Here is a 72089-nt window from a genome sequence, read left to right on the forward strand (position 1 = left end):
TGTGAGCCAGACCTGATCACCAACATCAGTGCTGGACCTCACTGGTGTCTTATTGGGAGAAAATATCTGCAGAAAGACTAAAACCAGAAGAGTGGCGGCTGTTAGAGCGGCACATTAACACCCATTGGTTTTTCAAATACTCTGATGTCCACATACTTTTGGCCATTTGGTGTATGTTGTAGAACAGAAAACCAAAAACATGTTTCTCATTCATCCCTCCCGAAGCAGCACTACACAGCAGGGGGTCAGCTGCCAAATGAAGACGTCCTCAGCTCTGAGAGGAAGCCGCTGTTTACTCACCATCTCTGCATTCACCTTCTGTCAGGAAATACCTGCTGCAATGCTAGATTTCTCAAAAACGGGCGCAGATGAAGCCTGCATTTGAATCTGAAATAGTAGAAAAACACTGAGCAGTAAAGTAAACTGGCCTTTGTTAATGCACACGACAACATGGAGAAGGCCTTTGAAGAGCAGGAGAAACACATCTGTACCATAAGTGAGGATTTATTTCTACAGCAACCTTTTAAAACAAAATGACAAAGTTCTTCACCGTGAAAAAGAGGCAGGAAGAATGTAACGAACACATAAAAGACATAAATTAAAAAGCGTTCCACACACTACCATGAATAAACAACTGCTCGTACAACTTTAACTGCAGCAGTGAAATGAAAGAAGAGCTCTCCGCCTTTACTGCAGCTTCAGTCTGTGTTTTAAATGTGTCAGCGCTCATTATTCCTAAAGGCAAAGGACGGAAAGGACGGATTCTTCTTCTGCTGTTCAACGCATCAGCCTTCTGTTGTGGAGACATTCCTGCAGGGCAGCAAATGAGCAACTAGCTCTGAGGGAGAAACATGGCAATTAACAGCGGGGTCTCCACCCAGCAGGCCCGGCCTGCGTTCTGCCTTTGAAGCGCTGATAAGACGAGTCTGTCTGGTGCCTTCACCGCGACGCAAATAAACAAGTAAGATCTGGAACAAGATGAGGGGAACGTGCTTCCACCGAGGAGACGTTCATGCGGCCGCAACCACCTTCTTCCTGCTTCCACTCTTCATATCCGTTACTCTTTTATCAGCATTTCTCGGGCTCAGTCTCACACGCGCCCACAACCCACCCAACACACACACACACACACACACACACACACACACACACACACACACACGTTTATGTCTGTAAATGTCTCTGTTTGTGGATTTAAATGACTGATTTCTCACACCTACAAAAGTGCAGATCTCTGGAACGTTTCATTGAATGAATAAAAACAGAACTGTCTAATCTCTCCTTTTAGACGCCAGACATTTTTTATCGTGATCCGGAGCAGAAACAAGAGTCCAAGCTGAAGCAGTTGTTGATCACTCGCGTCTCTACCGGCCGGTTAGGAGGCGCGAGGGGTCAACAGGTCAATGACGACATAAAACTGTCAATTAAAAAACAATTCAAACTATTTTGAATCTCCACAACCACGAGAGGTCGTTCAGGCTGATGTCATCCAGCAGTCGTAGCTTTTACTAACGAAACGTAATTCGTAGGTATCCCAAAAATGAATTGAGTAGGTTATCCAGATGATCATGTATAAGGAGAAGACGTATAAAAACAGCTGTACACAGTAAAGTAGCGAGCAGCCAGCTGTAAAGTAACTGTGCTGCTGATTGAAGGAAGCTGTCCTTGGTTAACGTTAACACTGACAGGAGGCACTCCATCCATCAGTGTGATGAAACGGTTTCACAGTTAGACATTAAAGCAGCACGTAAAGTATCTTTAGCTGCAGTATGTTTGAACAAAACCACCAAAATAGTTTTCAACCTTCAATTTGAATGCATAAAGCTGCATTCATCCATTTTTGGTCACTAAAAAACAACAATATCAAAATACCAGACACACAACTTGTTGAGAGGTAGAATCAGTGCTCTATGAATGGAGTCTGGTGTGTTCGTAGATCAGAGATAACAGCTTCAGCTCCTTAGAAAGGGAAAGCGGTGAAGACATTCTCAATAAAGCGTTCACTTAAAGTGATTAACAACTGATTCTTTTAGGAGTCTAGAACACGTCCACAGCAGAACATGACTTTGTTCTGTCGCAGAACACTGACTCTGGAGAAGAACCTCACACACACACACATCACTGCTGTCTCTTTATTACACAGTGATATTAATCTTCTCATCTAACTCTGGACAAGAAAGTAAATAAGCATATTTCCAGAACTACTACTTGTCAGTTCAGATTAATGCGTTAACGAACAGCAGCCTATTTGAACATTATTGTACCAGTTAAGCTGTGTTTATGTTCATCTGATGAATAATAAATATCCTGAACTCTTATTTTAACTCAGGTTCGGTTTCCACCAACTCATGAAAGAAACGTCTCTTAATCTGCTGAATGCAAGATGTCCCACTTCCTTCACCGGCTAGCTAGCTAGCAGTTAACAGTTAGCAGCTAGCATTTAGCAGCTAGCAGTTAACAGTTAGCAGCTAGCAGTTAGCAGTTAGCAGTTAGTAGGTACTTCTGTCACTTTACCTTTCAACCTTTGCACTTGAAGTCTTACTGCTTCGGGTTTGGTGTATTTCCACTCAAACAAACATCTTCAAGGTGCAGTGGGCGCTCAATTTTCACCACTGACGACTAATCCACATTTGCATATTTGCATTTAATTTGCAAGTAAACACGACGTCTCTGAAAGTCTTTCTGCATTTAGTTGAACTAACTCTCAGAGGAGCTTACAAACATTCAGGATTTACATCTTAAACCAGAGAAATGAGTTTCATTCACTGCTGAAGGCTTCAGGTCCTCGCTGTAATGTTCAGAGACAGAAAGCTGTAATGTTCAGACAGAGAGCTTTAAGGTTCAGAGACAGAGAGCTTTAAGGTTCAGAGACAGAGCTGTAAGGTTCAGAGACAGAGCTGTAAGGTTCAGAGACAGAGAGCTTTAAGGTTCAGAGACAGAGAGCTTTAAGGTTCAGAGACAGAGAGCTTTAAGGTTCAGAGACAGAGAGCTTTAAGGTTCAGACAGAGAGCTTTAAGGTTCAGAGACAGAGAGCTTTAAGGTTCAGAGACAGAGAGCTTTAAGGTTCAGAGACAGAGAGCTTTAAGGTTCAGAGACAGAGCTGTAAGATTCAGAGACAGAGAGCTTTAAGGTTCAGAGACAGAGAGCTTTAAGGTTCAGAGACAGAGAGCTGTAAGGTTCAGAGACAGAGCTGTAAGGTTCAGAGACAAAGAGCTTTAAGGTTCAGGGACAGAGAGCTTTAAGGTTCAGAGACAGAGAGCTTTAAGGGACAGAGAGCTTTAAGGTTCAGAGACAGAGAGCTTTAAGGTTCAGACAGAGAGCTTTAAGGTTCAGACAGAGAGCTTTAAGGTTCAGAGACAGAGAGCTTTAAGGTTCAGAGACAGAGTGCTTTAAGGTTCAGAGACAGAGAGCTTTAAGGTTCAGAGACAGAGAGCTTTAAGGTTCAGAGACAGAGAGCTTTAAGGTTCAGAGACAGAGAGCTGTAATGTTCAGAGACAGAGAGCTGTAAGGTTCAGAGACAGAGCTGTAAGGTTCAGAGACAGAGAGCTTTAAGGTTCAGAGACAGAGAGCTTTAAGGTTCAGAGACAGAGAGCTTTAAGGTTCAGAGACAGAGAGCTGTAAGGTTCAGAGACAGAGCTGTAAGGTTCAGAGACAGAGAGCTTTAAGGTTCAGAGACAGAGAGCTTTAAGGTTCAGAGACAGAGAGCTTTAAGGTTCAGAGACAGAGAGCTTTAAGGTTCAGCGACAGAGAGCTTTAAGGTTCAGGGACAGAGAGCTTTAAGGTTCAGAGACAGAGAGCTGTAATGTTCAGAGACAGAGAGCTGTAAGGTTCAGAGACAGAGCTGTAAGGTTCAGGGACAGAGAGCTTTAAGGTTCAGAGACAGAGAGCTTTAAGGTTCAGAGACAGAGAGCTTTAAGGTTCAGAGACAGAGAGCGTCTGGGATTTAAAACACTTTCATCACGCTTCCAAATATCTATCCCCCCCCAAAAAAAATGGTCTTCAGAGGATAAATATTTTCTCCACAGAGACGACAGAGAGAGAAGTCATCTGGACATGGACATCATGTTGGGCTGATGGACTCGGGGGTCTGGAGCTGGTCGCCAGGATGGACCTTGTTGCTATGGCAACTAATGAGCCATGTTGAGAGAGGGGTCATGAGACCTCCAGCAGAGATGCTGAGGAGGGTAAGAAGGAGCATCTCATCAGGAGCAGGAGATACAGGACGAGACTACCACAAGATGAAGAAGACAGGAAGAGGAGGAACAGGAGGAAGAGGAAGAAGAGGAAGAAGAGGAGGAACAGGAGGAAGAGGAGGAAGAGGAGGAAGAGGAGGAAGAGGAAGAAGAGGAGGAACAGGAGGAAGAGGAGGAACAGGAGGAAGAGGAAGAAGAGGAGGAACAGGAGGAAGAGGAGGAACAGGAGGAAGAGGAGGAACAGGAGGAAGAGGAGGAAGAGAAGGAACAGGAGGAAGAGGAGGAAGAGGAACAGGAGGAAGAGGAGGAGGAGGAAGAGGAGGAACAGGAGGAAGAGAAACGGGAGGAACAGGAGGAAGAGGAGGAACAGGAGGAAGAGGAGGAACAGGAGGAAGAGGAACAGGAGGAAGAGGAGGAGAAGGAAGAGGAGGAAGAGGAGGAACAGGAGGAAGAGAAACAGGAGGAACAGGAGGAAGAGGAGTCAGAGGTTGGCTGACCAGCTCCGGAGAACGAGATGTCTCTCAGGACGTCTGCAAGCAAACCCAATTCCAGCCGCGACGAAAGGAAGCGAAAGTTGAGAAGAGTGTGAGGCAGCATCACAGGCGGCCACACACACACACACCCACACACACACACACACACACACACACACAAGAGGAATATCCTCTCCGTACACACCAGCAGCAGACCTCATTGTAAAGTGGGACATTAAATAGGACACACTAAAAAAGTGTGGGGCTAAAAAGAGAATGGAGCAGTGATGCAGTGTCCAGCCAACACACACACACACACACACAGGTTTTTACATTCATGATGTCTCTTTGTTTCACTGAGTCCATAAGTCATAAAACACTGTCAGACATGTTTGTATTAATATGTGTATAAATGAGTGTGTGAGTGATGTGTGAACCTTCAGCACACAGAGAGGAATGAACGAGTGAAGTTTGGTGAAAGTAAAAACTGCTGAAGTGGAGATTTATCATGAGAGTCTGAGAACAAAGTCATTGAGAGAAGACGTCCTTTAAAGAGACATTACAGACATTTAGATCTCGCTCTCTGAAGTTGAGCCCGACGTCACCAAAGGGCCGACAGCGTCGCCAGCTCTTACAAATAGAGGCCATCTGTACACTTCTCAGTCGTCAACCATCTTCTCATAAATAGATTTATTGTTTTGTCCGTCAATCACACCGTTTATGTACACATCATTAGGACTACGTTCCAGCAACAGCCGCGCATTTCTACAACAGTCGATCAGTCAACAAGCCAGGAAGCATCGTTCATCCTCCGTTTCCTTTCGTCTGTGAAAGAATCAGAAATATCATCTTTGGCTCGTTAACTAACCTTCTCTTGTGACAAGAAGAAATGTACAGAATTGCATTTATACATACAGTCTGTCACAGATACTATACAGCACACATAAATACAACACACCTTAAAGACACAGCATGTTGTCTGCGTCCTGTCTCCTCTACTGACGCATCGTCTCCCGCCCTCGTTACCAAAGCCAGGAAGCAGTTTAAAGGGAGCCGGGTGGGAGAGGTGCTGCTGAGCTTATACCAGACCACTATTTACACATTTGGAGCTTCAGTGCATAGTTTGAACTCAGCATCGCGATAATGTGCAAGATATGAAACCAGGCGAGGAGACGGAGGGCAGCAGGAGAACGATGAGATTCAAAACAACACGATCATACAGTAGTGTGAACTTATGGATATGGCTTCCGGACCTTCTCAGGCAATTCAAGTTTTCTTTCCTCGTCTCTAAACAACAAAGCGTCGGCAACAAGCGAGGAGAGAAGCGTACGTTAAGGCTCGATTCACCATAAAACATGTAAAGGAAAAGATCTGCTGGAATCCAAGAGAAGCTCAGTGCGTTCAGTCTGAGGAACAAACAGGACGTTACCTTCTGTGCAGACTCCAGCAACAACACGTGTGCTGGGATCTCTTTAGCGTCATCTTTACCGTAACGTACATGAACAAGTGCTCAACGTCTGTATGTGTCGCGCCTGCGATGTCCCAGCATGCTCTACAACATCCCAGCGTGGCCGCGGGGCTACAGGGCACCGGTGAGGCACATGAGGACCAGCAGGTGTATCGTGAGCAGGTAACCCAGGAAGAAGTATCGAGAGCGGGCGCGGCTCGTCAGCAGCCGCGAGAAGTAGAGGCTCCGCCCCCGGAGCCAGCGCCGGCACGCCACCGCGCCGCCTTTCACCTGGAGAACAAAACGCAGAGCGGTCAGAGACACGCGGTCAAAGGTCACTCAAACGCTACACATGGCTCAGCACGTCGTACCGTCCGTGTTATTAGAGGCTGGTTTGGGTTGAGACTGAGAGCTGCCCACTCCTCTTCTGTTTCCATCTCGATACTGAAGTCTCTGGAACGAACACCGCAAAACAAAAGCATCACTGCTGATTATTGACAGGAAAGCTTCAGCCGTCTACTGGACGGGTCGGGTGACTTCGGTCAATACTCACAAAGGCATGGTTAAGATCGTTGAGTTCATGTTACATGAACCATGAGCAGCAAAGTAGAGTCCATTCAGACGGACCTCCATGGTATTAAGGAGACTACCGACCTCTGAGCCATCAGTCTGAATATGTGTTCAGTACTTATTATCTTATTATTTATATTCTTTTAGGGTCCAAATACCCTTTTCCTCCACACTGGGAAACATGCTTGTTTTCGTTACCTTGCTGGCTCAATAACAGAGTCTCCACCTGTCTGCTTGGCTTTCACCTTTTTCTTTGTCGGAGCACCAGAAAGGCTGGTAGCTGACGGGCAGGTCGGTATGAAGAGCATCAAGAGAGACGAACGTCCTGAACGACCTCAGAGCTCCATGACATGAATGAAAAAGCCCTGGTTGTAAATTGACGTTTTATGGTGTGTGTGAGTGTGTGTGTGTGTGTGTGTGTGTGTGTGTGTGTGTGTGTGTGTGTGTGTGTGTGTGTGTGTGTGTGTGTGTGTGTGTGTGTGTGAAGCAAAGACAGAGACAGAGAAGGAGACAGACAGATCAGTGACCTCTTCGCTCCGTCCTCAGTAAGACGCAAAGCCTCCTCAGCCGTCTCCCTCCTCGCTCTCTCTTCAGTCAGACTCTGCTCCAACTCAAGCAGCCTGAAGACACAAACAAAGAACATGTTTCAGTGAAGCATCACACAAAGAACATGTTTCAGTGAAGCATCACACATAAATAACATGTTTCAGTGAAGCATCACACATAAATAACATGTTTCAGTGAAGCATCACACATAAAGAACATGTTTCAGTGAAGCATCACACATAAAGAGCATGTTTCAGTGAAGCATCACACATAAAGAACATGTTTCAGTGAAGCATCACACATAAAGAACATGTTTCAGTGAAGCATCACACATAAAGAGCATGTTTCAGTGAAGCATCACACATAAAGAACATGTTTCAGTGAAGCATCACACATAAAGAGCATGTTTCAGTGAAGCATCACACATAAAGAACATGTTTCAGTGAAGCATCACACATAAAGAACATGTTTCAGTGAAGCATCACACATAAAGAGCATGTTTCAGTGAAGCATCACACATAAAGAACATGTTTCAGTGAAGCATCACACATAAATAACATGTTTCAGTGAAGCATCACACATAAAGAACATGTTTCAGTGAAGCATCACACATAAAGAACATGTTTCAGTGAAGCATCACACATAAAGAACATGTTTCAGTGAAGCATCACACGTAAAGAACATGTTTCAGTGAAGCATCACACGTAAAGAACATGTTTCAGTGAAGTATCACACGTAAAGAACATGTTTCAGTGAAGCATCACACGTAAAGAACATGTTTCAGTGAAGCATCACACAAAGAACATGTTTCAGTGAAGCATCACACAAAGAACATGTTTCAGTGAAGCATCACACGTAAAGAACATGTTTCAGTGAAGCATCACACGTAAAGAACATGTTTCAGTGAAGCATCACACGTAAAGAACATGTTTCAGTGAAGCATCACACACAAAGAGCATGTTTCAGTGAAGCATCACACAAAGAACATGTTTCAGTGAAGCATCACACGTAAAGAACATGTTTCAGTGAAGCATCACACATGAAGAACATGTTTCAGTGAAGCATCACACATAAAGAACATGTTTCAGTGAAGCATCACACATAAAGAACATGTTTCAGTGAAGCATCACACATAAAGAACATGTTTCAGTGAAGCATCACACACAAATAACATGTTTCAGTGAAGCATCACACACAAATAACATGTTTCAGTGAAGCATCACACATAAATAACATGTTTCAGTGAAGCATCACACATAAAGAACATGTTTCAGTGAAGCATCACACATAAAGAACATGTTTCAGTGAAGCATCACACACAAATAACATGTTTCAGTGAAGCATCACACATAAATAACATGTTTCAATGAAGCATCACACATAAAGAACATGTTTCAGTGAAGCATCACACATAAAGAACATGTTTCAGTGAAGCATCACACACAAATAACATGTTTCAGTGAAGCATCACACATAAATAACATGTTTCAGTGAAGCATCACACATAAATAACATGTTTCAGTGAAGCATCAAACATAAAGAACATGTTTCAGTGAAGCATCACACGTAAAGAACATGTTTCAGTGAAGCATCACACGTAAAGAACATGTTTCAGTGAAGTATCACACGTAAAGAACATGTTTCAGTGAAGCATCACACGTAAAGAACATGTTTCAGTGAAGCATCACACAAAGAACATGTTTCAGTGAAGCATCACACAAAGAACATGTTTCAGTGAAGCATCACACGTAAAGAACATGTTTCAGTGAAGCATCACACGTAAAGAACATGTTTCAGTGAAGCATCACACGTAAAGAACATGTTTCAGTGAAGCATCACACACAAAGAGCATGTTTCAGTGAAGCATCACACAAAGAACATGTTTCAGTGAAGCATCACACGTAAAGAACATGTTTCAGTGAAGCATCACACATGAAGAACATGTTTCAGTGAAGCATCACACATAAAGAACATGTTTCAGTGAAGCATCACACATAAAGAACATGTTTCAGTGAAGCATCACACATAAAGAACATGTTTCAGTGAAGCATCACACACAAATAACATGTTTCAGTGAAGCATCACACACAAATAACATGTTTCAGTGAAGCATCACACATAAATAACATGTTTCAGTGAAGCATCACACATAAAGAACATGTTTCAGTGAAGCATCACACATAAAGAACATGTTTCAGTGAAGCATCACACACAAATAACATGTTTCAGTGAAGCATCACACATAAATAACATGTTTCAATGAAGCATCACACATAAAGAACATGTTTCAGTGAAGCATCACACATAAAGAACATGTTTCAGTGAAGCATCACACACAAATAACATGTTTCAGTGAAGCATCACACATAAATAACATGTTTCAGTGAAGCATCAAACATAAAGAACATGTTTCAGTGAAGCATCAAACATAAAGAACATGTTTCAGTGAAGCATCACACATAAAGAACATGTTTCAGTGAAGCATCACACACAAATAACATGTTTCAGTGAAGCATCACACATAAATAACATGTTTCAATGAAGCATCACACATAAAGAACATGTTTCAGTGAAGCATCACACACAAATAACATGTTTCAGTGAAGCATCACACATAAATAACATGTTTCAGTGAAGCAGTCACACATAAATAACATGTTTCAGTGAAGCATCACACAAAAAGAACATGTTTCAGTGAAGCATCACACATAAATAACATGTTTCAATGAAGCATCACACATAAAGAACATGTTTAGTTCCGTCTCCTCACCTTTCTCGGAGCTGACTGGCTTCAGCGGTTTCAGCCATGGTTGAGTCGTTGCTCCTCTCCTGAGGGGCTCCGGGTGCAACCTCAGCAAACACTGACCCCTGGTGGTGGAGATGCAGCATTACATGTAAATAGAGAAATCTTTATTGTCTGCTTTGATTGGCTTCATTTCACAGCATGACAATCCAGAGAGACAAGAAACAAAGGGAGGGGAAGCACACGATACAACTTCAGGTCATCTACCTGAGACTGAACCTGCTGCTCCAGCCAGTGGCAGCGATCCTGGGCGTCCCTCAGGGTTTGGGAGACGGCTTTCAACTGAGCTGCAGCAGCACCTTTCTCCTCCACCGCCTGCTGCAGCTGGAAAGGGGGTGAGGGGGAGGGGGAGGGGGGGAGATGTTGCACATGAACATGGTGATGCAGCAGTCATTTCCTCTTTAATTATCCTCAAAGAACTGTTTTCATTCAACGTCAGAGGTTATGTCGTCTGGAGAAAGAGCAATAATCAAATAAATATCTTGTAACAATAAACGTGTATTATAGTCAAACAGCTTGCTGCACCGCCAGCGTGTTCACACGCGTTGCGTTTGAGGGCCGTAGGAGAGCTCGGCTGTTGTCGTACCTTCAGGTTGAGCTGCTGGGAGTACTGGTCTCGCTGCTGGATCTCGTACAAGCAGCGCTGCAGGTCTCTGTGGAGCTGGATCCTCTCGGCCTCCGGGCGACTCGCCGACTCGTCCGCTCCGCTCCGACCGGCCAAAACAACCGATTCCTGTTGAGGGGAAGGAAAAAATAATGAAGAAAACGAGCCGAAACGTTTGTTTGAATAGAATCAAACCGGTTTGAAAAACAACCTCAACTCTCAAACAGTTGAGTGCAAAACAGTATTTTGTTGGTTGAACTCACCTTGACTGGCAGCGTGTCCTTCCTCTCTGCGTCAGATCTACAGAACAGACAAAACAAACCTTTAGTATCATAAGAAAATATATTTAATTTCTCACGTGCGCTCGCGGTAGTTTGGGCGAAAATCAAACGTCCCGCTTCCAAGTACGAGACTCCTTTTATGGTTGTTGTGCATGAACAAAAACGTTTTGAAGCAAGAAGTTCTGGGAAAGACCAGAGCTGTGAGTTGTAGATGAGGTCCGCCACACTGACAACACTACAGGCATCAACAGGGTCGATCTAACAGTCACACTGCACTTTCAGTTGGAAACACAGCAGTTGAATTGATCTCATCTCCGCTCTACTTTACCTCAGCTCTGGCCATCCTTGCTGGTAGCTGCTGATTTCTCTTTCAGGTGGAACTCTGTGAGTTTGCTGCAGTTCTTCCACCTCCTGCAACAACATCAACGTCTTTCGTCACAAAGATCAAACTCACCCCAGACTAAATGTTCTCAGACTGAACTTCACAGACACATGAGCATCCCAACACAAAACAAAAGAACGCCACCATGCAAGTCAAAGCGATGATGGATGAAACAATGTTGGCCCTGCATGCTTTGACAGCCACACTCAAACCACAGCGGAGGACTTCACTTACCGGCCCTTCCTTCTCCCTCTGGAGGACACTTCCTTTTGACTTTCCTGTCTCCGGACTCGACCCTTGCCTGGACTCAACCGCTCTTTTGGCCCCGGCCAGCTCCTCCATCAGCCGCTCGCGGTCCTTTTGGAGGCTGGCCATGGATCTGGAGAACGCCGACAGCTGCCTGCTGAACGTGCCGTTCTCCAGCACGACCCGCTTCAGCTCCTTTTCCTTCTCCGACAACTCCCCCGACAGCTCATCCAGCAACTTGCTCAGCTCTGCGTGCGCGTCTCTGTCCTCTAAAGCTGCTGACTTCCGAACAAGGACGTCTCTCTGTTTGGCCAACATGGCCAGGTCGGCCGTGGCGTCCCGCAGGCCGCGCTCCACCGTGTTCAGGGCCGCCCGAGTCTCTCGGAGCTCCTGGTCGTACCCGTTTCTCAGGATCTTGAAGTCCTCGATGAGCTGGTCTCGGTCGTTCTGCAGAGCGGCCATGGCTCTGCACATGGACTCCTTCTGAGCCTTGGTGTCTTTGCTCTGCGTCTTGGCCCCCGATAGCTGCTGCTCCATCTCCAGCAGCTCTGTAGCGAGCTCCGCCGCCCTGAGGTCCGCCGTCTCCCGCTCGGTCCTCATCAGCTCCACCTCGCGCTCCAAGGCGTCCAGCTCGCCGTTGTACTTGTCCTCAGCTTGCGCCAGGCTTTTGTCCGTTTCAGTCTCCACCAGCTGCATTGTTTCCTTCAGCTCATCAGTCAGGACCTTCTGAGCAAGAAGCTTCTGCTGGAGGTTGTTACATTCAGCCGCTTTGGCTGCGACCGCTTCCTGCAAATCAGAGATGACTTTGCCTTCGTTCGTCGCAGCTCGTTCTTGTTTCAGAGTTAACATGTCAGCCTCCAGACTGGAGACCTGAGCTTTGAGCTGAGAGACCTCTGCTCTTAAAATATCACTCGCCTCTTCCTCCTTTTGAAGGTCCAACCGAGATTCTCTGTGCTGCTTTGTGGCAGCAGCTTTTTGGTCTTCCAGGTCTTTGATCACATCCTGCTGCTTCTTCAGCAGCCCCTTCAGCTGGTTGTCCTTCAGGAATAAAACCTGATTCAGGTCCTCTCTGTACCGGACCAGTTGAGCCCTGAGCATAGCGTTCTCCGAGTTGAGATCATCCATTTGATGCAACAGCTTCCGTATTTCATGTTTGAGGCCTTTGGTGGCGCCGCCCTCCCCGTCAGCTGAGCCGTCTTTCCCCTTTAACCCCAACTGGCTCTTTGCGTCAAGGATCCTGTGTTCTGACGTCAGTCGCTCCCGTTCGCTCTGTAGAGACACCATGGAGTTCTTGAAGGACTCCATCTTAGCGGCCGCCTGCTCCTTCTCCTGGATCAACCGGTCCACTTTCACTTGCAGGCTTCTCAGCTTTGCTTCGAGGCCTCTCAGCTCTTTGTCGGCCGTCTCTCTCTGGTAGCGTGATGACGCCAACCTGTCCTCGTACACGGCTGACTGACCGCGATGATTGGCCTGGAGTTGTTCCAGATATCCGGACATCTGTCCGTCTCTGCAGGACAGCAAGGAGGAGATCTCGGCGTCTTTGCCGTGGAGGAGTGTTTTCAGCTGCAGAGAAATCCCCTCCTGCTTCTCAAAGTCAGCTTGAACTTTGTCATTCAGAGACCGTAACAGGAACAGCTGAGAGTCAGAGTCTGCGTTTGTCTTCTCCACCTGCTGCAGATTTAGCAGAGTTTGGGAAATCACGTCTTCCTTGTCTGCGAGCTGTCTGTTCAGCATGTTCTTGTCTCCTTCGATCCTTTGGGCGTGAGCGCCGAGCTCCCTCACCTGTGCGTCCATGAGCTCCACGGTGTCGGAGAGCTCAGCGTTGCTGGCGCTCAGGACGAACAGCTGCCTCTGCTGCGCCGCGGCAGCGACGGAGTATTCGCTGAGTGTCCTCTCCAGTCGGGACTCGGTCACTCGGAGCTCATTCACCTCTTGGTCTTTCACTCGCATGTCCTCCAGGAACCGCTTGATCACGAAACCCTGCTCCAGGAGCTGGCTGTCCTTCTCGTGTAACGTCTTTCGGTACAAATCACTCCAGCGTTTGGAAGCATCTGCGCCTTGAGGAGTGGCGGATAAAGCGGACATCTTCACCTCGTTGGTCTCAGCCGATCTCTTCAGAGTATTAATCTGAAGATCCTGAGAGTCTAAGTGCTGCCTCAGCTCAATCACTTTTTGACTTTCTTTATCTCTCAGGTCCTTAAAGTCTTCTATCTGCTGTTGTAACACAAACTGATTCTCCAAATAAGAATTGAATAGTTTGTCATCTATACTTGGTGCTGTTGTGATTTTGTGATCCTCAGATTTGTTACTTTCCTGTGAGATGTCCAGAGCCAGCTGGTCTCGTTCAGACTCAACACCCAGGATCTTCTCCGTGGCCTCCTGGAGGAGCTCCTTGTGCGTCGCCAGCTCGGCTTCAACCAGTTGACTTCTCTCCTCCAAAGCAGACGTTTGCTCTGAGCTTTTCTTCAGCTCTCTCTCCGAGTGTTCACAGGCTGACCGAGAGCTCTTCACAGCGCTCTCCAGATCCAAGATCACTTCCTGGTATTTAATGCAGTTTTGCTGCAGGTGCTTTATCTCGTGGTGCTTCTCTCTGAGCAGCTCTTGCAGTTCTTTCTTCACGTTCTTGGAGCCCTGGCTGCCCCTCTGAACCGTCTTGAGCTTCTCCTCGAACTCTCGGACCAGTTTGAGCTGCTCCTCCTCTTTTTCTTGGCGAACTCGAGCGCTCATCTCTTTGCTCGCCACCAGCTGAGAGGACAGCTGCGTGTTTTGGGTTTGCAAAACGGAGACGGACTCGGTCAGTTCATCGATACTCTCGGAGTTTTTCAGGATCACAGTTTCCAGATACTCGTTATCATTTTTCACCTTGTCTGAAATCTCTTGAACGTTTTCAAGCTCCTCCTGCAGAAGAGACTGGTCATCCTCCAAGATCCTCACCTTCTCATTCAGGCTGACGCTCTCTCGGGTGTGTTTGTTCATGACACCTTTGAGCTCTTTAATGTCGTCGTCTTTCTTTTCCAGCTGCAGCTCGTGATCGTTCTGCATCTTCTCTAATCTTTCACAAAGATGTTGCTTCTCTTTTTGGAACAGATTGTTGATTTCCAACTGAGCTCCGAGTTCTGTTTTCTGGGCCTCGATCTGGGCCATCAGGGCATTATTCAAACCGAGTGCTTCGTCAAGTTTGAGCTGCATGTTGTTTGTGTACGTGTTTGATTCAGAGTGCTTCTCTTCCAACGCACGGCTCGCCACTTCAAGCTTTTCTGCCAGTCGGTTATTTTCACCCTCCAGTTCAGTGAGCTTCTCTCCGAGTTTGCAAATCTCCGCCTCCGATTGGTGATCTTGATCAGTCAGCTCGCACGTTGCCAGTTTGTGGTTTTCCTCGAGCTCAGCCAGCGCTCTTCTAATTGTCTGATTCTCCTCCTCCAGCTCCTCAATCTTCTGCCGCTTGTCTTTGGAAAATGTGTGCATCCTCTCTTTAATTCTCCCATTTTCTTCCTCCGTCTCTCGAGCTCGCTTGTCCAGGAACTCCATCTCGGTCTCCTGTTTGTGGATTTCTCCGAGGGCTTCCTGCCGGTCTCGTTTCGCCCCCTCCAGAAGCTGTCTCATCTTGTCCATTTCACTGCTCACGTTCTCATAAGCCTGAAGAAGAGACTCGTACTCTTGCTTCAGCTCGGCGTGCTTGGACTTCCACTTGGACAGCTCCTCTGTCTGAGAGTCCTTCAGAGACTCGAGCTGGCAGGAGAAGGCTTGTTTCTGCTGCGTGATGCTTTCTATGGTTCGTTTCAAGCTTTCACAGGCGGCTGACAGGCTGCGGTTATCGCTGAAGACGCCATCCGCCTCGCCGCTGAGCTCGTCTTTGTCCCTGGCCAGAGACGACACGGAGCTTTCCAGCTCCTCGTTCTGCTGTTTTAACTTCAGCACCGACAACTCCAGAGAGCGGTACTCGGCTTCTTTGGCGTCATGTTTGGCTGACATCTTTCCTACTTCTTCTTTGAGCGTTGTGTTTCCCTTCAAGAGCTCTTTCCTGGAAACTAACGCTGCTTGAAGTTTCCTGGTTAGCAGAGCAGCTTTGCCCCGGCTGTCCTGATCGTTCGCTCCAGATGTCTGAAGCTCAGCAGCCTCCGTTCTCATCTTTTCAACGGCACTTTCATGCATTTTAATTTGACGCTGCAATTGCAGTTCGAGTGCAGATATTAGTTCTTCCTTTTCTGACACTTGAGCCTGAGAAACTGACAAGGCGTCGTCTCTCTCCTTTACTTTCACTTCAAAGTTTTCCGCACATCTGCCGGAGGAACAGGGGAACTCTTCGTTCCTGTCCTCCTGTGTGTTTGTTTGAAGCGTGTTTTGATGGAGCTGCTCAGTTACTTTCTCCTTCAGCTGCTCATTCAGCGCCGTCACCTCATCTCTGAGTTCACCGATTAATCTGAAAGCATTTCCATTTTCTTGCTTTAACAAATCCAACTTCGTTTGTGTTTCAGAACAATGCAGTTGTGCTTTCTCACGCTCCTCAGTTGAAACACTTTTGTCATCACTGAGCTCCTGCTTTGTCTCTGCTGCTGTCTTTTCGACGGCTAAAACTTCCAAAGATTTCTGTGACACTAAAGCCTCAAGTTCCACTTTCATTTGGTCACTTTTCTCCAGAAGAGCCTCGTTCTGCTGCATCAAGAGCTGATATTTTCCCTCATTTGCATGCATGTGTTCCAGTGAGTCGCTCAGTTTATTCAGTAAGTCCTGCTTCTCCTCTTGGCTCTTGAGCTCAGAGACTTTAATTGCTTCCTGATATTTCTCAACTTCTTCCGCTTTCTCTTTTACTTCTGCACGAGCTTTCTCTGAGTCCGTCTCTCGCGTCTGAAGTTGGGATTTCAGAGCGTCTGCTCTTCGCTCACCGACTACCAGAGCCTCGTCCTTCATCGCCATCTCAAGAGACAAGCTCTCAAGTTTGGATTTGACATTTTCAAGCTCAGTCTGCAGGTTTGACAGAGAATGGCTCTGGCTCTCCTTCTCAGCCAGAGACATCTTCAGATCTTGTAGAGTTGTATCCCTCTCTTCGACAAGCTGTCTTAAAGCGTCCAGCTCGTCCAGATCGGACAAAGATCTCTGACGGAGTTTCTTCAGCTCCCTGACCGTCTCGTCAAAGTCCACCTGGACGGCGTTGAGCTCGCTCGTCTGCTGGCAGCGTTGCTCCAACAGAGCCTTGTAGTCGTCCTTCAGCTCGGCCAGCTCGTGGGTTGACTTCTTCTCGTTCTCTTGAGCTTTCTTCAGCGTCTCTTTGCGCGCCAGCAAGGCAGCCTGGGCCTTTTTCTGTACCTTCGCCTTTTCAAGCTTCATCTGAGCAAGCTCATTTTCCAAATCGACGGCAGAAGCAGCGGAGGAAGCTCTGTCCTCTAGGTCTTCTTTGAACGTCTTGATTTCCTTTTGAAGCTCTTCTGATTTCTGCACCCAGCCTCTCCTGCCTCGCTCGTACGCCTCCTCCCTCTCAGCGGCTCTGGACTGCAGCTGCTCCACCAGGATGCTGTTCTCCGTCAGCGTCTGCAAACTTTCTGACAAACTCACTTCTTTCTCACTGAAGGCGGTTTGCAGCATTTGTTTTTCCGACTGCAATTGTTCCACAAGTCTTTCACTTCCTGTGTTGAGTCTGAGAATCTCTCCTTCTTTCTCAAGAAGTTTCTTTTCAAGAAGAGAACGGTTTTCTTGATACATCTCTGCAGTGACCTGAGCTTGATTCGTTACCTCTTCTAATTGATCCTGCAAAAGTAATACCTGACTTTTATCGTTTTGGTTTTCATATTGCTCAATCTTTTTCAACAGATCCTTTCTTACAAGGAGAGCAGCCTGAAACTTCTTCTTGGTTGCGTCCTTCTCTTTCGACACCTTGGCCACTTCACCCCTCAGATCGTCATTTGTGTCGATCAGCTCAAGCTTCTCACAATTCTTGGTCTGGAGTTCGCTCAGAGAGCGTGACAGACGCTCCTCTAACTGCTGAGAGATCTCTTCGAGCCTCTTCGTGGAGGTTTCGTGTTCTCGCTTGACGCTTTCCAATCGTGCCGTCAGAGAAGTCTTTTCCTCACCAAGTTTCATTCTCTCATTTGAGGCAGATTCTATAAGTTGGGCGATGGACGCATCTCTATCCCGTAACTGCTGACTAAGTCCAGCGAGTAACTCCTTCTGCTGACTGCTCTGAACGCTCATACAGTTGATCTGCTCATCCTTTGCTTGCGATTCTCCGTGTGAAGAAGAGTGTTTGACAGCCGCTTCTTTCACCGCCTCTAACTCGGCATCCAGTCGAGTCTGCAGATGCTCCGCCATCTCTTTCAAAAGGAGAATTTGTTGACCCTTCTCGTCGTTGCTCCTCTCTCCTCGACTGAGTGTGCTCTGTGTTTTTTGTAATTGTGCAACAGTTTCCTCCACCTCATCTCTCAAAGCATCGACCTCGGACTGATGGCGTTCTTGTAATTCTTTTATCACGTCCTGTAAAGAAGCAGCTGATCTCTCAGACTCTTTGTCGGCACCGATTTTTCTCGCTACAAGTTTTTGCAACTCGTGTTCTGCAGCTTTTAGAGCCTGTTGCAAATTCGTGTTGTCATTATCCTTTTCCTGAACAGACGCTAAAACCTTCTGGAGCTGAATCCTGGACGCTGACGCCTCTGACTCTTTGGCGCTCAGCTGATCAGACCTCTGCCCGATAGCGGAGGAGGCCTCTGCTAGCTTCTCCTGCAAGCTGTCCAAGTCTCCTTTCAAAGCATTCACTTCAACATCTTTAGATTTCATTTCATTTTCAACACTTTTCAATTGTTCTGCAAGCAGGTTCTTATCCTGTTTCTCTCTGTCCAGAACCAACAGCCACTCTTTCTCAGAATCCTGCAGAATCTGCTCTATCTTTTCAATGTTTTCTTTTAATCGAGAAACCTCTTGGTCTTTGCCACTCACCTTTGCTTGAAGGCTCTGCTTCTCGGACAGCGTTTGCTCCATTATTTGGCTCAAGCTGCTGGACTGCTGCTCCATCTGGACCTGCGACGCTCGGACTTGATGATGTTTCCTCTCCAGCTCTTCCCTCTCCGCGAGATGTTTCCTAACCTCCTCTAGTAAATGAGTGTTTTCATTACCGACAGCCGTGAGACGTCTCTGGTGCTCCTCCTTTGACACACCGATCTCCTCGCTCAGCCTCTTGTTCTGCTGTTCTAGTTTCTGCATTTCTGCGAGCAGCTGGGATGCGTGCTTGGCCTGGGATGTGTACCGACTGTTAATTGCATGGAGAGCCATTTCCCTCTGCTCCAGGTTTTCCGTCAGCGCGTTCATTTGTGCCACGACTTGAAGATGTTGTGATTTGAGTCGTTCGATTTCGACGGTCAGCAGCGACGCGCTGGCTTGATGGGAAGCAAAAGCTTCGTCCTTTTCCTTCGAAAGACTGGAGTTCAGGTCTTCGGTTTTCTGAACTTTGTGATGGATCCGAGATAACTCATTCCTCAGTGTTTCTACGGTCGTCTGACGTTCGTCACTGGTGTCGTCCAGTTCCCTCCGAAGGTTGGACACCTCCTCGGTCGTCTGGGTCAGATGCTTCCTCACATCCTGCAGCTCCTCTAAGTTAGCCGTGTATTTCTCTTGGAGGTTGTTGAAGGCACTTTGTGATTCTTCTGCTGACGTTTTGAGGCTTTCAGACTCGGCGGACAGGAGCTGAATGTGACTCTGAAGCTGCGACACCGACTCTGTGCTTTCCATGAACTGAGACTTGAAGAGCAAAGCCTCATCTGCTCTTCTCTGAATATCCTGAAGAGACTTTGATTGGTCCAAAAGAGCTGCCTCCTTTTCTTCAACGGCCTTCTTGAGACTCTCCGCCTCAGACATCTGAACCTGGAGGCTGCTGTTGAGCTTTGTGAGCGATTCTTCGAGGTGGGACGTCTGTTCTTTCAAGCCCTCACACTCCGTCTCTCTGGCTTGTAGGTTTGACTTGAGATCCTCAACAGCAGCTGAAGAATGACTCCGATATTCAAGACTCAGCTGTTCTTTTTTCTCCAAAGTCTTTTTCAGTACAGAAGACTCTGACGACAGACTGTCAACTCGTCCTCTGAGTTTACAGATGGAATCTTCACGCTCTGAAACGTTTGCACTTAAACTCTCATTGTCATCTGCTTGCTGTTGCAGCTGCTCCTCCTGCTCAGAGATCCTAGCCGTGAGTTGCTGGATCAGACTCTCCTGCTGTTTCAGGGACTCATCTTTTCCTTGCAAGGTGAAGTGAAGCCTCTCCTTCTCCGAGTCTGCAGTTTGGAGTTTGCCGTCTCCGTCGCAGACTTCCGTTTTGAGATGTTCAACCTCTTGGCGCGTTTTGGAAAACTCTGTCACCGTTTTCTGCAGTTCAGATTTCAACCTTGCGTTCTGCTCGCTCAGCGCTTGAATGTTGTCGTTAAAATCGACAATCTCTGCTTTCCTCCGGTCCTCGTCCTGAGTCAGCTGACCGTTTTCCGCAGCGAGTTTCTGCACAGCGGCCTTCAGGCCGGTCACCTCGACCTCCATCTCTGCAGCGCTCTCGTTCATGGCGCCGAGCTGACCGCTGAGCGAGAACACCGACTCCTTTCGTTGACTCAGCTCGTCCTTCTGGTGTTGAAACTCATCCCTCAAGTCTTTTAAGGTCTGTTCTTTCTGCTCCATTGTTATATCCGTCTCTTTCCTGAGTGTCTCTGCTTCACTCTGCATCTGGGACACGAGGGCCTTCAGCTGCACCGCCTCATTCTGGTGAACGCTGCACTCCTCTGCTTTCTGCTGAAACACGGCGTCTTTCTCCAGCAGCCCTGACTTCAGCGCAGACGCTTGCTGCTGAAGCATTGACGCAGTATCCTGAAGTTGCAGCAGCTGGTTCTGCTTCTCATTCAACGACGCGTCGAGTCGACTAACTTGTTCTCGTTGACTTTCAAGTTGCTCTTCTCTCTCCTTTAACGTTTTTGACAGAGACGCACATTCACTTGTTTTCTCAAGTAAACCTGCAGAGTTCGACTGCTCGCGCTCCTTGAGGATCTTTTTTAATTCGTCTTCTGCAAGAGCAAGCGCCTCCTTTTCCTCCAACAGGCCGCTGATCATCTTCTGATTCTCTGAGATCTGAACTTCCAGCCCAGAGTTGTGTTCTTGGAGTGAACTCCTCTGAGCGGTTAGTTCAGAAGCTGATTTGCTGTTCCGTGCTAACGCCTCCTGTAGTCTCTCATTGCTTTCTGTGACGCTGCTGATCTTCAGGCTGAAACTGGCGTTCTGCTCAAGAGTCGCTTTCAGCCGTCCATCGAGGTCAGACCGAACCTGTGCCTGCAGAGCGAGCTCCTTCTCTCTGGACTCACAAGCAGCACGGAGTTGGTGGTTTTGCTCCGTCACCGCCTGGATGTGGCCGTTTAAACCGGCCAGGTCCGTTTGCCTCAGTTCTGCTGCGGACTCCAGCTTCCTGGCGTTTTCCTCCATGACGCGGATCTGCTCACTCAGAGACTTGACGGTGTTGTTTGTACCGTCCACTTCCTCTTTGTGTTTCTGACTCTGTCGTGTCACATTTCTCAACGTTTCTTCTCGCTCCTCAATCAGCTGGCGAAGCTGCGAGCGCTCCTCGTTGAGCGAAGCAGCTTCTGCCTGTAGTTTGATCACGATATGTTCCCGGTGTGTGATCTCGTTCTGCAGACGGTGGTTCCCTTCCTGCCTCTCTGTCAACACGGTCTCCTTCTCCTTTAACTCTGACTTCAGACTGCATTCCTGCTCTCGGAGCAGAGACAGCGTCTGTTGTTGGGCCTCGACCTGCGATCGGTGATCCTGCTGGAGCTGGTTCACCTCTTCCTCTCTCTCCCTCAGCAAGCGGCTGAGGTTACTGCATTCGTTGGTTTTTGCCAGCAGAATCTCTGAGTTTGAGTTCGTGCTTTGCTCGACAACTTTGTTTAAGTCATGAGCTCGAAGAGTCAGATCCTCTTTATCTTTTTCTAGCCCTTCAACTATCGAGTTGTTTTGTGAAAGCTGCGTTTCCAATGTGGATACTTTGGTTTGCAACGAATCCCTCTCAAGAGAAACTGCTGAGATAGTCGTTACGCTCCCGGTGACTTCCAGTTCGAGTCGCTCTCTCTCTTTTGTAAGAACGTCTACTTGACTCTCAAGACTGAGGTTGAGTTCAAGAGCGGACGAAATCTTTTCACCAAGCTGGTTGGCGTTCTGCTTCTGCTGCTGGAGCTCCTCCGTCAGCCCTTTAAGTTTCTCTTGCAGCTGCTTCTTCTCCGTCTTCATGCTTTTTAATCGATCCTTGAGTGTGGAGATATTTTCAGATTTGCTCTGAACTTCGCTGCTCAGTTTCTCGTTTTCTGAATCCCGGTTTTGCAGTTCGTTGTTGAATTTCCGCCTCTCGTCCTCGGCCTGTTTGTCAGTCGTCTTCAGTTGGTTTTCCAGCGTCTCTATGGTTTCCAGTTTCTCTTGAATCTCCTTCTTGATGTGCTCCTCACTCTGTGTTTGCTCCTCTAACTGTTTGGACAACGTCTGCGTTTCCTTGCTGTATGTTTCCACCTGTGCCAGGAGTTTGTTCTGTTCATCCTTGAAAGACTTCAGTTCTCTTTCGTACGTCTGCTCTTTCTCGCTCAGCTGCTGCTGTAGCTGCTCACTGCCGGTGGTTCTGTCCTTGAGCTGCAAAAGGACTTCTTCTGACTGCCGCTGCTTCTGTGTGGACGCAGTCAGCTGCTCTTTCAGTGCAGTGATGTGTGTTTCACATTCAGAGAGATGATCGCGATGGCTCACAAGCTGCTTCTGGCTCTCCCCCTGAAGGTCCAGGATAGTCCTCTTGTCCTCCTCCGTTTGCTTGATCAGATGCTCCAGCTCAGCCTCTCTAGACTCTCGCTCCTCTTTGGCCTTGAGCACCTCCTCCTCAGCATCCTTTACTTTCTCCACCAGCTCTGTGATCTTGCTATCCAGCGCCTGCTGATCTGAAGTCTGAGACTCTCTGATGACCGTGGCCTCCCGCTCTGCCTTACTCACAGCGTTTTCCACACGAACCAGGTTCTCCTCTTTGAGTTTGATGTCCTGCTTCAGCACCGCGACCTGCTCCGCGTACTCCGCCATGTTTCCAGCGAGGGTTTGTATCTCCTCCTCCTTTTCCAACAGCGCGTCTTTGAGTCTGTCGACTTCACGCTCGCAGCCCTGAAGGCCGTGAATGAGCTGGGCTCGTTCTTCCAAGTGGGCGGAGTTTAATTTGTCCAGCTCCTCGTTTGTCTGATCGAGCTCCGTTTGTAGAGTTTCGATGGTGACTTCCTGCTTTTGTGTCTGAAAACGAGAAGATAAAACACAATGAAGCATGGAGCGAGGCCGGAGGAGCCATGAAAGATGACTGCATCTCATGTGTGTGTGTGAACTGATTAAAGTCCCAGTGAGCGTCTTCTGTTGCGGATGCTCTGAGAATGTAATATTAATGTGTCGGTTCATGAATTCACACCTTCTCCTTCAGCACACTGAGCTTCTGCGTGAGGTCGACGCCTTGTGTTTGCAGCTCAGAGCACCGTTTCTCTGAGCTGCTGCATCTCTTGGAAACGTCCTCAAGCTGCAGGGAAGAAACAAAACAAACAATGAGATGAACCGCTGCAGAATATGAACTAGAAACTAACACGAAAGAACGAGTGGAAGCTCTTACGGCGTGCTCAGCCTGAAGGAGCTTGTCAGACACCTCTTTGCACTGAATTTCTTTTTCACTCAGAGATTCTCGGAGGCCGCTGATGAGCTCCAGTTTCTGGGACGTCTTGGCCAACGTATTCTCCTTCTCGATGAGGGAGCTTTCCAGGCACTCCTGTGTGTCACTGAGTCTGAAGAACACGATCACAAACCGTTGAAACAAACCCAGTTAAAGCATTAACAAACACCTGTACCAGATACCAGGCTGTATGCAGCAACGTCAAGGAAAACAGATGCATGCAGCGCAGAGGACAGAGAGGCTCTGTACAAAGAGGTGGAATATTCTGCAGTAATGAATGTTCAAGACAGACGTTTAAAACACGTCACACACCACAAACACAGAATTATCTCCTTGTGGTCGTCAAATGTCAGTTAACATCCGTGAAACAGAAACCTTTTCTCTGAAGTTGCCCTGCCTTGAAGCTGGGCCTCCAAACTATTACAGTAGGTCTTTAACGCTTGTGACACCAGGCTATGAAGGTAGAAGTACAGCTTCAATCACAGCTCTGTGTATCCTGCTCTTCTCCCGCGTGATTGGAGGAAGTGAGGCTCCAGCAGCTCACCCTTTGAGCTGCTGGTTGAGACTGCTGACCAGCAGCTGGTGGTTCTCTGCGTCTCTGCTCTGTTGACTTCGGAGGCCGGCCAGCTGGCTCTGCAGTCTCTCCGACTCGTTCTGTGGAGGCAGAAGAAGACGGATCGATGAGTAAAGACGAAAGAGCGCCGGACTCAGAACAGTCTCACTGCACAGACGTGGATCACAGCAGAGAGCTGGAGAGCAGCAGAGGAGCGCTGGGATCGTTCCACAGTCATCACCATATTTGATATCATCAGATGTTTATTTGACCCATTGATGTGGAAATAATCAACTTTGATGTTCACCATTTTTGACTGTTACAGTAAGTTAAAGAGACAGTAGAGATGTTTAGAATAGTGTGTGTGAGGTTCTCCTCCAGAGTCACAGTTCTACTGCCGTAGTTTATTGATACACACAAAGTAATGTTCTGCTGTGGACGTATTCTAGACTCCTACAGAATCTACTGCAGTAGAACTGTGACTCTGGAGAAGAACCTCGCACACACACACACACACACACACACACACACACACACACACACAACTAAACATCTCTACTGTCTCTTTAAGAGGTGACGTGTGATCTATGACAACCGGCGATAGAACATTTCACGAAAACATGATTTGAGAACCAGAACGTGTGTGAGATTAAACGAGCACACCACACCATTAGACGTCACCGCCGGAGGGGCTCTCCAGCGCACACACACACACACACACACACACACACACGAGAGACACCAACACACCTGAGAGACCCAAAATGGCTGCTCATCTTCATCTACATCAAACGTCACCTGTGTTAGAAGGGCCTGTTACAAAATCCTAGTCCTCGGGGGGGTAACATGCAAATCACTCATCGTTTCCTCCGTCAGTATGAACGAGTACAAGTTACATTCCACAGCGTGAGACGTTATTAAACAAGACAATCACGGGCTGGCCTGACCGCTGTGGCGATGACGTGTCACGTGACGTTACCTGTAAGGCCTCTATGCGAGCCTGCAGCTGCAGCCGGTCCTCCAGATCCTGACAGCGCTCCTCCAGACTCAGGATCTGCTCCTGCAGCTGGTTCCGCTCCAGCTCCAGCTCCTCCACGACGGACCGCAGACCGTCTGCAGTCATCAGAGGAGAGAAGAGAAGAGGTGGATTCAACTCCTAACTCTGCACCATGTACAATTACACTGCTAAAAAACAAGAACTGTTTTCATTCATTCATTATTTCTTCTGTTTTTCCAGGCGCTGATAAGTTACCATGAAGGAAACTCAACACTTCCTGCACAGATGTTTCAGATTAAAAGCCTTCCAGCTGCTCAAAGGGTGTAACTGTGCTGGTTGCATTCATTCAAACAGATGAAATGGTTTCATAAACAGTGACAGCCCTACTATCGAGGGTTAAAGGATGTACAGTTGTACAGAAGAGGTGAAGCAACAGTCACAGGATACTAATTATTGAAAAGATGTTCTCTAGAAGATTCCTTGTTAGAAGACAGAGTGTGAAATGCATCTCCGGGTTTATACACAAACAACCAAAACGTACGTCAGTCAGATTTCCATTAAAGCACAACTCCCCAATCAACGTCCATTTTTAGTGTTTAATGTGAATAACTGCTGAAGTAGTTTTTGGTTTCATGACACGATGCAGCTTAAAAAGACAAAAAGACAGGATGAGAGGAAATGAAGAAGAAAAAGAGCAGAACATGCAAACAATAAGTAAATAATGAATAAATAAAACTTACCACGGATGAGGAGTTTATCCTGTCACCTACATTCATACGATCTCACAAGAATGCAGTGCGTTCAAACACTAGCCAGCTCAACCAGCATGCACAGTGTCCACAGACAAACTGATGAAGATGAACCAATGAACGAGTGTCTCTCTTGGGATGACACCAATTGTCCCACAGCTCTACTACATGTGAGGAGAGCTTACATTTAGCTTGAGTCCACTGGTGGAGATGAAGGCAAGCTGAACCCAGTTAACCCCACGATAGTGAAGATAAGCCGGCTCTCACAGTCACAGTACCGGCAGGTTAGATGGAGAACAGGGACATGAACCAACCAACAGCCACGACCCCACACTACATACAGTGTTACGGTGAAAATGACCAAATGTCAACCCAGTGACACCCTCCCAGAGTGGTGTGAGGATGAACGTGTGCATGCCGGTGTAAACTGTCCAGCGGGTCTCACACCTGTGTCGGGAGTACTGTACTCGGGCCACCAACCTCCCATGTTCTCTCCCTCCATCGGGGTGGTGCTCTCTGAGGGGCTCCGGGGGTCCTGGAACGAGGCCTGTCCGTCAAACTCAAAGTCCTCCTGTGGGGGGGGGGGAGCAGAGTGGTGTCTTTAGACAAAGTCCTGAACGCCTTCTGATCCAGAGCCGGTCTCAATGCACAGAACACTGAACTATTCCTTTAATATTAGCCGATGGTCAGGAGTCACTGACAGCAGTCAGGAATTACAGTATATTAGAGCTCTGTTAATAATAACAACAACATATGGTATTTAACAACACGTCTCACGGTGCTCAACCATTTTGAGTCCCAATCATCAACACAAAACTTATTTCAGTGAAACTTCCCTGAAAGTTTGCAACTCAGTGAGCTACTTTTATTAAAAACTACAAAACAACAACCTAAGCTGATCTTCATTTTCTCTCCTGTGTTTATGACTTAAGAACTGAACAAGTTCGGGAGAAAAGGTTCGTCAAGTGAGTTTTTTTAAGTTTGTCTTTTCTCCGTCTGTCAAACGGGATTAATAAAGTAACTATCCATCCACTCATCCATCCATCCATCCACCCACCCACATCCATCCAATCATCCATCCACCCACACATCCATTCATCCATCCATCATCCACACATCCATCCATCTACACATCCATCATCCACTCATCCATCCATCCACACATCCACCCATCCATCCATCCATCCATCCATCCACCCACCCACACATCCATCATCCACACATCCATCCATCTACACATCCATCATCCACTCATCCATCCATCCACACATCCACCCATCCATCCACTCATCCATCCATCCATCCACCCACCCACACATCCATCCATCCATCCACACATCCAACAACACATCCACCCATCCACCCACACATCCATCCATTCATCCATCCACACATCCATCATCCATCCATCCATCCACACATCCACCCATCCATCCATCCATCCATCCACACATCCATCCATCCATCCACACATCCATCCATCCATCCACACATCCATCCATCCATCCACACATCCACACATCCATCATCCACACATCCATCCATCCATCATCCACACATCCACACATCCATCATCCACACATCCATCCATCCATCCATCCACACATCCATCATCCACACATCCATCCATCCATCCATCCACACATCCACCCACCCATCCATCATCCATCCATCCATCCACACATCCACCCATCCATCCATCCATCCACACATCCACCAATCCATCCATCCATCCACCCATCCATCCATCCACACATCCATCCATCCATCCACACATCCATCATCCACACATCCATCCATCCATCCATCCATCCACACATCCACCCATCCATCCATCCACACATCCATCATCCACACATCCATCATCCACACATCAATCATCCATCCATCCATCCACACATCCACCCAGCCATCATCCACACATCCATCCATCCATCCATACATCCAACAACACATCCACCCATCCACCCACACATCCATCCATTCATCCATCCACCCACACATCCATCATCCACACATCAATCATCCATCCACACATCCATCCACCCATACATCCATTCATCCATCCATCCACACATCCACCCATCCACCCACACATCCACCCATCCATCTACCCACACATCCATTATCCACACATCCACCCATTCATCCATCCATCCATCCACACATCCATCCATCCATCCACACATCCACACATCCATCATCCACACATCCACCCATCCATCCATCCATCCATCCACACATCCATCATCCACACATCAATCATCCATACATCCATCCACACATCCACCCATCCATCCATCCACACATCCATCCATCCATCCACACATCCATCATCCACACATCCATCCATCCATCCATCCACACATCCATCCATCCATCCACACATCCACACATCCATCATCCACACATCCATCCATCCATCCATCCATCCACACATCCACCCATCCATCCATCCTCACATCCATCATCCACACATCCATCATCCACACATCAATCATCCATCCATCCATCCACACATCCACCCATCCATCCATCCACACATCAATCATCCACACATCCATCCATCCATCCATCCATCCACACATCCATCATCCACACATCAATCATCCATCCATCCACACATCCACCCATCCATCCACCCATCCATCCACACATCAATCATCCACACATCCATCCATCCATCCATCCACACATCAATCATCCACACATCCATCCATCCATCCATCCACACATCCATCATCCACACATCCAACAACACATCCACCCATCCACCCACACATCCATCCATTCATCCATCCACCCACACATCCATCATCCACACATCCATCCACCCATACATCCATCCACCCATTCATCCATCCACCCACACATCCACCCATCCATCTACCCACACATCCATTATCCACACATCCACCCATTCATCCATCCACCCACACATCCACCCATCCATCTACCCACACATCCATTATCCACACATCCATCCATCCACACATCAATCATCCATCCATCCACACATCCATCATCCACACATCCATCCATCATCCATCCATCCACACATCTACCCATCCATCCATTCTTTAAAGATACGTTTCGGCCAAGTGTTTGTCACGTTGTTAGGTTGGTAATAGCTTTGTAAAGAGATCGATGTGATGGATGATAGATGTGCTCAGACATCAGCACATAGAAACATTTAACAAATGTCTCAAACAGTCCACGTGTCCACGTACCTGCAGGCTCCGCTGGGCCGGAGCGGCCATCTTCTTGGCCCGGTGCTGGCCGAGCCCCCGAGCTTGAGTCAGCTCCTCCTCCAACTCCTGCTGCCGAGTGGCCAGTGCTGGATCGGAGCAGCCAGGAAAGAACCAGTCATCCTCAATCAGTTTTGTGCCACAGGGAGAGGGGGAGTGTTTGGGTTGGATTGAGGATGTATTGATGGATGGGTTTCAAAACGGGGGAGGACAGGATGAAGGGAAAGAGTGAAAGAAGACGGGTTTTTGAAGACAGGATGGCAGAGAAGGCGAACCGATGGAGTGTGTTGGTGTGGTGTGGATGAAGAGGGAGACGAGGCACTTTCAACACCACAAAATGAACTTTTGTAACATAGAAAACAGAGAAAGCAACAACAGAGACGGACCGGAAGAGAAGCACGGCTGAGGATCAAAGATGGAGGAAGAGCAAAGTCAACAGACACGTTCGCACTTTTCTATTTGAAACGTGGACCTGAGAAACAGTCAAAAGCAACATTCTGGTCAGAGCCATGCACACCTGATATGCATCGCAGAGGAAACAATGAAACACGCGTGAGACAAGTGGGGGGGGGGGGGGGTGGAGGAAGGAGAGGAAGGAGAGTCATGTTCTCTCACTTCTGACGGAGTTCTTGAATTTGTGTTTTCATTTAGCAGCAGAGGATGCAAGCAGGGCAACGCCAAATCAATGAACAAAACACGCTCCCATCTGTTTTGTGACAACAGGCTGATTTTAAAGTGTGGGGGGGGGCAGCTCAAAGTAAAAGGTGGGGGGGGGGGGGCGAAAAAGAAAAGAGTTGGCTCAGTGGGGGTTGAGTGTAACAGCAGAGTGAAGCAGAGATGTGATCTGTGCAGACATCACTACAACAGTACTGAACATGCATCAACACAGCAGGACGGGTTGTTCACGGTTCTACGGGAGAACAGCAGAGATGAGTCTGCTGGGTTCTGTCAGCAGACAGTGAGTGACATCGGCCTGCAGGAGAGGAACCCAGAGCTCACAGCGGGATCGTGTTCTCATGAGTTCAGCTCTGGGGTCACACGGTGGGAAGATAACTCGCTGTGAATCCTTCAGGACATTTCATTATGATACTTATTACGTTTACATAGAACGTGTACTGGCTTCTTCTTCTACTACTGAGAACACGTTAAGGCCAGGACATCAATCCTGGGCTACTGTGTGCCAAAAACATTCTGACTTTCTCAATCAATGCAGCATAGAAAACTAAATGTGGCCTGTTTCATGGTCACTATGAAGTTACACTACATGATGGGACTTCCTGTAGGATTATTACAGTATTACAGTATTAAATCAACACCAAAGTAGATACAAATGCACAAAAGTACAGTGAGGTCAGCAGAGATAAAGTACTCAGTACAACATAAAGTTCCCTTTAGCAGTACTTCAGTGATACAGCAGATAAAATGGCAGAAAGTAGAGTGAGGTCATTAAATCAACAAACCACCGTCTTCATGTTATTCTGTCCAGATTTGATTACTTTTACATTGACGAGCAGTAACCTCTCCTGAGATATCCTAGTTCACTTCATCTCGTACGTCCTGATTCCTACTTACAGACCGTATATAAGAAGTGGACGGAGTCATCGCCTCTCATTGGTTGAGACTGGTAGAGACCTGTCAATCACTGTGTAGCCCCGCCCCTAAAGCATCCCCTGCTTTATGGTCTGTGTGACTCTAAATGGACCATAATGTACTAAATGAACATCATGCTGTATTGAAGAAGACTTGAAACTAGAGATTGAGACATAAACTCATGTTTACAATGTTTACTGAGGTAATAAATCAAGAGAGAAGTAGAGTCATTTTCTATAGACAACCAGAGGAGTCGCCCCCTGGTGGACACTAGAGAGAATGCAGCTTTAACACGTGAAGCTTTGACTTCACTCATAAGAAGCGGAGGTTGTTCCTCACCCTAAACCAAGTCATCGACCATCACTAGAGGACACTACATGTGAAAACACGTGGACTCTGTGAGCTGTGTCAGATATGACTGATGTCATTGTTACGTAGTGAATAGAAGCTTACAGAGACATTAATGCTGTCACACGTATTAGTCCTCCTCCCGGAGTGAGAGCATCCCACCACAGAAGAGTTGTTTCATTGTAGCTGATAGTTATTAATCATCACTGGTGGATTATGTGTGGCCACAGCAGAACTCAAAGGAAACAGAAGGAGAGAAGAAGGTGAAGGGAATGGAAGAGAGGAACAACAGAGAGGGAGGAAGGACGGAGAAACAAGATGGCGGACTCTGAAGTGCAGCCTGCCACTGTGCTGCCGGTAGCTCTCCCAAGGTGAAGTTCAGGGGGAGCAGCAGGCAGTACAGTGAGCTGCACTGGAGGTTTGGGGGGGAAGCCTGCATGCACAAAACTGATGGGAAACTGTTCTGAGTGGCTGCTCCCATCCCTGGAACAGGGCAGGAGTGTGTGTGGGGGGGGGGGGGACCGAATGCTCCGGGACGGGGAAAACAATAAGAAAAAGAAAGTGATGTTCAGTCAGACAACAGAGGACCAAACAGTGAAACATAACTCCTGATGAAACATGGAGGAGCAATAAAAGAAGCCACAGAAAGCTGGGGTTTAAATAACTACCTGCATCATACTGAGAGGGTTTCTGTTACTAAACACTAGAAACACTTCACAGTGCAACACTAGTGCTGTTCCGTTGTCTCTTTCATATTCACCCTTCTATGGAGGTTCACAAATGAAGCTCTGAATGGTTGTTCTGGTATTTTATGTTATTTGTTGTCGTTCTATGAACGTGATTCATGGCGCTGTTAGACTGCTGCTGGACCGCCCGGGTCATTCAGGTGTGGCCTCCCTTTGTGTGCACGAGTGGGAGAGAAAACACTCGTTTGAAAGGTTAAAAACCAACAAATATGGATTGAAGAAGAATATTTTGTTAATTTTATGAGATAAAAACATGTTGTGGTTTTTGAAAAATGATTCCAACTATCTTTGACTTTTAAATGTTGACTTCTGGACTTCCAAACACTCCTTTGTCCCTTTAATTCCATCAGGAAACACTCAGGAAGAGCAACAGCGGAGCCACAGACATGCAACACTGATGCTAAGTATGACGGCTAAATAAATAAAAGAGAAGCTGGTTATTGGCTTATCAGACTCATAAACTAATCTGTTTAAAAGTGACGTAATAATTGATCACTAAATTAAAAAGAATGTAAAGTTGGGCCATAGGAGATTTAAGTTCAATACCATTATCATGAGGAAGAGATATTTGTCATTTGTACGTAAATTTGTGGTCACAAGCTGCATTATCAGCCATTTTTCTTGCCCTTATTAAAAGGAAGGTTTTCACATGTTGGTGACGATTAATAACCCCATAAAAGAAACTCACCGAGCACGAGCAGTGTGTGAGCCGCTCTGCACAGACCAGGTGTGCATCAGGATGTTCGAGCTACGACTTGTGTTAACTGGTGCTGAGTCTGAGGACCGGCCTTACCCTCTCTCTCCTCCTCCATGTGGCTGATGCGGAGGGCCATGGCCGCCTTCTCCTCCTTGGCCCGGTCCCTGGCGCTGACCGCCTCCGTCACCGTCTCCTGCCACTCCAGCACCTGGCTCTGAGCGTCGTCGGCGCTGCCGGACTCGCTTGCCTGTGAGCAGAAGGGAGCAGAGAGTGAGAGGAGCCCAGCGCCGGGCAGCCGGAGGCGGACGTTGAAGAGGTCTGGACCCCGGACCTGAGAGGCAGCCCTCTTGGTGAACTGCTCCAGGTCTGCTTGTAGACTCCTCTGTTGCTCCTCATACACCACTAGCTTGGTCTCCAGCATGTCTGGCAGAAAACATCAAACACAACGTTTGTTCTGGCTCCACGGCCGCCAACGACGCCGAAGACTCAACGACAATAACTTCTGCTCCATATATGGGTAAAAGGTCTCTGGGGTTTGATTTCTGTACCGTTCTTTGCTTTCAGCTCCTCATATCGCTCCACTTTCCAGATGTTTTCCCCTCTCTCCTCCTCCAGCGCTGTGATGCGACTCCTCAGGGCAGTCAGGTCTGGGGGGGCACCTCCAGCCTGAAGGGGGCAGAATGAACAGCTTCCAAATCAGTTTATATTCATTTTATTCTGTTATTCTGTGAAACACCAGAGGGCGAACAAACTAAAAGAACTGTGAGGAATCAAGAAGACGACGAGTGTAACTCAGAGACATAGATGTAACCTCCACAAGGACGAGGAGGGATTATAATGAACTTTAACTCATATTCATAAACTACTTAATCACCTTCATACAAACCCTGTAAAGAAGGAAGTCAAGTAGTAAATGTGTTATAAAGAAACGAAGGGTGAACATCCTGTAAACGGATGAATATTCACTCTAATGTCGATTTTTCGATTGTCCTTCTTTGTTGAGTCCGCAGACATGTAAGTAATGTTCTCATCAGTGAAGTCAGGTGATCGTGCGCCTCAGCCTCAGGAGCACAATAACTCAACTCCTCACCTGGCTCTTCTTCAGCTCCTCCTCCAGCTGTCTGATCCGAGACTTGGACCAGGCCTTGGTTTTCAGGAACTTGGCCTCTGATCTGCTCGCTTCCTCTGTTTTCTGCTTCACTTGGGCTGCAAGCAAATGATATTAAGATATCTTAATTAAGATAAGATATTCAAGGCTATAGGATTTAAACATGCGTTTGTGTGGAGTGTCATTACAGTCTTTCGGGATCACTACTTCATCAAAGCAAGTCATGACATTTGTTTTAATAACATCGAATGCCATCGCCTTCATTGATGTTACATTGGGTTCATACTGTCTTCTGTGAGAAACAACTGAATGCTGTCATGGCATCTGGATGAATATCAGTTTGAACTGATCCGAGTATCTTCTGATGAAAGACCAAATGTACGGTTGTAATGCACATGTTTTAACTTCCTTCTTTCATGTTTCCTGACATACAGATATACATGTGCAGATGCTGACTGTCTTAAACCACCATGACGTTTCCTCTGAATGTCTTCTGAACAATCAAAATAAAGAACCACCAACCGTCCAGCTCCGCCATCCTTTGGCTAGAGGCGGGGTCGGTGGGCGTGGAGGCGGGGTCTGCGGGCGTGGAGGCGGAGTCTGCGGGCGTGGAGGCGGAGTATGCGGGCGTGGGGGCGGGGTCTGTGGGCGTGGGGGCGGGGTCTGCGGGCGTGGAGGCGGAGTCTGCGGGCGTGGAGGCGTGGTCTGCGGGCGTGCGTCCACCTCCCGAGGACCTCCTCAGCTCCTCCAGCTGCCCCAGCAGATCCCGCTGCGTTTGGTCCATCTGGGCCTGATGCTGCTCCGTCACTCGCTGCACCTCCGCCTGCTGCTTCTTCATCAGGTCGCGCAGTTGTGCTCGCATCACGTGCTTCTCGGCCTCCATCTTGGACGCCAGGCTCTCTCGCTCCACGTGCAGCCGACGCAGCCGCTCCGCAAGATCCTGAGAGGAGAAGAAGAAGAAGTGTCATGTGACTTCATATCTGAAGAGTTAAGGAATGGCTGTCACATATATATCGATATTCTGCATGCCATCAGAGAAGTTGTTCCTGACCTTTATCTGTTGGTCCCGGCCGTCCACCTCTCCCTGGAGAACATCGATGACCTGCGTTTTACCCAGAAGCACCTCCTCCTTCTCATGGAGCTTCTGCTTCAGAGCCTTCAGAAGCTGAGGAGACAAAAACAAAGACGTTTTTAACGTTACACAACCGACACAGAAAAGATTTCTTCATTCCCCGTGTTGCACAGAAACAGTGACTTTGTGGTTCGACCCTCTTAAGTCTCATCTGAACAGAAGTAAATGGTATAAACTCTGTGATGTCATGAGAGGGAGGGTCATCAACGGGAGATACATCCCCTCCCGGTGGTTGCAGCAATGACTAGAACCCATCATGGCATCGGGGTAAAAAACTACAATTCCCATCGTCAGCAGGGCAGCCGGGGCCAAGGCGGCGGCGGCCCAGCTGAAAGAGAGGGGACTGATTGCCCGGGAGGGGTTGGTGTGGAGAGGAGGACAGGAGCGCACGAGGAGGAAGAGAGGTTTATTTTACATTAAAGAGAACGAACCCGAAGAAACTTATGTTTGGTTTTTGTAGCGGCTTTCGGCTGGAATGAAGTTTACCTTTTGTTTGAAGATTCTAAATATATTATTTTGAGTTAGAACACAACCGCTTGTTCTTCATTTCTGCACCCACGCCTCACAAGCTGATCCCGACCTCTCAAGACATCACAACTCGTACGACAACAATATCACAAAGAGATAAGATGAGTTCTTAATTCATCAGTTCCACAGCAGGGAAAGGTGCAGGATTACAGCAACAGAGTGCAAACAAACAACAGACATAAGTAATAAAATAAAACAAGTAATCACACAGTAGACGTATGATAAATAAGTAGAAAATGTAAAATATGATATAATACTGAACGCTGGATTCCACATATTTAGATATTATTTGTATTATTACTGAAATAAGTCAAGTGTTTCCTCACTGATTGATTCAGACATAATGCATAATGATAACAATAATAACAATAATACATGAGTGATGTCACTACCTGGTCCAAGTCTGCGCTGGCGTCAGACTTGGCCGCGAGCTTGAAGAGCTCCTGCTCGTGCATCTGGTTGATCTCCATCACCGTGTGATCTTTCTGAATGATGATGTCTTTGAAAGTCTGGATCTGGACAAACACAAACATCATGAGACTCAGGACATCAGCATGAGATGGTGCAGCAGAGGAACCTCAGAGGAACGTACGTTCTGCTTGTACATCTCCTCCCTCTGGACGTGCTGCTCCTTCTCCGTGGCCAGCAGCTCTCTGAAGCTGTCCGTCTGCTCCTGCAGCAGACTGTAGCGCTCCTCCGCCTCGCCCACCTTCCTGGTGAGGCTCTGCACCAGCAGCTGCAGCTCCTGCATCGCTCCACCGTCCTCCGCCTCCTGGGGAGGTGAAGCACGGTTCAATGTTGAGTATGCAGTAATAATATGAACGACTGAAAACAACAAACACCTGGGAATAAGGGCGGGAAACGCATCGAATATACAGCGGATGTCTTTGTCTCGTTAATTAGGACATGGTGAACAACAGTTGTGTTTTCAGGCTTCCCTCGCTCTCTACCTCCCAGAAGAAGTGGGCGGGTTTGTGCTTTGAGGGAAGCAAGGAGGTGAAGAGCCAAAGACAAAATAAAATACCGCCTGCAGTAAAAACTATTTCAGAGAGAAATGGAATTTCAAATCGTGTGAATAATTAGTCAAACTAAATAATAAATAATACATTTCCAGGACCAACCTAACTTCACAATAACAGTACACCACCTCAGACTGTCACTCACACAATATCAGGACATTATGAGGGGGACTTTCAAAATAAAAGCCTTCGAAAATGTCACATACAAACTGTGTTCCCTCGAAATGTAGATGAGTTTACCAGAAAGATGACGCTGGTGTGATGATGGGGTTGAATTAAAGAGATGTTGTTTTAGAGCGAGCTTGCGAGGCGTCTGACCTGCTGCTGTGGTGCCGGTGTGATGGGCTGATCTCCAGCCAGCGCTGTCTGCAGGTGAACAATATAAGCCTCTTTGTCAGCCAGCTTCCTGTCCCTCTCCGTCAGCATGGCGTCCATTTCCTCGCCGCGCTGCCGCTGTGACTCCGCCTCCTCCCTCTGGAACGAACCAGAAACCAGCTGATCGTTAGAGAAAAAGGTTCGAATGCCCGTTTGCTTCCAACCCTGGAAATGTACCCGGGAACATTAAATGAAACACAAACAGGCAGAGTAAACATTTGCTCCGTCCGTCCGTATCAGTGAACTATCTCCAACTGGTTCCTTCTTTTCGACACCCTCTCAGGTGAAGTAACACTTGAACATGAAGATTCTTGACCTTGTGTTCCAGTTGCTCTTGTCTCCGTGCGAGCTGCTGTTCTAGCTCCTCCACCTTCTTCTTTAGCAAGACGATCTTTCCTCGACTGGCGTGTTCTCCTTCTGACGATCCCTACGAGGGACAACGAAGAGACGCCGCTATGAAGTCATACACGCATCGTACATTTACCAGGAGACTCTACTGGCAGTTACTATGTTGATTATTATAGCACAACAACTTCATAAGCCAGCGGTACGTGTGTTTTACTCTGCATTGTGCCCCCCAGTGGTTAAAACATGTACTGCTGAGATCTGCATTAGAATTCGTATAAAAACAGGAATTTCATGCATTCATTGTAGGTGTTGACGTGTGTTGCCACAGCGGTGTGAATGTGTGAATGTGTGTCTTTACCTTCTTGCTGTGAGTGGGCGTGCCCGGACCTCCCTGCTGCCTCCTCAGCTCCTCCAGCTGACAGGTGAGCGAGGTCACCTTGGCCTTGTTCTGCAGACGCAGCTTCGACAGTTTGGACTCACACGTCACCTTCTCTACCTGAGTCACAGAGTGAATGTTCTTTACCTCACGTCTGCTTCTCTACCTGAGTCACAGAGTGAATGTTCTTTACCTCAGTGTGACAGGACATATGTTAGAGCTGAGGTGAGGTGATGTATCTTCGTTAATGAGCTCGTTCAATCATTTCATTCAGCCGGTGTTTTCCACAAGCTGCTGTGTGAACAGCTGTGAGTGCTAACAATAGCCACATTCATAATGATAATTTGGAAACAAGTTGGTCCCGCTGGTTTCTCTCACGTTGTTCCTGGCTGTGAGAGCAGTAGAGTGAGGACGGCCTGTAGAGGAGCGGCGCTCCCTCCAAACATTAACTGCATCACGGCTGAGCTCTAATCTCACATTCCTGTCTTTGTTATTGTGACGCAGACTCGAGGGTTTAATAGTTAACTAGATCCGGGTTGATCTCAGTCGGTGACTAACAGGATCAGAATAACTCATGTGACCAGCTGGACCCGGATCAGCCAGAGACAAATCCCTCTCAGACCAGAGCACTACTGCGTGTAGTACGAGGAAAATCACAAAGGAACACATGTATTACTATTCTCCCTGCTAAGTATATATTTCATATATTATAATTCAATCTGTTGCCTTACAACAAAGATTCTAACAAGTTTAGACATTTTGTCGGGTTTAATACATTAGATTGGACGCCATTAGATACTGCTTCACAGGAACACCTCGTCTGAAGGCAAGTGCTGCGGTCAGGAAATCAGCGAGAACACATTCACTGCTTGGAGAAGAAGGCTTTGCTCTTTTGGACGTATGTATACATGTATGTATACATGTATGTATGTATGCATGTATGCATGTATGCATGTATGCATGTATGCATACATGCATGCATACGTCCAAAAGAGCGTCTATGTATGCATGCATACATGCATGTATGCATGCATACATGCATACATGCATGTATGCATGTATGCATGCATACATGCATACATGCATGTATGCATGTATGCATGCATGTATGCATGTATGCATGTATGCATGCATGTATGCATGCATGCATACATGCATGTATGCATGCATGTATGCATGTATGCATGCATACATGCATGTATGCATGCATGTATGCATGTATGCATGCATACATGCATGTATGCATGCATACATAGACGCTCTTTTGGACGTATGCATGCATGTATGCATACATGCATACATGCATACATGCATACATGCATACATGCATACATGCATACATCACTGCGGCTTCAGTGACGGTCACAAAGAGTGAAGCGCTGCAACGATTCATCGAATCACCAACTATTTCAATCATCGATTCATCACTTTGACTCAGTCTGATTCCAGCTCCTTAAACGTGACTGTTTTCTGGTTTCTTTCGTCCTCTGTGACGGTGAACTGAATGTCTTTGAGTTGTGGACAAAAAAAGACATTTCTAGGACGTCGTCTTTGGGGAAAACTCTGATTCTCTTTTTCAGATCAAAGAACAAATCGATTAATCGAGAAAATAATCACGAGATTTAATCCCCAATAAAAATGGTTAGTTGCGTTAGTGCACTTCTATTTCGGTAAGATGAAGCCAGTTAAAGGACACTGAGAACACAAGCAGGAGTCTTTACTGTCGAGAATCACAGACGAGGTATCAAACTAAAGAAAGCTCATATTGTGATCAGTAATACGAGCATAGATAACATGTATACTGCACAACCTGGACACCACCTGACTGTTGAGTTGGTAATGATGACTTCATAGAGCCAGCGGACATTCGTCGTGTGTTATAACGTGTCCAACACAACTCTGACCTCCCCCCCCCCCCCCCCCCTCACCTTCAGTTGCTCATCTCTGGAGTGAAGCGCTGCGTCCTTCTCCCGGATCAGCTCCTTCAGCTGAGTGACGAGCAGCTCGGTTTGGGCGAGTCGCTCTGTTACTTCCTCCGCAGCGACCTCATCACCGCCACCAGCAGCGCCGCGGGGGGGGCCTGGAGAGCCTGGACCCTGAGGGGGGAGAGACGGGGGGGACGGTGAGCTGGAGACCCTACAACACAAGCACTGTGTTTGGTTGTGAATGCAGCGCACCATGAGACGGAATGAGAGTACAGGTATTCATCTGGAGTACAGCGGCAGCTTCACACGGGTTCTCCTCTACGGTTTGGAGTCTTAGGTCACTAAACCTCTACGCTGTGGATGTATAGACTCTGATTACTTTGTATCTGCGTGGACGTTTAAACGGAGCATTTATGAAGTCTTCAGAGTCTGAGATGAGTTCATCTCTCGTACAACAAGACTCCCAATCAACGTCTTCATCTCCTCATATTGTAAAGTCATCGTTCGTCCACATGAGTCAAACTTTGTTTTCGCCATGGCACCAATGATTCAGTATGTCAACAAAACAAAGAAAAGAAATAATTAGCTACTTTTACTATTTGAGAACAGACAATAAGCTCACTGAGCATGCTCACAGTGTTCTCTGGTACTTGAGGGATCGTTGACGTGGCCTTTATCTACCGGCCCGGCCGGTGAGATACTCTGTAAAACGAAGCTGGTGTGGACAGAACTTCTATTTTAAAAGGTAGACGAGGCTTCAGAGTGTGTATTTGAATGTGTGTGAGACTGAGGAGCTGAAAGCTGACGGATGTTTGAAAAGATGAGACATGTCTATGACACGTCCTCAGTCATTGTGATCACAGCTTGATGTAATGTGGAGATAAGGAGATGGGCTGTGGCGGAATAACAGGATTTAAGCTGGAGTGAACCCCCCCCCCCCCCCAGTCAAAGCCCCGTGCTCAGCAGTCTAACTAATCCATCGAGCTGGACATGAAACATGAACACGGCTGCTGTCTGCTGTCAGTACTTCTTATTAAACCAGTGGTGTACTTTGTGTCTGTCTCTCTCTAATAATAATATATGTGATGATTTTCAATGACGCCACAGATTACATAGAAGTAATAAACAATAACCAGGTGTACTTACTGCAGAGCCAGGCTCTCCCTCTTCACCAGAAAGCCATTTCAGCATGTTGTCACTTCAGACCTGAAACACACACACACAGTAAAATAACACATTGTTCAGAAGACAGAAAACTGTCCATTTTATCAGCTTTGGGTTCTCTGGTTTATCATCATTATGGAAATAACTGATTTCAATCAAACAGATCAGTGTTCATGACTGTCCTCATTCACCAATAAGAGACTTCTTACCAACCCAGCCTCTCCTATCCAATACAAATGAATGAGTGTCAACTCCAACATCCTGTTTCAAGTTCAAATAAATTAAATTCACAGAGCAACGAACACCGCATAGAACCGTGAACACGTGTAGCTTCATGGTTAACACAGAAACCTCAGAACTGATGCTGTGTTTAAATTAGTGAGCAGGTCATCCTCATGGAACTACAGGCAACACAAGACGACTCTGTCTGTCTGTCTGTCTGTCTGTCTGTCTCTCTGTCTCTCACTCTCTCTCACTGTCTCTCTCTCTCTCTCTCTCTCTCACTGTCTCTCTCACTCTCTCTCTCTCTCATCTTTAATTATTTAGAAGCACCTTAAGAACAGCAGATGAAGTGTAGTACAGGCTTTCAGGACGGCCCACAGATTGTTGGTCTGTGGGTCAGACAGACTGCAGGTCATTTCCTGTATAAAGACCAGACTGACAGGTGTGCCTCTCAGGACTTGTTGTAGCTCGTAGCAGAACAACCAGAGCAATAAACCGGCCGGTCTGGCGTTCGGTAGAGCTCACTGACACGGTGCCTGATCAGCCATATTCATTCATCTTGTTGAACAAGTCCAAACCCACGTGACGCAGAGGGGGAGGGAAATAAATCAGGCCAAACTGGTCCTCTCGCGCACCAGTTACCCTGAAGCCTCTGTGGCTGTTTGAAATGTCATTTATTTACACAAACACAAAATAAATGTACTTATTTGTGAAGAGCAATATGCAAAAACCTGCTGCAGAACAGTCACCTGATTGTGTTGTAATGGTTTAATAGAATATGTCCGCTGAGCGTTACATTAAGGTAGAAAACATACAGACAGAGGCTAACGTTATAAGATAATCCTTTATTAGTCCCACAGCATAGTAGAGTATATGTATCTATAAAGTATAGATAATATGACTGACTAAGCTGGAGACACATTTCCATTATAAACAGATTATTAACAGTACAGCGTCACTAAAAGTTCTCAGTAGGAAGCTAAAGGTATTTGACATTAGCTCAGCCACTAGCTAGGATCTCCAAATGCTATGCTAACTGATTTAGCTAGCAAACTTAGCTAACGTTAGCTGATTAGCACCGCAGAAGCTTCACACTTGTACCATAAGAAGGCCTCGTGGTGATCGTGGTTATTCAAAACAAGTACCCGTTGTAGTTATATACAGTTACAGCTAACGCTAACGCTGATCCAGCTAGCTAACTTCAGCTTGCTAACATGCTAACTTAGCTAGCATTGAAGTGACTCTTTGACTGTCCACACCTGATGAATTAGCTCGTTTAAACAACTCGTGCCCGTTAAATATTACTTTTAAAGTGCTCACCGGATTCACAACTTCATGAAGACTCCACCTGAATCCTCACAACGTCGACACGATCCTGTGAAAAGACATTATTTTATTCCACTTGGCGACGAAACTGCAAAAACAGAGATGAGGCATTGGTCACGTTTGTCAACAGACAAACTAGGCAGAAGATGCGCATGCGCACTGTGGCCATGGCGACAGGTCCCGGAAGCAACACATGTCACAATTTAATGTCAAACTGAGACAGGGCCCCGACGACAAGTTATTACGCGGAGATTTTACGAACCACTATCAACACCTACGTATCGACTGGAAGAGTCTCTTAAGTAAAGCTATCTCTAAAAAGATCAACGATTTTAAACATGGTGGACTTGTTAATTATAAATATTTGACAAATGGCGAGGGTGAGGAAGTAATAAAACCTTTGAGACTGAAGTTTAAATCATAGGAACAATCATTACAGTGATGAAATTATTGTTCCCAGGCCCCTGCCAACAATGCTACTACAAATGGAATTAATTATTAATTGATATATATGTACTGTATAATTAAACGTATGCAGTATTTTTATGTTTTATGTTTATAAAACATAAAGTTATGATATATATATAGATACAAAAACGTAACTGATGTATATGTATATATATATACATATATACATGCACAACACCATTGTGTTACCTCTTTTGGCAACGGGTCCTTCTTCTTCTTCGATCACGTGACCAACGAATCACGTGACCAACATGGCGACTAGTCGTTTAGCTGTAATTCTGCTCGTAATTTTCTTGAATTTTAAAACTAGTTCGCAAACGACAAGGCCCTTGGTTGATAGGGGAGGTGTGTTAGTACCTCTAGAATCATATACGAAAGACTTTCTACTGAAATATGACCGAGAATCGATTCTATTCTGGTTGAAGCGATGGGTATTGAGCCTACTGGTGACGACCGCCGGAAGTTCTCTTGACAGACGAGATCTCGACCGCAGCGCGAGACGTAAACAAAAACAAACATGGCGGCGTCCTGTTGGTGCAGGACGGTATCTGTTTGTTTTGTTGGTGCTAGCTGGTGATGTACAGCTTCATCCCGGCCCCCCAGCTGTTCAGTTTCCGTGTGCCATGTGTGTATCGAACGTCAGAGGTAACCAAGCAGCGCTCTGCTGTGATGCGTGTGATACTTGGGTGCATCGTAAGTGCTTGGACATGCCTTTGTCAGAGTACCGGCGATTGGGGAAATCGGCGGATGAATGGTTTTGTCCACGGTGTTCACTACCTACGTTCACGGATTCATTCTTCAACGATTCCAACGTTCCAGGTGTCCATGATGACTTCGTGGGACCACAGGACTCAACCGACGACGCAACTCAGGTAGACCCCCTGGTGTACGAGCCTTTGAAGAATAAGGGCTTGACCTTCCTTCACATAAACACCCGCAGCCTTCTTCCCAAAATGGAGGAGCTTCGTATCATCGCAAACGAGACTAAAGCGGCGGTGATCGGGGTCACGGAGACGTGGCTTGACAACTCCGTCTCCAATGCCGAGGTAGATATCTCGGGCTACCATTTCGTGCGCAAGGATCGTAACCGTGAGGGAGGTGGTGTTGGTGCGTACATCAGAGATGACATCACGTTCAACGGCAGGACTGATTTAGACAAGGACACAGAGACTGTGTGGTTTGAACTCTTACTGCCTAAGACTAAGCCTATTATAGTGGGCATCTGTTACCGTGCTCCCAAACAAATGGACTTTTATGATAATCTTGAAAAATCCTGCTTGTCTTGTGATAACTTTGCTTGCAATGAGTGTGTCATACTAGGGGATTTTAATACTGACTTAAAGACGAAGAAAACCAATCATCTTCGCAAATCGTTGGACCATTTTATGTCAACATTCAATCTTACTCAAATAATAACCTGTCCAACCAGGGTTACTCCCACTACGTCCACCATTCTAGATCTTGTCCTTGTGTCTGACGCAGATAGAATTGCGTATAGTGGTGTATCAAGTATTACGGTCAGTGACCATATGTTAGTTTACTGTACCAGAAAATGTAAAAAGGTGACCACCAACCAACATACTAGTAAACATATAAGGTGTATGAAAAACTACTCCACAGAGGTGTTGGAAACCAAACTAGGTCTAGTAAATTGGGGTGCTGTTTTATGTTGTCAAACTGTCGACGAAGCATGGGAAACCTTCAAAACTAAATTTGTGTCAGTCCTGGACCAAGTGGCCCCAAATAAAACAGTTCGTATCAAAAACAATTCTGATCCTTGGATCTCTGGGGAAATTATTCATCTGGTCAACGAAAAAAATAAAGCTTCACGTAAATTTGTCAAAACAAAAGACCCTGTCTGGCATGAGAAGTTTATTTACCTTAGAAACCAAGTCCAATACAAAAAAAACAAGGCTAAATCGGACTACTATAAGGAAAAGGTGGATGAATTTAAAACTCAACCTAAAAAACTGTGGAAGCTTCTAGGTAGTATGGGGTCCTCTGACTCAACTAAACCTAAACCCCAGAATATAGGTCTAGATAAAAATGGTAGTGTCTTGTTCGACACACTGGAAGTGGCAAACACTTTTAATGATTATTTTTCTACAATTGCCTCCAATCTAGTCAAAGTGTTGCCTTCCAGTCTGGGTAAATATGGTCCAGAACATGTAAAACAATTCTATACAGAAAAGGGTGTTCAGCCAAATGGTTTTAGCTTACGTGGGGTGACGGAGGATGAAGTGCTGGGCCACTTAACTTCTCTAAATTCGAACAAGGCTACCGGTCTCGACAACCTACCCTCTAGATTTCTTAAAGATGGTGCCAATTTCATTACTAGTCCGGTAACGTATATTGCAAATTTATCCATTTCTAGCGGCAAAATTCCTGCGGAATTAAAAGCTGCTAGAATAACTCCCATCCACAAAAAGAGCTCTAGGACAGAAGTGGGCAACTATCGACCTGTCTCAGTTTTGAGCATTGTATCAAAGATTATAGAGAAAATAGTATACGAACAAGTCAATCACTATTTAAGTGATAGTAAACTCTTATATGAGTTCCAATCTGGATTTAGATCACAATACTCCACAGATACTTGCTTGATCCACTTATTGGACTATGTCAAACATGAGCAAGACAAAGGCAACTACACAGGTATGACTCTTCTAGATCTACAAAAAGCCTTTGATACTGTGGATCACAAAATTCTCCTACTCAAATTAGAAGCCTTAGGATTTAATGAACCAACCATAGCCTGGTTCAAATCCTACCTTGATGGAAGGCTGCAGGTAGTAGATGTAGGGGGCACCCTGTCTACTCCAGCTATAGTTACATGCGGGGTTCCCCAGGGGTCAATCCTGGGTCCCCTTCTATTTCTCATATATGTCAATGATATGCCCTCAGCAGTTAACTGCAAGCTGCTGTTGTATGCTGATGATTCTGCTTTGTTGGTAGCTGGCAAAAATGTAGCAGAAATACAGCAAACCCTGTCCTCTCAACTTGAGTCGGTGAGAGAATGGTTGATAGACAACAAACTGTCTCTCCACTTAGGAAAGACTGAATCGATCTTGTTCGGATCCAAAAGACGACTCCTGGTTAATGACACTATCGATGTAGCCTGTGCTGGTACTGTTATCAGCAGTAAATCCTGTGTTAAATACATTGGTCTGGAGCTAGATCAGACCTTATCGGGTGATCACATAGCGGATAAAGTTATCAGCAAATCTAGTGCAAAATTGAAATTCCTATATAGGCAGGCCAAACATTTAGATCTTCAAACAAAAAGGCTACTCACATCAGCTTTAATCCAGTGTCATATGGACTATGCCAGCTCTTCTTGGTACTCTGGCCTGACCAAGACAAATCAGGCGAGGTTACAGATTATGCAGAACAAAATCATACGTTTCCTCCTTAATGCTCATCCTAGGACACACATAGGTCCTACTCAATTCAGACAGGTCAATATGCTGCCCATGAATCTTAGAGTTCAACAACTCAAACTCAACCATATGTTCAATATTGTCAATAACCAGGCCCCGGAATATTTATCAGGTTCATTTAAACTAAATTCTTCCTACCACAATACTAGGTCCAGCACCTTGTCCTTCGTCATTCCACATGTAAAGACCTTCGGATCTACTTCTTTTGAGTTCACGGGTGCAAAGCTGTGGAACAGCCTCCCTAGTCACATCAAGGCCAGCGATTCTAAACCGGTTTTTAAAATCAGGGTTAAGCAATTTTTTTACCATGAAATGGCCCGTCAAGATAACAACCAATTTATTTATTATTAGTATCATTTTTTAAATTTCTTTTTAATTTAAAAAGTCGTCATGTTTGTCTGTGTTTTTTCCCTTCTGTGGGCCACAATGGAAACAAGTGTTTTTCGCTTTTTTGTGTCACCCTGTATTTTTTAATGTATTTATTTGTATTATTTGTATTTTTATATTTATACATGTATTTACATTGTTTTATACAAATAAATCAAATCAAATCAAATCAAAAATAGATTGTGACTTCACAGACATTTATTCAAATGAAAATCTTCGAGTTTGCTTCTTTCAAGGATTGCTTTAAATAACTTTAAATAACCACAAAGAATCTCTCATACAGTGAAGTGTGAAGCCTTTAGGGCTCCTCAAGGTCCAGGGGTCTCATGGAAGTGAACTATGTCAGCCAGGATGTAATGTAGCATTGGTGCAATGCAGCATTGGTGCAATGCACTGATCAACAGCACACTGATCAATACTGATCAATACTGATCAACAGCACACTGATCAACACTGATCAATAGCACACTGATCAATACTGATCAATAGCACACTGATCAATACTGATCAATAGCACACTGATCAATACTGATCAATAGCACACTGATCAATACTGATCAATAGCACACTGATCAATACTGATCAACAGCACACTGATCAATACTGATCAATACTGATCAACAGCACACTGATCAATACTGATCAATAGCACACTGATCAATACTGATCAATAGCACACTGATCAATACTGATCAACAGCACACTGATCAATACTGATCAATACTGATCAACAGCACACTGATCAATACTGATCAATACTGATCAATACTGATCAACAGCACACTGATCAACACTGATCAATAGCACACTGATCAATACTGATCAATAGCACACTGATCAATACTGATCAATAGCACACTGATCAATACTGATCAATAGCACACTGATCAATACTGATCAATAGCACACTGATCAATACTGATCAACAGCACACTGATCAATACTGATCAACAGCACACTGATCAATACTGATCAATAGCACACTGATCAATACTGATCAATAGCACACTGATCAATACTGATCAATAGCACACTGATCAATACTGATCAACAGCACACTGATCAATACTGATCAATACTGATCAACAGCACACTGATCAATACTGATCAATAGCACACTGATCAATACTGATCAATAGCACACTGATCAATACTGATCAATAGCACACTGATCAATACTGATCAATAGCACACTGATCAATACTGATCAATAGCACACTGATCAATACTGATCAACAGCACACTGATCAACACTGATCAATAGCACACTGATCAATACTGATCAATAGCACACTGATCAATACTGATCAATAGCACACTGATCAATACTGATCAATAGCACACTGATCAATACTGATCAATAGCACACTGATCAATACTGATCAACAGCACACTGATCAATACTGATCAATACTGATCAACAGCACACTGATCAATACTGATCAATAGCACACTGATCAATACTGATCAATAGCACACTGATCAATACTGATCAACAGCACACTGATCAACACTGATCAATAGCACACTGATCAATACTGATCAATACTGATCAATACTGATCAATACTGATCAATACTGATCAACACTGATCAACAGCCTTGATAGACGTTTCGGTATTCTGTGTGTGATTTATAGAGTTGAATTAGCAGCAGGGACTACAAAATAAAATACAATTTAAAATAGGAATATTTCATAAAATAAATGATTGTGTTTTTGTTTTGTGTCAAAATCAAACTTGGTAATATTTGCTGGTTTATATATTTCACAATGCTTTCACGTATTGTGCTTGCTGACTCTGAATGCAGCTTGGTGGCAGCTGGTGGTGCGTCACACAGTCCACTCTCTTCATGTGGACCCTATGGGACCTTAGACTGTATGGATTTAGATCGTCTGATTGATCTCAGCTTTCAGACTCTTTGTCTCACTGTATGATATACATTCACATCACAAACACATTCAGACTCTTCAAATATATCTGTATGGACAACAGCAAAACCATATGAGTTGGACAACTCACATGATGTCTTATCGGTCTTTACAAAGTAATATTTACACGAAAACAAAGCTTGGTCTCTTGCAGGAATACACGTTATTTTAATAGAATAATTGAATTGTGTTAAAACGTACAAAACAAAACACAGTGTGTCTGCTTTGTTCTCGTTGGGGTCTCTGTGAACGCTGAAGGATATTAGCTGAAGAGCCTTAGAGGCTAAGAATAGTGGTTCAGGCTAAGCCCTGATCCCGGTCCCGCTGCAAACCTGATCCCGGTCCCGCTGCAAACCTGATCCCGGTCCCGCTGCAAACCTGATCCCGGCACCCGGGTTTTTATGAATGATATTTGAATGGCTCGTGCTCTTGTGTGGTGGAATGCGTGGATCTGCTGCAGGTCTGCTGGATTGATGCTTCATCATGAGGTTATTAGGTTCTTTATATTAGATTATTAGATGTTATTAGGAGGTCATTCAACTGTAGTCGGACAGCACTGAAGGCTCAGGTATGAAATCCACGGCCCGCCACTGATAAAAAGTCTCTAATTTAACTTCACGAAGTTCATATTTTCAGTGTCAAACAGAGAAGTTTTAGAGAACTGAGAGCTGCAGATTGTTTCAGATTTGTGGATCAGAAGAAGTGAACGCTGCTTCTCCAGGTTTAGTTTGGACTTTGGGGTCATAAAGTAGACCTGAACCAGATCCTCAAAGTGATCCATCGTTTCCGTTAATATTCCAAAACAGCTGAAATAATAGTTTGATCACCTTTCTGTGTTCGATGTAAAGCATGTGAGGACGCACACACTCTCCTCTGCTGTCTGGTTGATCATCAGGACACTTTCACTGCTGTTCTTTGATTCATGACACAACGATGGAGGTGGATTGTGATTCAGATGCTCTGTGGCAGCTTATATATGTACAGAAAACTGGTGGAAGTTTGGAATGGTCGCAGCCAAAGGACTTCTCTTGAAGAGCTGGAAAGAAAGGAGCTGGACTGTAGAGCATTGGTTCTGATAGAACTGGTTCTGGAGGGTCTGGATCAGGACTCCAACAAGACTTTCTTGTGTTTTACCTCTGAAAAGTGAACGGCAGGTGTGTAAGTTTGACTCCACTGAATATCTTTGGCTTCTGGACTCTCGGTCGGACAAACCAAGACATTTGAAGATCCTCCTTTTACTCCATCTCAACAACGTGTGCTGCACTAAACACCACTCGTGTTTTATACACTCAATGATCACTTTAGAAACATAACTGATGGATTCATCAACTATTCATATGATGCTTGTTGCAGCTGTAATGTCTCCTCTGAATGACTCTCTGCTGATGTTGAAACATGTCGAGGAAATAATAAGAAGACGCTGACCACATTGATCTGATAGGAACATCTCAGCCTGGTGCTCATGGAAACAATCATGATCTGCAATCAGTCCGCAGCTTCTTGTGAAATTGATGATTATCAGTTCAACAGAAACACAGTTTGCCAGAGTGCGAATATCATCTTAAATGGGCCGATCTGTTTGCAACCGTCTGTAAAGGTGTGCCACAAGGCTCTGTATTAGGTCCTGTGACGGTTCCCTAGTCAGTATTTACTGTTTATATAAATAATCGGGGCCAAAATGTGTTGGCCGCTCACCTTCACTTTAATGCTGATGACACTGTGATATATTGCTGTGCGTCAACTCTTGTGCAGGCAGTTGATCTCTTGCAAAATGCTTTTCATGTTGTTCAAAATACCCTTTTTCAACTGAAACCTGTTCTAAATACAGATAAGACAAAACATGAAGCGGCAATAATAAGAAGACGCTGACCACATTGATCTGATAGGAACATCTCAGCCTGGTGCTCATGGAAACAATCATGATCTGCAATCAGTCCGCAGCTTCTTGTGAAATTGATGATTATCAGTTCAACAGAAACACAGCTCAGAAAGTTTTGCCAAAATTCACTGAGTGTGAATATCATGTTAAATGGATCGATTTAACAAAGGCAAGGGCAGTGAGGAAGAGACTCCAAAGAACCACAAGAAGTTAAAAAACAACCCCAAAGAGACATAAACTGACTACAAAGAGACTAAAACAACCACAAAGAGCAGTGGTGGGCCGTCAGGACCAGTTAAGCCTTCTCTGCTGGCCTAAACAGAATCACAAAGTTATAGATATTTCATAATTTAATCATTTTTCACAAATACGACATGTATTGTAATTATTTTTCCCATTATCGTATGTTCTCATTGCACAGCTCCTGTCTTCCTCAGTTGCTCTGCTTCCAGCACAGCTTGTTTCAAGGAGAGCTTTCATCCAATCAGATCTCACCTCTATGCTGTCTCTATGGAAGAGAGGCCCGAGGTCCTCCAGGTAGACTTTGCAGATTTAAGTGAACGGGGACGATATTGTTGATTGTCATCGTCTTCAACCAATCAGATCTTTAGTTTGACATGTTGGGCGTATTCTTTGACGGGCCAGTGGTACCGGTTCGTAAGCCTCGTACTGAACAGTTTAATACGAATACGTGTATTATTACACCCCTAGAAACAAATAACCACAGCTGTGGCGTCATAATGAGCTTATTAGGAGATGGCTCAAGTGTAGTCGGACAACACAGAAGGCCCAGGTATAAAATGCACGGCCCGCCACTGCCAAAGAGACATAAACTGACTACAAAGAGACGCAAAACAACAACAAAGTGTTACAAAGTGACTACAAAGAGACATAATGCAGCTACAGAGAGACTCCAAACAACCACAAAAGCTTTAAAACAACCACGAGACTTAAAACGACTACAAATATACGTAAAGCGACTAGAAAAAGACGAAAACCCCCACAAACGTTTTACAATGAGTACAAAGAGATGTAAAACAACCAGAAAGACACGTAAGACGACCACAAAGAGACATAAACCTACAATAAAGAGACTCACAACAACAACACAAGTTTTGAAAACAACCACAAAGAAGTAAACAATAATTACAAAGAGGCTTAAACAACCACAAAAGTTTTAAAACGACTCCAAAGAGACGTTTGAAACGTGAAACAACTACAACGAAACGTAAACCTATAAAGAGACTAAAACAACAACACAAGTTAAAAGAAAACCACAAACTGATGTAAAACTACAAAGAGACGTGAACCAACTACAAAGAGACTCAAACAACAACAACCGTTTTAAAACAACGAAAAGAGAATCTAACTCTTTCCTATATTTCTCTAGCTCTATAGATCTATAGTTCTATGGTTCTATACTTCCATGAGCCCACATGCTGTACAGGACAATAACTAAACAGACCAAAGAGAACCAGGACACCAGAGTGAAGAAGTGTCTGATCCACTGGTCACACTGGAAACATGGTGGACACAAGAAGCTGATCATGTGACAGAGACTCTTCTCTGTAAAACTAAAGACAGATAAGCCATCAGTAAAGCGCCACCTCTTCCTGTATGCAGATATACACCGAGGACAGCACACAGACAGGCAGAGAGACGGAGAGAGACGGGACAGAGAGACAGAGAGAGACGGAGAGAGACACGGGCAGAGAGACGGAGAGAGACCGGCAGAGAGACGGGACAGAGAGACGGAGAGAGACACGGGCAGAGAGACGGAGAGAGACGGAGAGAGACGGGACAGAGAGACGGAGAGAGACGGAGAGAGACGGAGAGAGACGGGACAGAGAGACGGAGAGAGACGGAGAGAGACGGGACAGAGAGACGGAGAGAGACGGAGAGAGACGGGACAGAGAGACGGAGAGAGACGGGACAGAGAGACGGAGAGAGACGGAGAGAGACGGGACAGAGAGACGGAGAGAGACAGAGAGAGACGGGACAGAGAGACGCAGAGAGACGGAGAGAGACGGGACAGAGAGACGCAGAGAGACGGAGAGAGACGGAGAGAGACACGGGCAGAGAGACGGAGAGAGACACGGGCAGAGAGACGGAGAGAGACGGTCTACCTGGACGTCATGGATCACCTGTTGATGCTGCTACTGTTGTGGAGCTCAGGTAGGACTCTGATTTAGAGATGATGTGTTTTATTACAATATTACTGTTGTATCTTTAAATCAGAGAACACACACACACACACACACACACACACACATACATGCACACGTACACAAACACACGCATACACACACACACACACACACACATTCACGCAAACGCACACAAACACACACATGAACTGTACCAGAGTCAATGTGAAAATAAAACACCAAAAAAGTTTCCTCTTAGTTTATAAAACGTGATTATTTGACCTGAACTTTGTCAAATCGTACACATTCAAGTTAAAATATTATTACGATCAAACCACAGATGACAACCCTGCTTTTTTCATTTAAAATAAAAAAAGAATTACATCTAACTATATATATATATATATATATATATATATATATATATATATATATATATATATATATATATATATATATATAGGGAGATATATATATATAAATATATATATATATATATATACATATATATATATATATATACGTATATACGTATATATATATATATATATATATATATATATATATATATATATATATATATATATATATATATATATACGTACATATACATACCGTGACGTGCGGTGAGGTTCGTGGCTGGTGAGGCACTGACACTGAGATTTAAGGATATGAACCCAATAGAGCAGCTTAAATCATTCAATTGGCAGCTTGCACATTGACTACTGGTTGTTTTTCATATTTCATATCAGCATTCTTTACTCACACATAGGTAAGGTGCGCCGAGATCCGGCTGCACATAGTGTTTTATTTTGAAAGGTTACCGGATGCTCTATCCCTTTTCGGTGTCTGACTTCCTGTCTGGGTCGATCTGCTCTGTGCAGCTTGACGCGACTTCAGCGCGGGTCCGTCAAACATAGACTCTCGCGCGCCCCCTTCAGTGAGGCAGAGGTACTGGTGGAGTAAATGGGTTCTACACATACGTGAAGTACATGACCTGTGCGATGGAAAGAAAGGACATCCTGTGAAATAAAAGCGTCTGCAAATATTACAGTGGTGACAAACAATGAGAGAGCAAAAGGCACGCGCTCAACCCAGTGAGTGAGGGATTGCACAATCAGAGATGACGCACAGCTCACGTGTCTCCTCTGTTTGAACAGGACGTGAGCAAAGTCAGCGATGTTGATTCTACAAATGCTTGAAATGATTGGAATCATACAGAAGTTACATTTATAACAGATCAGTTGAGAAATATTAACATTTATTTCATGTTATTATGTTTTTTTAATTTTCATGATGGCAGGTGAGGCTCTGCCTCCCAGTGACCGCACGTCCCTGATCCATACACAAATATTAAAACAATGATGATAATAAAGTGACACTTAATATAATTAAATAGATTTTAAGTTCTACAAATTTGACAAAACAATATTGAATAAATTCACTAAATTTAAACAAAAATAATAAGTACATCCAAATCAATTTCTCAAGCAAAACTGATTGATATTTATAAGGATCTGAGCAAAAGTCATTTTGATTTACTCAATATCTGAGTGAACTTGATTTGTATTGACTAATCCTCTGAGGGAGATTGATTTATATTTACTGATTATTTGAGTGAAGTTGATGAAAGCTCACTAAATATCTGGATAAACGAGCAGTCACGCTGCCAATATTCTCAAGTACACAGCTAAAGATGCTCAGAGGGGAATTTCATTGAAGCGTTGTGTTGCTGTGCTGCGTTGGTGCTCAGCCCTCTGGTATCTTCGGACCGGGTCGCCTTTGGACGACTGGAACAAATAACAAGCTCACTCTCCCTCCGCCTCAGCTCGGCTAACATTAGCAGATAGCAGACACCTGCAAGGACTGGAAGGGTGGAGCCAATCGGAGGCAGAGGAGGGGGCGGGTCTTCCCTCAAGGCATTGTGGGTAGATGCGCCCAGCGAGTCATGACAGTCTTTCCCATCAGAAACGTGTCAAAGAAACAAGACAGCAGTCGTTTTGTCCATGTTGTTGTCAGTGGATTCATTTGAGACGTTGTAGTGAGTAACAGACAGATGACGTCCTACAGAGCACATAGAAGTAAGACAGCCTGAGACAGGTTTAGTGGAGAACCTGCTGTGGACGGGAAGCTAGTGGCCCGGCCCGTCCACAGTGACCTCTGTGACCCACTTATGCATCCTGTCCCCTCCATTTACTGCCTGATAATAATCAATGTAACATGTAATCATCAGGAGTAGTTAGCAGCATCGTGTTCCAGCTGGTGGGAAACACTGGAGACCCCTCACGGATGCAGCAAGAATAAATCACTCTTAAGGTTGTGAAAGGAGGAAGTGTTGAGGAGAGGAGACAAGGACAGGTTTACAGTCTCAGCACAGTTCAGCCATGAGGAGAAACCTCAACAGCAGTTCTCTGCTAATGACTGCTTCTGTCTGAAAGCTTCTCACACTGAAGTGCACTCGAGCAGCACAGCGCTTGCTGTGATGGTGTGTGATGGTGTGTGATGGTGTGTGATGGTCTGTGATGGTGTGTGATGGTGTGTGATGGTCTGTGATGGTGTGTGATGGTGTGTGATGGTGTGTGATGGTCTGTGATGGTGTGTGATGGTCTGTGATGGTGTGTGATGGTGTGTGATGGTGTGTGATGGTGTGTGATGGTGTGTGATGGTCTGTGATGGTCTGTGATGGTCTGTGATGGTGTGTGATGGTGTGTGATGGTGTGTGATGGTCTGTGATGGTGTGTGATGGTGTGTGATGGTCTGTGATGGTGTGTGATGGTGTGTGATGGTGTGTGATGGTCTGTGATGGTGTGTGATGGTGTGTGATGGTGTGTGATGGTCTGTGATGGTGTGTGATGGTGTGTGATGGTCTGTGATGGTGTGTGATGGTGTGTGTTGGTGTGTGATGGTCTGTGATGGTGTGTGATGGTGTGTGATGGTCTGTGATGGTGTGTGATGGTGTGTGATGGTGTGTGATGGTGTGTGATGGTGTGTGATGGTCTGTGATGGTGTGTGATGGTGTGTGATGGTGTGTGATGGTCTGTGATGGTGTGTGATGGTGTGTGATGGTCTGTGATGGTGTGTGATGGTCTGTGATGGTGTGTGATGGTGTGTGATGGTCTGTGATGGTGTGTGATGGTGTGTGTTGGTGTGTGATGGTCTGTGATGGTGTGTGATGGTGTGTGATGGTGTGTGATGGTGTGTGATGGTGTGTGATGGTCTGTGATGGTGTGTGATGGTGTGTGTTGGTCTGTGATGGTCTGTGATGGTCTGTGATGGTGTGTGTTGGTCTGTGATGGTCTGTGATGGTGTGTGATGGTCTGTGATGGTGTGTGTTGGTGTGTGATGGTGTGTGATGGTGTGTGATGGTGTGTGATGGTCTGTGATGGTGTGTGATGGTGTGTGATGGTGTGTGATGGTGTGTGATGGTCTGTGATGGTCTGTGATGGTGTGTGATGGTGTGTGATGGTCTGTGATGGTCTGTGATGGTGTGTGATGGTCTGTGATGGTGTGTGTTGGTCTGTGATGGTGTGTGATGGTGTGTGATGGTGTGTGATGGTCTGTGATGGTGTGTGATGGTGTGTGATGGTGTGTGATGGTCTGTGATGGTGTGTGATGGTGTGTGATGGTGTGTGTTGGTCTGTGATGGTCTGTGATGGTGTGTGATGATGTGTGATGGTGTGTGATGGTCTGTGATGGTGTGTGATGGTGTGTGATGGTCTGTGATGGTCTGTGATGGTGTGTGATGGTGTGTGATGGTGTGTGATGGTGTGTGTTGGTCTGTGATGGTCTGTGATGGTGTGTGATGGTGTGTGATGGTGTGTGATGGTGTGTGATGGTGTGTGTTGGTCTGTGATGGTCTGTGATGGTCTGTGATGGTGTGTGATGGTCTGTGATGGTGTGTGATGGTGTGTGATGGTCTGTGATGGTCTGTGATGGTGTGTGATGGTGTGTGATGGTCTGTGATGGTGTGTGATGGTGTGTGATGGTCTGTGATGGTGTGTGATGGTCTGTGATGGTCTGTGATGGTGTGTGTTGGTGTGTGATGGTGTGTGATGGTGTGTGATGATGTGTGATGGTGTGTGATGGTCTGTGATGGTGTGTGTTGGTGTGTGATGGTGTGTGATGGTGTGTGATGGTGTGTGATGGTGTGTGATGGTGTGTGATGGTCTGTGATGGTGTGTGATGGTGTGTGATGGTCTGTGATGGTCTGTGATGGTGTGTGTTGGTGTGTGATGGTGTGTGATGGTCTGTGATGGTGTGTGATGGTGTGTGATGGTCTGTGATGGTGTGTGATGGTGTGTGATGGTCTGTGATGGTGTGTGTTGGTGTGTGATGGTGTGTGATGGTGTGTGATGGTGTGTGATGGTGTGTGATGGTCTGTGATGGTGTGTGTTGGTGTGTGATGGTGTGTGATGGTGTGTGATGGTGTAACAACATCACAATGAGTTTAAGATGAAGATTGCAAATACATTTAAAAACTAATATTTGTGTATTTCTTTTACATTTACTATAAACAACAAATATGTGTCTATTTCTCCAGAACTCCAGGCTGAAGGAGATCACACATCAACAGGTAAATAGAGAAAGAAAAGAGAAACAAAGAACCAGTGAAGCAGAACCAGCTTCAAGGTTTAGTTCATATTTTATTATTTAAATTCATTTCTTGACTGACGAATCTCTTGTTTCTGTTCAGAAGCTGTCAGGTTGGTGGGAGGAGACAGTCGCTGTGCAGGAACACTGGAGGTGAAACATGAAGGAGACTGGAGACCAGTACGTTACGATGACTCTCACTGGACCCTGAAGAAAGCAGCTGTTGCCTGCAGAGAGCTGGACTGTGGCTCTGCTGTTTCTACCAGACAGAGAAAGAAGTCCTCAGAGAGATCTGTGTGGAGGATCTCCTCTCGCTGTGTTCACTCTGGATCTGCTCTGAGAGATTGTTTAATATCACATTCCTCTTCCTCCATCCTGGATCTCACCTGCTCAGGTAAGCCCATCAGTGACATCATCTATGTGTCAATCTACTTCCTATGTTCTGGTCCAGTCCCTCCCTCACTACATCCTGTGACTCTGTCTCTGAAACACTCTCTGAGGTGCTCTCTCCCTTCATGAGCCTCACCTGTCTCTTCCTTATTCGCACCGTTAGATTCCACATTGTCTGCTTTCAACGTGACTTGTTTGCGTGTTTAACTCTACTGCTGAAGTGGAGACATGTTTCTTCTTCTAGTTCAAGGCTCATCTTCTGAGGTGTGGATTCTTGTGTCCATCAGTACGTCCCATAGCTCTTCATTCATGCAGGTGTTTCCCTTCATTTGATCTCAATGTGAACGTGCAGAGAGAGAATCTCTTTCTCAGCAGCAAAGCTGTCCAGGTGGAACACTGATGCTGTTCATCTCTCAGTGAAGCTCTTCTGATGTTCTCACGTTGCTCCTCATAGATGTCAAGCTGCACGATGTCTTTGTCCTGATGTTTCTCTTCTGTCTGCATGTGAGGAGAGTTCACAGCGTTAAAGCCTGTGGACAGCAGTTGTGTCTTTTAAAGGCGTTTCCTTCACTGATGCTGTTGATGAATGTTCATCAGAATCCTGCAGCTCTGAATCAGCTCCGTTGAACAGCGAAGGGAGATCTGTCACACACACTGAACCCAGAAGCCACTGGTAGTCCTCCAGCTGTGCATCTCCTGCATGTACAGAAAGATTCAGAAAGTCTCACTGAGTGTCAACAACAATGTTCCTCTGCTCAGCATCTCACATCAGTGTGCAGCAGTAGGTCTCTGTGTTCAAAGCCCTTCTCCTCCAAGTGAGTCCAGAATATTTTTTTGTACATATGTTTCATGTTTAGTGGGAATTAGTAGGTAGTTCATTGATTGTTTGGGGGTGTTGCGTCACGAGTGAGCAGCGAGGGCTGCTGTCATGGCACCGCTCCGAAAACTGACAAGGAAGCATGGTTTTAAGATCTCGCCAGGGTTTCCTTGTTCAGTGGAGGACGTGTGTGTAGCGGTAGCGAAGCTGGTGGGCTCGTTCAGCATCAAAACTGCCGCTAGAATGAATGGTGGGGTTGTGGTGTTTGTGGATGAGGAAGAGAAGGCGAATACCGTCGTGGAGAAAGGTGTCGTCATCAGGGAGACGCTGATTTTGGTGACGCCCCTCTCTATGCCGGCTAAAAGAGTCATGCTGTCTAACGTGCCTCCGTACATAGCAGATGAACTCATCATCAGGGAGTTGTCCCGGTATGGGAAGGTTGTGTCTCCTGTAAGAGACATGTCCTCTGGGTGTAAAGGAGCGGACTTCAAACACATTGTCTCTTACAGGAGACAGTTATACATGATAATGAGTAACTCCAACATGGAGCTGGATCTCAATTTTAAGTTATCAGTGGAGGGAATAGAACACGTCATATACGCAACAACACAGAACATGAGGTGTTTTAACTGTGGACAAGAGGGGCACCTGGCGAGGGCTTGTCCAGGGGAGGGGGCGGGTGAGGGGGGTAGTGCCGGGAGGAAAGGTGCGGAGAAGAAAAAAGCGTGGGGGAAAACTGGGGATGAGGAAGCAGAAAAAGGGAAGAAAGATGCTGCTTCAAACCAGGCAGAAACAGAAAAAAAAGACAGGAAGATGATGAGGGGTTGAAGAAAAAAAATGATAAAGAAAAAAGGAAAGATGGGGTGAGCTCTGAACAAACAGAGAAGGAGAAAGGAGAGGTGGAGGAAGTGCATGAAAACAGAGAAAGTAGTGAGGGGGTGAATGAAGGAGAAGAAGTGGCTGAGCTTGAACCTGAGGAGAGTCAAGACACTCAGAGCACTAAACAAAAAAACACAACAGGAAAAAACAGCGAGCAGATGAAGCAAGCAGGAGAGGAGGTGCAGACAGGTGAAGAGAAGCAGAAAGGTGAGGAAGAGGAGGAACAGACAGGTGAAGAGAAGCAGGCAGGTGAGGAAGAGGAGGAACAGACAGGTGAAGGGCAGGAGGCTGAACAGGTGAAGGAGGCAGCAGGGAGCAGCATAAAGAACAGAGGTGGACGGGGGAAGTTCTGGAGTGAACAGGTGGACGAGGAAGAGATGGAGGAGGAAGCAGAAGCAGTGAGAAATAAACTAGCAACGAAGAGAAAGAAGAAAAACAAAAATCTAATAAGTGAAGCAAAAACGAGTAAGATAGATGATAGATTTTTATCAACGTCTACGCCCCAACGACCGGTGCAGAGAGGAAGCAGTTTTTACAACAAATTAATGTTGTTTTAGATAGTTGTACATCAGAGGATCTTTTATTCTTGGGTGGGGATTTTAACTGCACAGAAGATGCGACTGTAGATCGTAACCATGCAGAACCTCATCCAGCCTCTCAGCACGTCCTAAAGCAGCTGGTCCACTCTCACGGCCTGGTGGATGTGTGGAGGAGGATGCATCCAGACTGCCGTCAGTACACCTGGTCCCACTTCAGAGAGAGTAGGGTCTCCTTAGCCAGACTAGACCGTATTTATTGTTTTAAACATCATTTTAATGTTTTTAAACAATGTGTGATTCAGCCTGCTGGTTTTACTGACCATTCCCTGCTTTTATGTAATATATTTATTAAGAATATTTTACCCAAAAGCGCGTATTGGCATTTTAATTCAGTTTTAACATCAGATAAGAGTTTTAGAGAGGCTTTTATTGTTTTCTAGGGTGTTTTTAGACAGAGGAAGGGTGATTTTAGCAGTCTTAGGCAGTGGTGGGACCATGGTAAGACTCAAATCAGACTCTTGTGTCAGCAGCACACCCTCAATGTTACCAGAGACATCACCAGATCTATGAAGGATCTGGAGACCGATATAGTGGAACTAGAACATTTGAGTGAGTCCACAGGAAATCGAGGTTATATTGAGAGCCTCAAAGTTAAAAAGATGGCATTAGCCGACCTGTTGGATACAAAAGTACAGGGCGCACTGGTCAGGTCCCGGTTTCAGAGCATCAGGGAGATGGATGCTCCCTCTAGCTACTTCTTCAGCCTGGAGAAAAAGAATGGACAGAGGAAGGTAATCCACACACTGCTGTCTGACACGGGGGAAGAACTCATGGAGCCAAGCCAGATACGACACCGAGCTGTGAGTTTTTATCAGAGTTTGTACACAAGTGAGTACACAGAAAATAAGAAACTGGTGGAGGGGTTCTGTGAGGGACTACCTCAGGTCTCAAAGGGGACCAACTCACAGCTCGAGGGCCCCCTAGAGATGCAGGAGCTGCAGACTGCCCTGCAGAGCATGCAGGGGCGGCGGGCTCCTGGCATCGATGGCCTAACGGTAGAGTTTTTTAGAGCCTACTGGGACATCTTAGCACAGGATGTGTTCGATGTTTTTAAAGAGTGTCTGGCCTCTGGCTCCATGCCAGTGTCCTGCAGGAGAGCAGTCCTCACACTGCTGCCAAAAAAGGGGAACCTGCAGGAGATTAGGAACTGGCGCCCCGTGTCACTGCTCTGTGTGGATTACAAGATTCTGTCCAAAGTCTTGGCCTCCAGGCTGGGGAGGGCTATGGAGCAGGTCATCCACCGGGACCAGACCTACTGTGTGCCCGGCAGGTCTATGGTGGACAATGTTCACCTAATTCGGGATGTTTTGGATGTCTCCAGTTCTTTGGGTTTAGATACTGGTCTGATTTCTCTAGACCAGGAAAAGGCTTTTGACCGCGTTGAACACGGCTTTCTCTGGACAGTAATGGAGAGGTTTGGGTTCAGCGCTGGTTTCATAGCCAAGATCAAGGTGCTGTACAATGACGTTGAGAGTGTGCTGAAACTGAACGGTGGTCTGTGTGCTCCTTTCAGAGTGTGTAGAGGTGTCCGTCAGGGCTGCGCTCTGTCCGGGATGCTCTATGCACTCTCCCTGGAGCCCCTCCTCTGTAAAGTCCGCTCTAGGTTGAGGGGTCTGGTTTTACCTGGTTTTAATGAAGGCTTGATTTTATCGGCTTATGCCGATGATCTCATTGTTTTTATTGGAGACCGGAGAGACGTGGATCTTTTAACCGACATTGTGAGGGATTTTAGTGTAGCATCGTCAGCGAGGGTTAACTGGAAGAAAAGTGACGCCCTCGCTGTCGGTGGGTGGCGTGGCGGTCTCCCGGCTCTCCCCCAAGACCTCATATGGAGTAGAGGCGGGTTAAAATATCTAGGAGTGTTCTTGGGGGATGAGAACACTGTAAACAAAAACTGGGAGACCGTCACAGAAAAGATCGAAGGAAAGATGGAAAAATGGAAATGGCTGCTCCCTCACATGTCTTTTAGAGGTAGAGTGCTGGTTTTAAACAACCTGGTTGCATCCCAACTGTGGCACAAACTGAATTGTGCAGACCCCCCCTCCGGCCTACTGGCTGATATCCAGAAAAAAATGGTGGATTTCTTTTGGGGGGGTATGCACTGGGTGCCACAGGGGGTGCTGTTTTTAACCAGAGAGGAGGGGGGACAGGGCCTCATCCATCTGGCCAGTCGGACTGCCACTTTTAGACTACAGTTTATACAAAAATACCTGGCAGGTCCGACAGATCTAGTGTGGAGAGGCGTGGCCAGCAGCATCCTGAGACGTGCCAATTACTTGGGGTTGGATGATGTTCTGTTTTTAACCGATTCTGCATTTTTAAATTTAAAAGGGTTGCCTCTGTTTTACCAAAGTGTTTTTAAATCATGGGCTCTTTTTACCAAGCACAGGTGCCTTCCAGCCGACTCTCTGCACTGGTTGTTGAGAGAGCCATTGATCTACGGGGCCAGACTGGATGTAGGCAGCGAAACGACACCAGGCCTGACGGCGGCGCTCATCCGGTCTGGCACCCTGACGTTGAGACAAGTGGTGGATGCAGTGGGGCCGGTGCTGAACGATGCTCAGGCCCTGGGCTCTCTGCTGGGGCTCCATTCCAAGTGGCTGGCCCAGAGGATCCTGGAGCTCTGGACCCGGAAGCTGACGGGCGAGGAGTGGAGCCTCCTGGGGATGTACTGGGGAAAAACTAAGGAACCTGATCCCACCGACCCTTTCCCAGAGATAAACTTGAGCCCAGGGCTGGGAAAACTGACCGGCCCCCTGCTAAAAGTCATGGACGAGACAAAACTAACATTGCGGAAAGCCAACAAAAAGACTTTGTACATGAACTGCGTGAAAAGCATCCACAAGGTCGGGCTGAGCAACAGACCCTCCACCGTATGGTCAGCAAAACTGGACGGGAACGCCCAGTGGAGGGTTCTGTATAAACCTCCCCTCAAAAAACGAGCTGGGGATCTTCAGTGGAGGATTTTACACGGTGCCATTGCCTGCAATGCTTTTATCTCTGTTTTAAACCCTGCTGTTTTTAATAACTGTCCTTTTTGTGGTTGTAGAGAGACTATTTTTCATGTTTTTATAGAGTGCAAGAGACTCACAGATCTCTTCTCTCTTTTAACCATGGTTTTTAGTCTTTTTAACATCGCTTTTGATAACAAGGTTTTTATCATGGGAGCTGGCTACAGGCAGAGAGAAAGAGAAAAGTGGCAGCTCCTAAATTTTTTAACAGGAGAGGCAAAGATGGCAATATATGTTAGTAGGAAGAACAAGGTGGAAAACAGAGATGGGCAGAAGGACAAGGACGTGTTTTTAATAAACATAAGGGCAAGACTCTGGCTGGAGTTCAGATTTTATAAACATGTTGGGGATTTAGACGCTTTTAAAGATTTGATTGAACGCATCTGCACTTTAAGTTGAACTGATTGTAAAAGTTTAAAAATGTAAATAAAGTGTTTTTGTAAAATCAAAAAAAATCTCTCTCTCTCTCTCTCTCTCTCTCTCTCTCTCTCTCTCTCCAGACTCTGTCAGGCTGGTGAATGGGACGAGTCTGTGCTCAGGCAGACTGGAGGTGAAGTCTAACCAGTCTAACCAGTCTAACCAGTCTAACCAGTCTAACCAGTCTAACCAGTCTAACCAGTCTGACCAGTCTGACCAGTCTAACCAGTCTGACCAGTCTAACCAGTCTGACCAGTCTAACCAGTCTAACGAGTCTGACCAGTCTGACCAGTCTGACCAGTCTAACCAGTGGTGGTCCTCAGTGTGTGAAGTGGACTTTGACCAGCAGGATGCAGAGGTGGTCTGTAGGGAGCTTGGCTGTGGGGTTCCTTCAGTCCTCCAGGGGGCGCTCTATGGAGAAGTGGAGGCTCCAATGTGGACCAAAGAGTTCCAGTGTGGAGGCCGTGAGTCTGCTCTCCTGGACTGTAGAAGCTCAGGCTCAGATAGAAGCACCTGCTCACCTAACAAAGCTGTTGGACTCACCTGCTCAGGTAGAAGAGGAGCTGCAGCTTTGATCTGGTTCATCTCTGTTCTACTGAAACTCACTTTGTTCTTCACTGACGACTCTCTTGTTTCTGTTCAGAACCTGTCAGGTTGGTGGGAGGAGCCAGTCGCTGTGCAGGAACACTGGAGGTGAAACGTGAAGGAGACTGGAGACCAGCACGTTACTATGACTCTCACTGGACCCTGAAGAAAGCAGCTGTTGCCTGCAGAGAGCTGGACTGTGGCTCTGCTGTTTCTATCAGAGGGAGAAAGGAGTCCTCAGTGAGATCTGTGTGGTGGATCTACCCTGACTGTGTTCGCTCTGGATCTGCTCTGAGAGATTGTTCAACATCACGTTCCTCTTCCTCCATCGTGGATCTCACCTGCTCAGGTAAGCCCATCAGTGACATCATCTATGACATCATCTCTGACAGCAGTGTTTCCAGCATGTTCCTTCCTCTAACTGACTGAACTGTGAAGTTATCCAGGACAACGACACCCTGAAGTGTAGAGAGGTGGGCTGGTTTCTGGAAGCTTCAAACCTCCAGAGACTGCTGAGCTCCACCTGGAGGACACACCTGTCTGTCTGTCTGTCTGTCTGTCTGTCTGTCTGTCTGTCTGTCTGTCTGTCTGTCTGTCTGTCTGTCTGTCTGTCTGTCTGTCTGTCTGTCTGTCTGTCCTCTGACATCACGTCCATATTCAGGGTCCATCTTGCTCAACGGAGGGTAAACATGAACTTTCATCATCTCTCTGTGTTTACAGACCTGCTGCTTCAGCCAATCATCACCGTGTCCTCCTCAATGTACGGGGTCTCCGAGGCCCAGCAGCAGGGGGCTCCGGTGCTCAGGCGCTCCACCTTCACCATCAGCTGCTCCATCCAGCCACAGTACCCAGGAGGCTCCTTCCAGCTCACCTTCACCTCCTCCAACTCAGCACACAACGACACCCAGCCAGCTGTCAATCACTCTGCCCACTTCCTGTTTCCTGCTGCAGAGCCCGCCCACCAAGGAAGCTACAGCTGTGTTTATCACCTCCATGTTTTTAATCATAGCTTCTCCTCTGAGAGCCGTCGGCTCTCCATCACTGTCTTAGGTAAGCTGACTGTTTACATGCAGGTTTGAAGATGATTGGTCCAAACTGACTGAAGATGATCAGCTGACCACAGAGTCCATGTTGTTGTTGTTTCTGTAACGACACAGTGACTCGTGTCATTGTGTTTCACATGTCATATAGTAACCAAACCTCAACACAGTCTATGAACAGCAACAGCTCACAATCTACTGTAGCACAGAGCAGGTTTGGTTACCAGGGTAACTCTGGTTCTCTGAGAACTGAAGCAGCTTATGACGCGACCAATCACAGAGCTCCACTGTCACCACATCACTCATAACACGCCTTAGCCCCCAACTCTCCATCTTCAAGTGTCGTTCCTCCACCAATCAGAAGCAAGAAGGGCGGTGTGCTCCGATACCTCACTCAGAGAACCAGGCTCATCCTGGACACCAAACGCTGAGACGGTCGCCAATGACAGCGAATACGCTTTCAATTGACTCTTCACTAAGTCCCGCCCCTCTAGCGCTGACTGGCCAATCACAGCGTAGCATGATCCAGCTCTGACCAGGAGCTCTGGTGATGAAAACAGGATGTAGGTGATGACATCATCGTAACATGAAACCAAGACGAACCACATTCTCTCTAGTGTCCACCAGGGGGCGACTCCTCTGGTTGTATAGAAGTCTATAGAAAATGACTCTACTTCTCTCTTGATTTATTCCCTCAGTAAACATTGTAAACATGAGTTTATGTCTCAATCTCTAGTTTCAAGTCTTCTTCAATACAGCATGATGTTCATTTAGTACATTATGCTCCATTTAGAGTCACACAGACCATAAAGCAGGGGATGCGATGTTGAGTGATGTCGTGTGATGTGATGACTGTCCATGTGTTTGTTCAGATCCAAGACCTCTGATCATCAGAGCCATCGTCCTGCCGCTGGCTCTGCTGTTGCTGAACGTTGGCCTTTACGTCTACTGTAAGGTACGGACACACGTCTGCTGTTCAGACCAGCCACTGAGATGAAGCTCTCGCTCTGTGTTCAGTCAACTGAAGACAGGACTGTGCTGTCATGTCTCTGCAGGCCAACAGGGGGCAGATGCCGTGCAGACAGAAGAACACTGAGCTGGTTCGTTATAAGACGGGTGTTCCTGCAGCTGAAGAAGAAGAAGAAGAAGAAGAAGAAGAAGAAGAAGAAGAAGGAGCTCAGGGAGCAGAGTAGCTCCTCCAAGGAGCTCATCTCACATCCAGATGGTTTCTACACACAACCACCACCAGCTCCCTTTGATACGCATGTTCCCTTCAACCATCAGGCTGAATATGATCTCACGTTATTACAGCCCGTCTGTCTTCCTCTCAACAATGTGTCGGTCTCTCCACACCTTCTGACTTCCTGTCTGTGGCTCTCAGCTCCAAGCCCATTGGTTCCTGCTGAAGACGTGAATCTTTAAAAGCACCTCACGGACATAAAGCTTCATTTAAAGTCGACTTGAGAGCAGGTTTACCAGAGTCCAAGCAGAAAGCAGAGACTATCAGGAACAATGTTGGTGTGATGTATTAGAATCAACATGAAACACTGACGTACTGTATATCTTCTACATTCTGTAGAACGATGCTCAATGTTGTCAATCTGTTGCTGTTTGTCCTTTGAAGGTATCATGAACTTCATGACTTCACTTATTGTAGTGAGCAGCATGTTGGCAGCAGGACAACATTTAGCTCAACGATAATCATAACAATACAAATAGAACAACGTCCCGCTGGGATCAGCCCCTAAAAACTCTTTATTTGAGATTCAGACATTTTACTATTTTGCTCATTGTTGTACTTCATGATTTTACTTCATTTAGTAATTCAGGATTTTACTTATTTTTTAGAATTAAGGATTTTGCGTTCATCATAAGAACATTGTAATCATTGATTTTGCTTGTTTTTTATCAGTGGAGGGATTTAGGATATTACTTATTTCATGAGATTTTTGCTTATTATTGTACTAATAAAGGAATTAATTTTTCTTAAAGTTAAGGATTTTGCTTATTTCTTCACACATTGTCATTATGGATTTCGCTTGTTTTTTATAATCAAATATTTTGCTTATTTCAAAAGAATTTTGCTCATTTTTGTTCTTCGTTAATCGATTTCATTTTGTAATCAAGGAATTAAAAAAATAAATAATAAAGGATTTTGCTGAAATCATGAGTGTTTCGCTTGATTTTGTAATTAACGAAATTACCTTTTTCATTAATATTTAGCTTATTTTGTACTTTACAATATTATGTAATTATGGATTTTTCTTATTTCATAAGTTCACTTCATTTTATAAACAAGGATTTTGCACATTCCATAAGAAATTAGCTTATTGTATTTTCATTACTTTTGTGAAAAGGATTTTGACACAAAATATCTTCCGAATCAAACAATCTGAATATGAACACACATGTAAAACGAAACACACATACTTGTACTGCACAGATACATGTAGTACTAGTACTACTTTAACAAAGTACTTTCAGGGTTGTTGAACTCGGGTCCAGTCGGGTCGTTTCTGGACGTGGAACAGACAACATGTGATCCTTTAACACCCACAACCAAACCTGAGCGTCTTTAGAAGGACTTTAAACTCTCACGTGCACATCTGTGTTCAGATATGTGCACGTGATCAGTTTCCATGTGTCCACACAGATGAAATGATGAAGATCACTGTGATAAAAGTATCTCCATCATCTATGTTCAAAGGAAACTAAACCACTTTCATCAACTATGAAACTGTGAATGAGCTGAATTCAACAGAGTGTAAGTCATAATACTATGTTCATACTATACATTTATGAGAAGCTACAGAATCAACTAACTGTGGAGAGCGAGAGAGACGTTATTATTATTAATATTATTATTATATTATGGTGAATATTATTATATGATATATATATTATTATATTATACTTAATATTATTATATTATACTGAATATTATTATATGATATATATTATTATATTATAGTGAATATTATTATATGATATATATATTATTATATTACAGTGAATATTATCATATGATATATATATTATTATATGATATATATATTATTATATTATACTGAATATTATTATATGATGTATATATTATTATATTATAGTGAATATTATTATATTATAGTGAATATTATTATATGATGTATATATTATTATATTATACTGAATATTATTATATTATAGTGAATATTATTATATGATATATATTATTATATTATAGTGAATATTATTATATGATATATATATTATTATATGATATATATATTATTATATTATAGTGAATATTATTATGTGATATATATATTATTATATGATATATATATATTATTATATTATCGTGAATATTATTATATGATATATATATTATTATATTACAGTGAATATTATCATATGATATATATTATTATATGATATATATATTATTATATTATAGTGAATATTATTATATGATATATATATTATTATATGATATATATATTATTATATTATAGTGAATATTATTATATGATATATATATATTATTATATGATATATATATTATTATATTATAGTGAATATTATTATATGATATATATATTACTATATTACAGTGAATATTATCATATGATATATATATTATTATATGATATATATATTATTATATTATAGTGAATATTATCATATGATATATATATATTATTATATGATATATATATTATTATATTATAGTGAATATTATTATATGATATATATATTATTATATTACAGTGAATATTATCATATGATATATATATTATTATATTATAGTGAATATTATTATATGATATATATATTACTATATTACAGTGAATATTATCATATGATATATATATTATTATATTATAGTGAATATTATTATATGATATATATATTACTATATTACAGTGAATATTATCATATGATATATATATTATTATATTATAGTGAATATTATCATATGATATATATATTATTATATGATATATATATATTATTATATTATAGTGAATATTATCATATGATATATATATTATTATATGATATATATATTACTATATTACAGTGAATATTATCATATGATATATATATTATTATATGATATATATATTATTATATTATAGTGAATATTATCATATGATATATATATATTATTATATGATATATATATATTATGACTGAGACTATAATAAGATGCCCTGACGTGTTTATCAAAGTGTTATTTTCTGCTTTTTTTCATGTTGGAATAAAGGTTAAATATTTAACTGTAAGTAGTAATGCGTGTTTGATGCCTGAATCTTTTTGCATGAAATCATTCTGTTTGCTGACGTTGATTGGATGAGGCACAATCTACACACACGTGACCATCAACCTATCAACAACAAAGGCAATGGAACAGAGGTGGTCGTGCAGTGTGTCTCATTCACTGTCCATCAGAGTGACGGCCAGCAGGAAGGAGCTGTTGCTGTCTGGTGGTCTTGGCGTACAGAGCCCTGCAGCGCCCCCAGAGGGGAGGAGGTGAACAGCTTGTGTCCAGGGCGTGATGGCTGCAGACATCTTTCTGCCCCGATCTTCCTCTGGCCCGTTTGGTGGCCGATCCGAACACACAGTGACAGAGGAGCCGAGAACAGACGGGATGATGTCTGAGTAACAACCACAAAGAAACTTAAAACGACGACAAATACACGTAAACCGACGAGAAAAAGACCCAAACGAAGGTTTACAACGAGCACAAAGAGACGTCACTTCCTGGTCATGAATCTCACTTCCTGCTCAGTCCGAGACACTGAGATATGAATGTGACTTTTTAAAAGATATTTAGTCAAAATAATAAGAGATTAAGTCCAAATAATGGAAAGATTTTTACAATAATATCTTTTATTTATAATTGTTCCCAATTTTCACAAACGTTCACAAAGTTTGTCATCGAAAGCTAAAGTTTTGAGTTACCGTCTCATATTTGAGACTTTTCATTACGGTAAGAGACGACATCATTCCAGACTTGGCGTCTGAAACATGGAAACGTTTCAGAGTTTCTTCAGGTCGTTGCAGGTTGAAGCTGCAGGATGAAGCTCTGTGGCACAGACAGCCTGCATGCTGCAGTGGAAGGCTTCTTCCAGTGGGGGGCGCTGCACAACACAGACATGATGATGATGATATCTATCGCTAACTTGTTCTAGGATTAGTTGTTGGTCTTCATTTCAGATTAAATGTGAAAGTCCATCGTAGTCAACAACCTGAACTCAAGGGTCAAGAATTCATGAAGACAGGCTGCAGTCACAAAGGTTTATGGATCAACACTGAGTTATGCAGAGAGTTATGAAGAGGAACATGTTCGTTTATTCTTCTTTCTCCTCCTTTTAGGAAATCAAATATGTATTTATGCTGTTTATGAGTATTTGTTTGTTGACAGTTTGATGTATTTACTGTTCATTTTATTTGTGATTCTTGTTTTGTTTGACTTATTTGATGCGTGTGCAAAATAAAAAGTGAAACGAACCTAAAAGTCAAATCACACAGCTACAGTGCAGCGCAAGACATGCATAAAAACAGTCTTTGAGGTTTTACATGCAGATGTATTGTCCTAGACGGAGGCTTGTGTTCACATCACAAGAAAAGAAGAACAGCGAACGTCTTCACGCACACTCAGCATCTCAGCTCACAGCAGAGTCAGCGACGTGACGTTTGCTTCAGGGACAGAAGGCCGCTGAGGCGAGCTCTCCGTTCTGAAGGATCTCCGACCGGACGGTGGCGACGTGAAGTGTTGATGGAGGATCTGTGGCTCATGTCGGAGAGATGGAATGTGGGGAGGCGAGAAGGTTTTGGAGGCAGTGCGTGTGATGCTGGTGAGTTCATTCATGTTGGAGACGGTTGACCTCCTGACTTCCTGCTGCAGGTCAGTGAAGGCGCCACACCGAGAGGACGACATGACTGACGGCTGCATGTGGAGGTGGGAAGCGTTTGGATTGGATTGCACTTGACGACCTGCATCACGAGGAGCTGATGGAATCTGCAACCCACGGACACGTCGCGTTGTTACTCAACGACTGTTTCCAAAAACGACAGCATGTCAGACATTCCTCAGCTGCAGCTGCTCATCTGTGAGAAGTTCATGCTTTTCTGTCTGATTTGATATGAAATGAAATATTTTGGGGTTTTGGATTGATCCTTGGGAGAAACTATTTGAAGACGTCAACCTTTAGGAAGTCGATATTTTTACTGTTTTTTGACACAAAACAATTAAAGCTGGCGTGGGAGATTTATTTGTTTAAATTCTTTCTCATGGCGACAGCAAGCGATAAATGGAATGCTCTGAACGCGGCCTGCCTGCCAGCACTCACTCATGTTGTCATCATGTAAAACTGAATCAATTCGTCAATGACAGGAAAGTAACTGGCCACCATTGATCATAGAAGTAACTTCAGATGTTAAAATGCAATGCTTGTGAGGACTGTCTGTTGTTTCCGGTCGCATGAAAGCAGACACTGAAAGCATCAGCTGGGAGCTCTGAGTCAAGAGTGTGAAGAAGAGACCTTCAGCCCTTCTGATGTGTGCAGATCTCATCATGGACCAAGCGGTGGCGCCCTCTGGTGGAGCAAAGACAGACTCCTCATGGGAGCTTGAATTGATCCGTGAAACAAACAACGAGCAACGAGTTCAGAAAAAGACTTCATGTGACAAGTTCAGGTATGAAATATGAACAAGCAACAACATACAAGTGTTCATCTTCAGTGGCATTCAAATTCATTTTAATCTGTTTCAAAGACATTGTTATTTTACAAAGAAACTGGCAATGATTGGCTTATCGGACACACACACACACACACACACACTCTCACACACACACACACACACACACACACACACACACACACACACACACACACACACACACACACACACACACACACACACACACACACACACACACTCTCTCTCACACACACACACACACACACACACACACACACTCTCTCACACACACACACACACACACACACACACTCTCTCACACACACACTCTCACACACACACACACACACACACACACACCCACACACTCTCACACACACACACTCACACACACACACACACACACACACTCACACACTCTCACACACACACACACACTTTACTTTCAGTTCACGATGATTGTTTCCTTCATGAATTCTTTAACGTTACTTCTTCATCTGATCTGAAAAGATAAAATCCTGAAACTGGAGGAAGTCTTCTCTTCTTCATTGTCTTTAACTCCGCGGTGTCTGTAGCGTTCACACCTCCCGTGGCTGCTCCGTGACAGCAGCATTGCTGAGGTAGACGTCAGTGACGGGCAGGTTTATCTGGTCCGGACCGCCGGTCTGCAGGATGAACTGCTGCAGCTTACACTGTCTCAGCTCTTTATTCAGCTCCTCAATCATCTCCTGTCTGCCCTGGATGAAGAAGTGAACTCATATGTTACCAACAGCACAGACGTCAGGTACATATCAAGCCTCCCAACATCTGTTCATGTCCTCCACCAGCCGTCACTGAAGGACGAACTCAGCGAATCACACGAGAGGACCAAAAGCAGCAGTGAATGCTTCCTGAGCACACGGCCGATCTGCTGCCTCTGAGACGAACAGATGTGAAACTTCACCCGTTGATGACTGCGTGAAGATGATTTCAATGTTCTCTTACAATGTTTCTGAAATGTTTTGTTTGAATATGTAAATGAGGTAATATCCTGTTAAATATGCACTCATTGTCGTACGTTTCTAGAACATAAATCTGAAGTCAGCTTCAAATGACTGTTTCATTTTGTTGACATGTTCGAGTCAAAGGTCAAAACATGACCTCATAGATAT

At 45.1% G+C, this 72089-nt stretch overlaps 2 protein-coding genes across 2 annotated transcripts in view; both read right to left on the minus strand.

Moving 5' to 3' along the window:
- Positions 1-5312: 5312 nt before the first annotated feature.
- LOC306792386 (uncharacterized protein) lies at positions 5313-40168 on the minus strand. Its single transcript, XM_079289465.1, has 28 exons — positions 40108-40168; positions 38965-39132; positions 37019-37156; positions 36629-36739; positions 36256-36411; positions 35511-35690; positions 35311-35433; positions 34310-34423; positions 33781-34198; positions 33241-33356; positions 32699-32816; positions 32482-32573; positions 32247-32397; positions 28752-28858; positions 25969-26092; positions 24755-24888; positions 23767-23876; positions 23166-23334; positions 22971-23075; positions 11534-22801; positions 11246-11328; positions 10900-10936; positions 10619-10765; positions 10240-10356; positions 10000-10097; positions 7211-7303; positions 6485-6566; positions 5313-6404 (listed from the first exon to the last, which is right to left on the minus strand). The coding sequence occupies exons 1-28, from the start codon at positions 40150-40152 to the stop codon at positions 6246-6248; spliced, it is 14763 nt and encodes a 4920-aa protein (XP_079145591.1). The 5' UTR covers positions 40153-40168; the 3' UTR covers positions 5313-6245.
- Positions 40169-71397: 31229 nt separating this feature from the next.
- Positions 71398-72089, minus strand: part of LOC306796006 (ras association domain-containing protein 7-like) — a 5252-nt gene continuing 4560 nt past the window's right edge. The window contains exon 5 of the mRNA XM_079294767.1: positions 71398-71675. Coding sequence (XP_079150893.1) covers positions 71517-71675 — 159 coding nt within the window. The 3' untranslated portion in view covers positions 71398-71516. The remainder of the gene's footprint in view (positions 71676-72089) is intronic.

The sequence above is a fragment of the Melanostigma gelatinosum genome (assembly GCF_949748355.1).
Source record: "Melanostigma gelatinosum genome assembly, chromosome: 2".
NCBI classification, from domain to species: Eukaryota; Metazoa; Chordata; class Actinopteri; order Perciformes; family Zoarcidae; genus Melanostigma; species Melanostigma gelatinosum.

Coding starts and splice junctions, on each gene's coding strand:
- LOC306792386 (XM_079289465.1), bottom strand. CDS start 40,152: ATGCTGAAATGGCTTTCTGGTGAAGAGGGAGAGCCTGGCTCTGCA. Junction 23,877..24,754: donor CTCGCATAGAGGCCTTACAG/GTAACGTCACGT, acceptor CTGCCTCCACAG/AACGAGTCGGAGAGACTGCA. Junction 23,076..23,165: donor TCCTTCAGGCTGAGCACGCC/GTAAGAGCTTCC, acceptor TCTTCCCTGCAG/CTTGAGGACGTTTCCAAGAG.